At 40.7% G+C, this 72,089-nt stretch overlaps 1 long non-coding RNA gene across 1 annotated transcript; it reads right to left on the minus strand.

Moving 5' to 3' along the window:
- Positions 1-684: 684 nt before the first annotated feature.
- LOC112657988 (uncharacterized) lies at positions 685-31,602 on the minus strand. The gene is made up of 3 exons (XR_003135421.3): positions 31,501-31,602; positions 11,143-11,257; positions 685-1,040 (listed from the first exon to the last, which is right to left on the minus strand). It is a non-coding gene; the product is annotated as an uncharacterized LOC112657988 (long non-coding RNA).
- Between the last annotated feature and the right edge of the window lie 40,487 nt (positions 31,603-72,089).

Below are 72,089 nucleotides of genomic sequence, written 5' to 3' on the forward strand. Positions count from 1 at the left end.
GGAAATGAAAACTGAACAAGTGTAGAGAAAGGCTCTCTCCTCATGTTGCCTGAGGTGGAGACCAAGAGATGTCTCCAGAGGATATTTCCCATAGACAGTTTTTGCATGACTGGGGGGCAGGGGGATGATGAATGGTGAATACTGTGCACCAGCCCCATCACACTGCTGCCTGTTTCACCACATCAGGAGGCTGCCAGCCTCTGAAGCACTGTCGCCTGTAACATTTTCAGAAGCTACCCATCATAAGGACTAAATCCCATATCCATTTTTTCTTACAATAGTCCATAATAACATTTGTTAAGCACTTATGATGCATCTACTGAGGTTTTTTTTTTTTTTTTTGCATAGGTAATTTATTTAATTCTCACAACAATCCCCTAAAGAAGTTTCTATGAGTATCTCAGCCTCACAGAGGAGGAAACTAAAGCATGAGATACTCAAGTCACCTACCTAAGGTGAGACGGGTAAGAGATGGTAGAGACAGGGTTTGTACCCAGGCTGGTTCAGCCTGGACACTATGCTCTTTACCCCTGGCCCTACTGCCTCCCCCCATTCCTGATGTCTGTACTTCAGGGTCTGTCACGAGTCCACAGACACCCCCCTGGCTGCCCTTTCCCACGAGGGTACTCTTCTCTTTGGTTCATTGACTCAATCTCTGATCCTCTATTGAATGGTGTTAAAAGGTAATACATTTCTGAACTTTAATGTCAAACAATAGTTTCTAATGTGGCCATCATTTCAAAGGGAGAATCATGATTTAAATGAAGCTTAGTGAAGCTTAATGAATTCACTTGTCAGGTGATTCTCCTAAGGTATAGGGTGAGTTAAAAGAGAATTGAACACAAGCCACACAGATTGATGTGATGCCTTTTCTTGAGGCCTGCAAGAGTCCAGTGTGAAGGCAAATGAAAAGAGCCAGCTGCAAAAATGGGCAGGCACACATTTCCTTTCTTCCGTCAAATGGGATGTCCTCACTCTCTGTCTTCTCAGATGTTCTTCCTGCCCTGTGACCCTGCCCCTGGCTCTGCCACACCACACACCTGCAAGAGAGCAAGAACCAGTTTTTCAGTAAACATGCTGCACATGCTTCTTGTGAACCCCAGGGTGGAATCAAGCTTTGGAGGAGGAAAGAGAACAAGTGAATTTTATTATTCTTCAGAGCATCTTCAGAGCATCTTCAGAGCACTTGTCTTAGAGAAAACACCAGTGGTACTCTGGGCTGTCTCTTATGCCTGGGAGGGCCAGGGGAGCATTCACTGCCTCAGGGGAAATCTCAAGAGACTATTTCTCCCATTTGATTCCAGCCCTTTCTCTAGTAGAGACTCTAAATTGGGCTAAGTGGATCATTTATACAAAGTTCTTTCTCTTTGGAACCTGATGGTTTAACTAAATCTACTTTGGGGCAAGGGTATTTTTTTCAAACTTTACTTCTTTCTGTTAACAGTTGTTTACCATGCAAATTCCCAATGTATAAACAGGATAGGTGTTAATAATGCTCCAGAAGTTATTGTGGAAAACCATTTGGCCTCAGGCCACTGTATATAACATGCTAGGACACATAGTAGAGTTACTTAGCCAACGTGCCAGCAGGATCTAGGGGAGTCAAGGCACCCTACCCAGCCTCTGCCCTGCCTGTTCAAAAGGTTTCTCTGTTTCCTTACTTTTGACATGTTGGGCAATAAATATGAGAGCTTACTGAGATGTCAGCTTTGAGAAGCGAGATTCTGTGTAATGCTGCATATGTCGTGCTCCAGACTTGAAGCCTTTAAAGTAATCAAACATATAAGTACTTGAAAGGCTGAACAATGAAAACTATGAGCTGAAGAAAGTTTGAAACAAGATGTGACAAGCCTCATACAAATTATTCATAACTCCATTCTGATTCATAGCAGGAGTTAAAACAGCCTATAAGCCCGACTCTCCAACTGGTTAAGTGAGAGCACTGGTCTGCTGATTTGCTTCCTCCAATGAGGACAGGGTGAATGGAGAGGCCTTTGGGAGAGAGATCACTGCAGATAAAAATTATCCATCAAGGCCAAATGGTCTTTGGCTGAGTCTCAGAGATTTGGTGACCACAATTGGACTATAACCAAGGAAAAGGCTGAGGAAATTCTCAGCCATAGGCCACCTGGATAGACTTTTCAGGGGTGGTGGCCCCTTGTTTGCCTTTGCCCACATACCGCAGATTGTCTCTGGAAAACATCCCATAGCCCAGTTTTCTCAGGGTGATGAACTGTCTACTTCCAAATTACCTAGGCCACTTATTAAAATACACATTTCAGGTCTTACCCCAGGCCCCATATTCAGAAACTGTGTCAGTACAGCTGGGATTCTGCTCTTCTAGAAAATATTCCCGATGTCTCCTCATACTTAAAAGTTTGAAAACCACTGCTGAAGCCTAATAGGCAGATACTTTCTTGGGCTCCGGCAGAATTTAATCTCTTCTTTAACTCAGGATGAGGAGGATCTGTTATGGTCCAATTGGACATAAAATGGGCAAGAACTTGATGCATCTCAGAGACTCACCCAGTGGTTAGAACAACAAGCTAGCAAGTGTTTACTAAGCATCCTGTCATAGAAGGGGTGTTCAATGTTTGTAGTGTTTGTTGATTTGTTGTGATGTCATCACTGAGAGGTACTCAAGTCATGTGGCAGCTTCTTGTCCTCAAAAAACTTTTATTTTGGTTCAGAAGTTAAGGCCAACACTGATGAAACACTTGTGAATCTTCTGAAGTAATATGTAATTTAGTCCTGGATGGCCTGCTGTAAAAAGTTAAATATTTGATAGAAACAGGCTAGCATCGGCAGGGGAAGCCTCACAGAGGAGATGGGATGTAAGCTGGATTGTGAAGAATTTGGTAGATTTGGGGCCTGAAAAAGAAGACAGGAAGTTCCTGGCAAGGGGAATGTGATACCTGGAGGCCCAGAGGTAGAAAAGGGGTTGCGGAGCTGATGGCCCCTTAGGAAGATCAGGGCAGCCTCAGAGAAAAATATGTTGGGAAGGATGTGGGATGGGCTGGTCACAAAGGTCCTGAGAAGCCAAGTAAAGGAATGTAGATAAGGAAAGGGAGCCACTGAAGCTATTGAAGGCTGTTGAAGAACAAAGATAGCATGATTTCATGTGCCCAGCAAGGCCAGGAGAGTTGTTACCAGTTCTGTGGTTCCCGAAGCTAGGTGTCACATGCATGCCAGTGGGGAAAATGGTGAGAAGTCAGCTCCATTTGGGGAGACAAGTTTAGAGTCTGCATTTCAGGTGTATGGCCTAGGTCAGATGAGGCAACACAGGACAGTTCTGGATCTGGCAGGGAGAGGGGTATCACATCAGTCCAATATGCTGGAGCCAGAAATGGAGTTGAGTCAAGGTCATGGACTGTGGAATCTACAGTAGACAGGGCCAGGGCTACACAGGCAGGGCGGAAGGCCAAAGCAGACACTGAAGCTAACAAATAAGGAAAGACTTGGCAAAGCAGAATCTGTGGAATTAGTCTGGTTATCCTTGGCGAAATGAGGCTCATGGGATATGTTCTTTAGAAGTCCTAACAAAAAGTCAGTGTTGGGCCTTAAAGGGCCACCCCACATTGCACGGGCACGGGCTGGGGCCAACTCCACCCAGCTGTGGAGTTGGATTGGTTTTATAGTTGGGATTGGTTTTCTTCTGTGTGGGATGCTGGCAGGACCATTCCGGAGTCTGCCCAGAGCTGCAGTGTAAAGTGACATTAGACCAAGATGTGTATGGTTGATTTCTAGGAAGTCCCCATACCCTGTTTTGTGATGTTCATCAATCATCAAACCATACTTTGAGGAAATTCACATCATAGAATCAGAGAATGTTCAAATACTAAGGGAGATTTGAGATTGTAGCTAAGGGATACCAAAGAGATTTTGTCTCTTGTGCCAATTCCAATCATGTGATGGTGGCTGCCTGGAGTTCTGGATCTAGTGTTGGTTCTGCAGGAAAGAAGGGACTGATTGATCAAGGATGTTTGCCAGGAGTGTGGGAGGAGCCAGTAAATGATGGGGCCGGTACCGCCTATTTGCCATGTCTGCTTTGGTCCTGACCTCCCCACCTCCTCCTCTAGGAAGCTTATAGATGTTAAGTGTGTGACCCACAGCAGTTTGAGGACTGAGCCCGAGGTCCTCTCTCCTAATCTCATATATTTCCCTCTGGATCACACAGCCTTCCTACCCTCCTACTCACCACAAGCCTGTCACACTGACTTCATTTTCTCAGTCCCACCCTTGGCTTTTACTAGACTGTGTTAAGAACTTGGCCACGGAACTAATTTGCACAATGGCTAAACTTGTTTCACATGGGATCCAAGCTCTTGGGGAAGGATTCTAGGAAGAGGAATGGCAGCTTGATTGAGAATTCCCCAGTGCTGGGAAATCCAAGTAGGAGGGGGGCTGGCAGGAGCTGATCGAGAGCAGTGGGGTGAATGAGGAAGCAGCAGTGGATTGCCATAGTTGTCATAGGGTTGAAGGTCAAACATGGAAGCAGGAGGGGGAGAGGTGGGCACGTGGTTGGAGAGGGGAGAGCCCAGTGCTTAGCAAACAACCACTGACAGAGGTTCTGGACAGTTCATGGGCAATGGCCCTTCTGATAGAATGTGGGCACGCAGTGTACATTAGCCAGAAAGCCCACTGTGTGTAGAGTGTTTTGTCCTCATGGCCACACTGGCTGTGAACATGTATAGCTCACGGTTTGCAGAAATAGGAAGTGAGCTGGGTCTCTGAACAGTTAACGAACACATGGACATCAGCAAGTGGCTAATCATATTACAGATTCCAAATCTCATCTCTTTCCTGGGTCGAGAGAATGCATCCTTAAGGGAAATAGTATTTAGGAGACAGAAAAGGGTTATTTCTTTCTGCTTATTACCCTGTTCTGAGATGAAAAACTGTCTGCTTTTAGCATCTAAGCCCATAAATCCAACCTTATTCCTAAATCCTAGAGTAGAGGCCAGCTCTGTGTGTTGTTTGCTCTTGAGTTGTGTGCATGTTTTATTGAGGAGTCAACATCAGAGGAAGGGATATGTTTGGAACTTATTTTTTTTTAATTTTATTTATTTATTCATGAGAGACACACACAGAGAGAGGCAGAGACATAGGCAGAGGGAGAAGCAGGCTCCCTGCAGGGAGCCCAATGTGGGGCTTGATTCTAGGACCCCAGGATCATGACCTGAGCCAAAGGCAGACGCTCAGCCACTGACCCACCCAGGTGCCCCGTTTGGAAATTTTATAGCTGCATCTGTCACTTCTCTTCACCAACCTTTTCTCCTTTCCCCAACCCTGCCTTTTGCTAAAAGAATTGGTGACAAACTGCTTAAATAAATGTTCAGTCTGCTAAGTCCAGACTACCTTCAATTGCTTGTGGTGTTTTGAGACATAAAATGTTATTTGAAGCTGTTCAAAGAGGTTTCCAGCACATGCCCAGGCAGGGCCATAGGGTGAGCAGAGCTCGGCTCTAATGCTGGCTCTATGAGGCTAATAACAGGGTAACATAGGTCCTGTCTTACCACCAGCTTCAGAAATTAAACCTGCACTTCTGGGGCCTGGCTGGAAACCACCAGCTCTTTCCTCTGCCAAACAGGAGCTGTGCCCTCAGGGACTAGCTGCAGAGCTAGTGTGGCCACTTTGGGGCATTAAAAACAAACTAGCAGTTTAAGTCATCTATTGCTGTGAGCATTGGCTGCTGGCAATGAAGCCAGAACCTAGAAGAGGCTGGTGAAGAGTCACCTGCTTCTCTCTTTAGTCTCACAGCTACCCTCCAGGAGCCCTCTGGTAGTCCCCCCGCCTCCCAATCTGTGGTTTTGCTTTCCTCGGTTTCAGATACCCATGGTCAACTGCAGTATGGAGGTAGTACGTATTGTCTGATTACCCGTAGCAGCCCAACATGACATCCCAAAGCAGGCATCACTGCCCTCACTGCATCTCACCACGTAGACATTTCATCGTCTCACATCATCACAAATAGAAAGCTGAGTGCAGTGCCATAAGATAATTTGAGAGAGACCACATTCACATAACTTTTGTTATAGTATATGGTTGTAATTGTTCTACTTTATTATCACTGTTGTTAATCTCTTTGCCTAATTTATAAATTCAATATTTTGTTACATGTAGATAGGGGAGACACCATAGGGCTCAATACTATCCGCAGTTTCAGGCATCCACCAGGAGGGTCTTAGAATATATTCCTGCTGATAAGAGGTGAGCCCACTGTAGGTGCTGATTAAATTTACTTAATAGTCTCACAACCACTCTAGGGAGTAGGGAGGGTACATCAGGCTCATTTAACATGAGAAAACCAGGACACAGATTTATTAAGGTTTAAGGTTACATTGAAGTCTAACATTTGGGGATCCCTGGGTGGCTTAGCGGCTTAGCGGTTTAGCGCCTGCCTTAGGTACAGGGTGTGATTCTGGAGTCCCGGGATCGAGTCCCAGGTCGGGCTCCCTGCATGGAGCTTGCTTCTCCCTCTGCCTGTGTCTCTACCTCTCTCTCTGTGTCTCTCGTGAATAAATAAATACAAAAAAAAAAAAAAAAAAAAGGAAGGACAACTTAAAAAAAAGTCTAACATTTGTTTTTTGCTTTTTTAAAAAATTTTATTTTCCAGTTTTACTGACATACAATCAATGTATAACATTGTATAAGGTTAGGATATGCAACATAATGATTTGATACATGTATTTACTGTAAAAATGATCCCCACACTAGGTTTAGTTAACATCTATCCCCTTGCATAGTTACAGCTTTTTTTATTGTTGAGCGAAGAACTTTTAAGATCTACTCCCTTAGTAACTTTCAAATAATACAATACAGTATTAATAATTATAGTCACCATGCAGTACATGGTATCTTCATGGCTTACTTATTTTATAACCAGAAGTATGTGCCTTTTGATCCCCTCTATCTATTTTGTCCACGTCCCCAAATCACTACCTTTGGCAACCACCAATCTATTCTCCATTTCTAGGAGTTCAGGGTTTTTTTAGATTCCACAAAGAAGTGAGATCATACAGCATCTGTCTTTCTCTGAGTTATTTTACCAAAGTCCTAACATTTGAAAATGGAAACCCAGCCTCTATGTATCTGTAGAAATGATTATTTAAGTGAATTAAAAATAATCAATGCTATTTTAATTATACTGCTCCTTTCTGAGGAGAGATCATTATAATGCAAATGAAAAAAATCTTAATACTTTCTTGCTTTCTTTCTGAGAGAAGAGAGAAACTGAAACTAACCATAAACACTTAGCCACATGACATATCAACAGTTTCTACTGTTTCCCTTAAAAGACTTTTCAAGCGTTACATATTTTTACTTTTAAAACACCGAATCTGAATTCTTTGTTATGATTTTAAGAAATCTCATGTATGCATTTATTAAAAAATAAGTTCATAGTGGAAACCTGGCAATTGCTCTAAAGGCAGAAAACAAATGTCATCCTCTAGTAAAAAGTAGAAATAACTGTTTGCATTGCCATACTTCCTCCAATTCTATTTTTCTATGCCTACATATGTTTCTTTGAACAAAATTAACACTTTGCTCTGGACCCTTCGGAGCCCTAGTTTTTTCCACTTCACTTTACATCATCGTATTTCTGTAACATTTAGATTAAAATACATTATTTTTAATGACTGCATAATATTTCACCATTCCCTTCTTGAAACTGTTTTTTGGTTTTGTTTTGTTTTGTTATTTAAATTTAAAAAATTGCTGGGTCATCTCTCTCTCTTTCTTTGTTCTCTTCCTTAGAATCTTCTAAATCTCTTTTGTGGAACCTCTCCAATTTCTAACAGTGGGAGATGCCCAAGAATTCAGTCCTAAGGCCTCAGGCTGCTTCTCTTCTCCAAATGTATTCACCTGCCAAGTGATCCCTCAATTACTATAGCTTCAAATACCATCCATTTACTGCCAACTCCCCAATTGTATCTTCAATGCTACATACAAGTGCAGCTGCCTATCTGCCACCTCTGTGGCATCTCTGTGACATGGGTATATTAAAGTTAATAAGTCTAAAGCTAAACTCCTAACTAACCTGCACCCCAGGTTTCCATCTCAGCAAATGGCCACTCCATCTTTGACCTACACAGGCCTCCAAACTTGTCTGAGGTTTTCTTTGACTTTGAAAATTATTTTTATTTTTATTTCTTTTTTTTTTTTTTAGATTTTATTTATTTATTCATGAGAGACACAGAGAGAGGCATAGATATAGGCTCCCTGCAGGGAGCCTGCTGCGGGACTTGATCCTGGGACCCCAGGATCACGACCTGAGCCAAAGGCAGACACTCAACCACTGAGCCACCCAAGTACCCCTAAAAATTCTTTTAAAGAAGATTTTATTTATTTATTTGAGAGAGAGAGCATGAGCAAGGAGAGGGGCACAGGGGGAGAGAAGTAAACTCCATGCTGAGCATGGGCCTGACATGGGGCTCAATCCCAGGAACTTGAGATCATGACCTGAGCTGAAGTCAGCCTCTTAACTGACTGAGCCACCTAGGTACCCCTCTTTTTCTTTTCTTTTTTTTTTTAATTTTTATTTATTTATGATAGTAACACACAGAGAGAGAGAGAGAGAGAGAGAGGCAGAGACACAGGCAGACGGAGAAGCAGGCTCCATGCACCAGGAGCCCGATGTGGGATTTGATCCTGGGTCTCTAGGATCACGCCCTGGGCCAAAGGCAGGCGCCAAACCGCTGCGCCACCCAGGGATCCCCCTCTTTTTCTTTTTAAAGATTTATTTATTTGTTATTTTCAGAAAGAGAGAGAGCACAAGAGAGCACATGGGTAAGCCAGGAGAAGGGGCAGAGGCTGAGGGAGAGAATCCTCAAGCAGACTCCTTGCTGAGCACGGAGCCCAACTTGGGACTCTATCTCACAACCCTGAGATCATGACCCTGAGATCACAACCTAAGCTGAAACCAGGAGTCAGACCCTCAATGGACTTCACCACCTACTTGGCTCTCTTTGACTCTTTCATATCATACATCTATTCCTTCAGAAAAACCTACCAAATCACCTTCATCTAGTTGATTTCAATAGCTACTGAATAGGTTTTCATCCTGATTCTTTTCTGGCACCGTGACAGTTTATGCTCAACAGAGTAACCAGATAATGTCATTGCTCTGTCCAAAACCCTCACAAGGATTACAGTTCCACAGCTAGTAGAAGTGATGTGCCGTCACTGCCTCTATCCCCACCTCTCTGACTCATATCTACTCTGTTCCAGCCACACAGGCATCCGGTTTGCTCTTCCTTGGAGCTTTTCCCAGCTGTTTCCTAACCTGATAGGCTCTCCTCTCAGATAGCTGCCTATCTGGTTCCTCTTTACTTCAAGTTTCTGTTCAAATATCATCTTACCTGTAAAAGTTCTCCCTGAGTAATCTTCATAAAGAGCTATCTTCCCACCCAGGACTCCTTCTCTACACTCTTACTTATTTTTATTTTTGTCCATATATGGAGTATATGTATGAGTTTCCTAGGGCTGCCTTAACAGAGTACCACAAACTGAGTGGCTTGAAACCACATAAATGTATTCTCTTCCAGTTCTGGAGGTTAGAAATCTAAAATCAAGGTGTTGGCAGGGTTGTTTCCTTCTGAGGGTTCTGAGGGAGAATCTCTTCCATGCCTCTGTTTTGGCTTGCCGGTGACAGCCGTCAATCCTTGCTAGTCCATTAATGTGGATGCATCACTCAGTCTCTGCCTCCATCTTTACATGACTGTCTTCCCTCTGTGACTTTTTCGTATTTCATAAAAGGATGCCAGTTATACTAGATTAAGACTCACCCTATTGCATATGACCTCAATTTAATTTAATCCATGTACAGTTACCTTGTTTCTAAATAAGTTCACATTCTGAGTTAGGACTTTTAACACAAATAAGCCTGTAACAGCACTCAATATATCTACTTGTTTATTTGATTACTTTTTATTAAATTATTTGGGGGTCTTTATCCTCTCTTATTGGGCATTTGGGTTGTTTCTGATTTGGAGCTATAATAAACAATACTGTAACGTATCTCCAAACGTGGTTTTTTTTCCCTCTCATGTTGGTATTTTTTTCCTTAAGGCAAATTCTTAAAAGTCAAAGACCCTCCAAGAGTCAAAGAGATTACATATTTTTATGTTTTATATATACATCCTCACTTGAACCACATGGACTGAAGGAGTATTCATACATTTTTGAACACCATTTACAGACCTACCCGTCTTTCATGAGAATGCCCTCCGATATTTTTGCCATTGGTATAGTTACTAATTAGTTTGCATTCTCTCAGGGAATAGAGTTTCCTATTACCTGGCTCATACCTACTGGACCTGGGCCAGATTCAGAAGGTGAAGGCAATACTTTATGGGCTCGGTGTAAGGGAACCAATCGTCTTTGTGAGGTTGGGAGAGATTGTGCCCATTAAATTCCTCCAATTTATGGAGGGCCACATGACCCAGTCAAATCCCCTAGTTAAAAAAATATATAAATATAAGATGATCAGACAAAAGGCCACTCAGCTTAAAGCTATTATTTTGTCTGGAGCAAAAGTGAGCAAATGATACTGATTGTTTATGAAGTGGGCTGGACATTGTAGTTGGTCAGCTGAGGTCTCTGAGTACCAGTGCTGCTGATGGATAATGCCTTCCTTTGCTGAAACCTCCCATGGTTCTGTGTAATAAACCTTCACATCCGGTAACAAATCTTTAGATCCAGTAACAATTTGTGCACATATGCTGATGGTAAGCCTGAAGAAAACTTGACTAGCAAAGCCGGTACAATATTGCTTTGCAGAAGGGATATACCTCTTGACAATCTCACCAATAGTTATGCTTGGAAGCTACTGGGACTGGGTCACCATGACCTTACCAATTCTGGAGGTTGTCATGAAAACTTTTTTCTGGGGGTTCAGTTCAACAGTAATAAAATGGTAGCTCAGTGTCCATTTATTGAATTACTGTTTCAAAAAACTCAGTGCTTCAATGGTCCTTACTTATTGTAAACAAAGTTCACACTAGTAAACTGAAAATTAGTTGAAAGTATTGTTTGCTAAGTAATAATCTTCATTCACTGGGAATTTACCTACCATTGATCTCAAATTATTTAACAGTGAAATTGCAGCTTTACTATAGGTGCAAAAGTCCTCAGACTTACAGAATTTGAGGATCCATATTGTCTCCTTGAATCTATCATTTGATTTCTGTTGTTGTCAATTGTGTGAGCTGTGGCCGACTTGAAACACTTTGATGTTTCCATGTAGTATTGACCCCTATGTAGAAGACAATAATTCTCAGTTAAATAAACAGGAACAGAATACTGGTACCTATAGTAGGAACAATTTTAAGATGAGCCCAGTGAGTCACACTCACATAATCCTCTCTTCTTGAATGTCACTGGGGCCTGTGAGATGCTTTTAGCAAATAGGATATGGTAAAGGTAATGGGATAGTCACCCCTGTGGTTATGTTATTGCTATGTAAGACTCCATTGTAGTAGATTCTAGAGAGAGATTGTCCTTCTGGCCTTGAAGAAGTAAGCTACCACGTGGCAGTGGCCTGGGGGGAGGGGACTGGAGGCAGAGAGTGGCCCCTAGGTGAGAGCTGGCAAGAAAAATAGGACCCTAGTTTTGCATCTGCAAGGAACTGAATTCTGCTCAAAACCATGTAAACAGGGAGAAGGCCTCCACACTCCAGAGAGAATGCAGCTGGATTGACACCTAGATTGCAGCTTTGAGACCCCAAGCCTATCTCCTGACATGTAGAATCTGAGATCAAAAATGGATGTTGCTTTAGGCTACCAAGCTGGTAGTAATTTGTTACTCAGCAACAGAGAATTAATACGGTCTCCTTATCAGGGTAGTATAAGAGAGCAGGTTTAAATCTCAGCTCTGCTATTTATTAGCTATACAGCCTTGGCAAATTTTAACCCCTCTGAGCCTCTTACCTTAACTATTGAGATAGTTCCTGTTTTTCAGGGTGTGTAAGATTGAATGAAATAATGTAGTAAGTTACTTAGCATAGTATATGACACTAATAAGTTCCAGTAAATGTTTTTCATTGCTGGCAGAGATGGAACATTTTTAGTTCCATAATGCTAAACATTTTCATCATTTCTTTTCTCGATGTACCCCATGTTTTGATGATTTTTGTCTATCATTTTAACTGAATTTATTAAGTAATAACTTATTTTCTTGTTTATTTCTAGTTATTAGCTACACAGAACTTCTGATCGGCTTGAAATAGTAACAGAATAATTATAATTAAGACAATTTGGCGAAGAGTAAAGACATTTGATGTTACAGTTAATGGAATTTCCATTAGCGTTTGAAATACTGGAAAAAAGTGATTGAACCTTATTGGACTACCAGATTTGGAACCACAAAGTTAGTTGATTGATGGGAAGTAGACATTGAGTGACTTTCTGTAGTTAAGCAAGGCAATCATGACTTGCCTTTATATGCCACCATATTTGCTCAGGTAGTATTGGACAGGTGAGATTGGCTGGGAAAAAAAACAAGTTCAAGTGAAAGAAAAAAGTGCCAAGAAAGGAAAAGAAAGATATTGAATAAATATTAAAACTACTTTAGATATTTAATTCTTGGAAATTAGCTTTAGAATGCCTGAAGTTTCAGGAACTGTGTCATGTTAACATTTGAGTTGTGGTAAAGTAAATAAATATATTGTATGGATGTTTTGCATTTATATTTAAATGTTCTTATAATTTGTTTTGTGTATAGCAATATTTGAAGTATGGTTACTGCTCTTTCAATAGTGCTTTATTTCCTCTTTGAATATTATTTAACTGCATTTCATTTTTTTATTAATATCAAGGCCTGATGTATTCAATTTTCAGCTGAACACTTTTCAAGTGGATTACATACTTGATAGAAAATTGTATTGTATTTAATAGAAGTTTCTTTTATACAAGTTTACCAAAAATTCTGATAAACAAGAGATAGCTGTGGCCTAATAAACTATTTCATCTCGTCTAAAAGTATGTTGATTTTTTAAATGCAGAAAACAAAAATAAAGCTTAAGAAGTACATTTGAAAAGTTAAGATTAAATAAATAGTATTTTCCAGTGTATACTATGGATGTACCCTGAAAAACATAAGTTCTGTGGTACAGCACACACACACACACACACACACACACACAGTACACATAACAGGCACACAATACATACAACACCCCAGAGAGCACACACAAAACACATAACTGGCAACCCATATTAGCATATTAAGGGCTCTGAGAAGTCCCACAATAGAGAACTTTTGAACTTTGTTTAATCATGTTTTTCTGAAATTAATCTCAGAATCCTTTCTCCCCCTCCTCTCAAGTGACTTTGATTCCTGATGACACAGCGCTTTCTGGAACACAGTTTGTGAATGACTGCTCTAGGAGATATTCCCCAAGGAGTTAGCTGTTATGTAGGATAAGTATAAGGTGCCCTGAACATTTATAGGTAAACATTTTAACCATTAAAACGACTCACAACACCTCCAAACTATGTAAAGAACGTTGAGGAGTGTGGTGGGTACTGAAAACCCTGTTACTTCCTGTGGAGTCCATGTTCTTTCTTTTATGTACAGATGAAGCCTGGTTTAGCTGCATTACCATTCTCTGCTCATGTAGGGAGAAAGGTCCCCTTGGACATAAAGGTGGTCCCCTTCCTACAAACTGAGTCGGTCATCCCAGGTTGAAAGTCCCCTTCCCGTGCTCCATCAGCAGCCTTTGACTTGACAGCATGATGTGGAGCAGTGGGCTTTTGCATTCCTGATCCAGAGGATCAGGATCCAAAGGCAACTCCTATCAGCTTTGCCCCACACTGTTTATTTCATGGAGAAGGACAGAGGAATATATTTCAACATTTCAAGAATGTACAGTAGGGCTTGGAGAGTGCTTACTCTGAAGATTAAAAAGGTTTTATCTTCATAAGGAAGCTTTGACATGTGCTGTCAGGATGCCAGACCACAATTCTATATAAACTTTCCTTAAGGTTCAACTGACAATTTCTCAGGCACTGGGAACATTTATTGCCAAAATGAGAATGAGTCTTGCATAGTTGGAGGCATTAATGTTTTATATTTTGAATAAAAGCATGATTTTCCAGAGTGACTTAAATGCAATTAAATTGAGTATTCTGGGAACTCCTAGATAGGCCCTTTATTAGTAGATTACCTGCTTATTAAGGTACAGAGTAATGAAAGAATTCACTAAAAATTATTTTGCATCATTCAGTTCATTCAGCATTTGAATACATGTAAGGTATTTTGCTGTGTACTTTGCTTATCTAGATGTTCCATCAGTAGAAAGTAAATAAATGATACCATCATTCTTCCAAGATAATTTCCACTCATTGAAGGTCTTATTTGGTGGGCATGGCAGACTGAACACATACCAGAGTCAACCTGTCTGCCTTCTTAAACACACAAATCTAATGAAGCTGGAAAGTGGCAAGTAGCATTAAATGAGGTCAGTTTCATGGGAATTTTTTTTTCATGGGAATTTTTAAATGTTAAAAGACAACATCTATTTAGAAATTCATTTCTGATAAATAAAAAGCATTTCCTCATCACCAATGCTGAGCTTTGCACCAGTCTCTTTCTAGCCTTTTTAGTGTACTGTCTTGCATTGAAACACCAGAGCTGATACTTTGAGATGCACATGTATGGTTCAGGAAAATGTGTTGCTGGAGGATATTTCTGCCCTACTAGAAGTTCAGAGACAGGAACTTCCTTAGCTTTTTATTCCTGAGATCGTTTCTAGAGATTCTGATCATTTCCAGAACCTCAGTCTAGGTGCTGGGATTCAGAGGGTTACCGTCTAGTTGTTAGTGGATTGTAATGGTGAATTTTATATGTCAACTTGTCTTTGTGAAGTTATTGTTAGATGATATTAACATTTAAGTCAATAGACTTTGATTCAAGCAGATTACTTTCCAGAATGGGGGTGGGCCTCATTCAATCACCTAAAGACCTTAATAGAACAGAACCGATCTGCCCAGAAGCAGGGGGAATTCTGCAACATTTGCATTTTCCTGGATGTCTAGCCTGCCAGTCTACCCTGCAGATGTTGGACTTGCCAGCCTTCATAATCATCGGAGCACATCTCTTAAATCTTTTTCTCTATATATGTACCAATCTTATTGGTTCTGTTTCTTTGGAGAACCCTGACTAATACATGGGTGGATCTTTACTATGCCTCATGGTCAAACTCACGAGCTACTTCATAAAAGCAACCTGGATTGGCAAGCAAGACTTTTGGCAATCTGTCTTGGTCTCAAAATTTGGCTTTGATCTTTTCCTGGAACTTAGCCTCTGGGTTCCTTTCTGAAAATCCTGGTACTGACCCTTGGACTAGCTCCTTATATCCCCAGTTGACTCCGCCTTTTGAGTAACAAAATAGGCTCCCTTATGAACATGAATCCCTTTGGCATTTTTCTCTCCAGCTAAAATTATTTGGGGTGTACTCCTAACTTTATATAATTTAAGAATCTCTTCAGAATTTAAGCTGTAAACATATTCTAACAAGATACAAAGTTAATCAGTTTATATTAATTCTCAAACAGTATTTCCTTGTACTTATCCTATTCAAGTCACATAGAGACGAGCCTGTTCTAGTATAGTGCCATTTTATATAATTTTGTGTGTTTCTACTCATCTCTTTATACTAGATCCTATGCTGGAGGAGAGATCCTATAAAATACCAACTGCACAATGTCATTTGTGTAAATGCAATATATGTGTCGATGATCTAGCTCTGAATGGTGGTGACATATGTATTATAGTTATGCTGCTCTCATGTTTACTGAATGCTTACTATGAGTACAGGTATGCCAACGGCCTTGACTGAGGGACGTACTAGTATTAGCCCCATTTTGTAGATCAGGAAACTGAACAGCGCACAAGGGCACTGTACATTGCAAATACTCCTTGAGATTGTTGGACTGTACTAGTTGGAAGGTATTCCTGGTGCCCTACTGATGGTCTTGAGAATCTCTCCTTCTGCTTCCATCCACAAACGCAATAGCATAGTGATCCCCTAAGCCTGCCTTCAAGGACAATTACCCTGAGGAGCAGAGCAGATGGCTCTTTGCTTCCCATGAGAAAGTAGAGCTGTTCAGTCTTAAACGTTTCTGGCTGATTCTCTCTTCTGGGGTCTATTTCAGTGTCTGATTTGTTATGAATCTCTTTCTCTCTACCCTGCCCTTCCACAAATGACCCCTGTTTTGCTGACTTTCTGTGTCCTAGTCCTTTTCCAGCAAACATTAGATAATGTCCCAGAGGGCTCGGTGTATTGAGGCTGTCGCTGCGCCATCAGAGAGCTTGTTCACTTTCGTCCCAGCTTCTTGATCTACCTTGTTCTGCAAGACCAAGGGCTCCGGATAGTTGAAGTTTTCTGTCCATACAAAGAAGTACACTGACTCCTCTTTTCTGATTTGCACATAAGATGATTTAGACTCTTTTCACATCCCTGGTTCTTTAACCAAAGTCCAACATTGTGGATTTCATTTAAATATCACTTCAATGAACTTATTACAAGTTCTCAATGGTTCTGGTTAAATTCTTTCTTAAATTTGAGAGGACAGCCTTCTCTTGCTGTGATACACTGAAAAATCTTCCTACAGTCAAAAGAGCCTTTTCCACACTGTCCTTCTGAAGCAGATTTAGATTGCCCATTTAACATATTCCTTCCTTTTGTGCCAAAGCATGCTTGTTCTCTGTGTGTCCCTTTGTCCTACTAGATAGTAGAAGTCTATTATACCTGGAGTCTATGGCATCATAACTGTGAAATAGCTTTAAAAATAGTACCCTCCAAAAAGAGGTGGCTACTACAATCCAGTGCATTAATTCCTGTTAGAATTGCAAGGGTTGAATCTTTCTAGAGCTGAGCAGACAGGGTTTTCATGGTCAAGAGGCAGGAGTAGGCAGGAAAGAGTGGATGGACTGGGAGCTCTGAGACCCAAGAGCAGGGCTCTGGAGTCAGAAATAGACAATCATTCCTGATGGCCACTGACATGGACGCTGAGGAAGGATTGGCCAATTTGGAACCAGGTCAGAGGTGCAGGGAGCCAGAAGTTGAGGTGCCAGGGACGTAAGTGGAGAGCTGAGGAAAAAGGCTGGATATGGATTCTGATCCTAGACTGAGAAGACAAAGAATTCTGAGGCCCTGAAGCCTCTACACTGGTGCTTCCTCAGAGAGATACGGTTCTTCTGAAGTGATAAAATCCCCATTCTCTGGGGATTTAAGGGCCTGATCCTACTGGAGCTAGGACATGGGAGCTCTGCATACCAATGATGATACCCCAGATAGTATATTCATGGTCTTTTCTAGAGAAGGAATTTGAATATTCCTAGAACACTGAACTGAATTGAATTGAAGAGTAGGTGGGTGAGAGGGAGAAAAGGAGAGAGAGAGATTGAAAGAGATTGAGAAGGCTGTAGTTGGGTTGAGGCAACTTATCTCTGAAATTTGTATTTTAAAATTTAGGCATTTGTTGATGTGCTTATCTCCAATCATAACATTCTATTTGGGAAAAGAAAGGGATCTGTTTTATCAGTCAGAGATTTCAGTTTGACCATCTCATTTGCTATTCTGTTCACAGCAGAGGAAAACTGAATAAATTGTATAACTGGAATAATTAAACTTCCTATTTCGGGGCAGTACATTTGCCAATTCTTTCTTAATAGCCCTAGAACAAATTCACTCATTGTATGGTGCAGAGGGTGGGAGTGGTTAACGTAACTTGAAGAGTAGATCTATGCGAATTGGAAAACAGAGGCCATACAGGTCCAGAGATTAGAGAGATACAGATCTAGAGAAAATAATTTTTGAAGCATCTTTAAAGATATTATTCCAACTTAATCCATAAAGATAATTATAGCAACCCCTGCTTATTTTGCAGATACCTCATCGTTCTGTCCCCTCTTAAGAAGAATCATCTCTTTGATAGGATAACTTTCATTTACCTCTATTGTGACTAAGATTCCCACATATAAACCTGCATAATTAGAGGCCCACAGGAGATCTACATTCTTTCACTTGGTTTGCCTCTCAAAAACTCTCATTCATTTTCAGTTTCCCTGAAATGACACACATGCCTTCCCCTTCATTGTGCTCAGGCCCCCAACACCCTGCCTCAGGGCAGTGGACTTTCTGGAACTTTTCCTGAGACATGGCACCTCTATCTGAATGCCCTGTGGCCTGAGTTCTGGTAAATAATGAAAGGCGTGTGTGGACTTGTGAGCATAGGAAGATTTTTGACTTTGTGCTTTTTGTCAGTGGGAAGCCTGGGAGGTTGGCCCTGTTTCAACCTCTAGATCTTTCTTTTTATGAAGATAATGATGATCACAGAGTCATATTGTTGGCCTCCCTGCAGGCACTCAGAGCCAGGCAGCCTGATGTTCTAATGTTCCTTTGCCTTTCATTTGAAAACGACATGTAGAGACACATAGACTTGGTCAAGATAATTTTGAAAGAATCTTTCAATTTAATTAAATGATATTTAATAATAATATAGTTAGCTCATTTGCATAGTGTATTGCAGCATAGAAAGGACTTTCACATGTATTATGCCATGCACTACTTGAAACATTGGACCTGTGTTCATGATCACAGAAGTATTAAAGCAAATGTTTTCCATTTTCTCTTTTGGGAATATGACAGTAACTGAATATTTGCCCTTGACTCTTTTGCATATGCCATCCTATTTTTATACTTTTCATTATATATTAAATCCTTTCTTAATCTAGTGCCTCTCAAAAGTCCCTTGTACTTGTCCTTCTATAGTTCAGAGCTTAAGCCAAATTTGGATTCAGAGCCATCTTTTTGTTAATTTCCTTTGTAAGAAGAGGTGTTGTTAGCAATCTGTGCAGCTCATTCTTCGGTTTGACTTGCAACTAGCAAACTCACAGAGCTAGAGCAAAGTGCAGGTGGTCTGGCCTCCAGGATAACATTTCCTCTTCTTTTCTGCAACAAATTACATCTGAAACAGTCCTCCAAAAGGATTATCTGATGCAATTTTGACATTTGGAAAATATAAATAGACTTCAAAGGATAGTATGGATGAGCAGAGATTTTTCTGAATGAATATATGAGAGAGAAAAAAGTATTGAAATGGGAGCTGGATCCCTAAACTCGAGTTGAAGAACAACTATTTTCTTTGTCCCCACAGCCCCAAAAATACTGAAATGGGCTTCATACCAATAGCTTCTCAGTGGGCTATACTGAGTGGGGAGTCTAGGCAAATAAGACGAGGGACAAAATGTGCAATATTACCAGAGTACCCTTTTATTGAGTCTAACAAACTCAAAGTATGTGTATGTGTATGTATATATGTGTGTATGCACGCATGTTTCCAAGCTCTGCTCATTGAAAAGACCTGGAAACAATGATCATCTGGTAAGTGAGCATCCCTAGTGCCCAGATTGTAGTCTTGAACTATCACTTTCCCCTAAAGGAATCTAGAGAAATAGCTACTTCCAGGTTTGGGGTGGGAAATGAAGGACATGTGTCTGGAACATCTTGTCATACTAGAGCATGAAGAAGCTATCAAAGATCACCAGGATTATGTAAAAAACACTCTGGAGCCAACTTGAAGAGACTTCTGGTGGCCAAGGAGGGGAAATTTTGAGCTTTAAAACAGATAATAATTATCATTATTTGGAACCCATCAAATTATTTATTCATTCATTTTTAAAAATTTATTTATTTATTTTAGAGAGAGCAAGATAGCAGGAGCATGGGAAGGGGCAGAGGGAGAGAATATTCAAGCAGACTCCTGCTGAGTGTGGAACCTGATACAGGGCTTGATCTCATTAGCCTGAGATCATGATCTGAGCCAAAACCAAGAGTCAGATGCTTAACCAACTGAGCAACCCAGACTCCCCAAACCATCAAATAACTTTAAATCCATGACTTCATAATGATAGTTTAAAAAAATTGATCCCCTTTGGAGTATGATAGGAAACCAGTTATTTTTGTGAAAATTGATAGATGAAGGGATAGAATCATTTATTCTGCTTTTCCTAGGTGAATGGTATCACCAAGTAACCAAATAGTAGATGAGGGAAAGCATATATCTATAAAAGTGTTCTGACAGATGGATTCATCAGTAGAAAAGAAATGCTAGAAGTAGAATATTGCCATTCTGCACCCCCTCTGAATTAGTATAACATCAACAGCTGTTACTATCACAAAAAGAGAGACACGCAGACATCACAGGGGCTCTTGAGGAGAGAACAAATCAAAACCAAAATCTTGCAAAAGATTAAACCGAGGACTGAACAGTCCTCTGGATCCAACTGCTCATTTGTAGGACAGAGGAACATGGTGAACTACCCCATGCATGTATAATCAGCAAAGTCCTGAAGGTAGGAGGACTATGAGCCAAACTTCCAGAGTAGTTGCAGGCAAAAGAAAGAGATGGAGGAAGGAACCTATGGAATATAAAAGACTTAAGAGACATGTCAAATTTACAAATGGGTAATGCTTTACTATAGCATATATCTAGATACTATAGCATCTAGGGACAAATGCTTATGTGATAAAACTGCAAAGTAACACAAGGATAGGATTCCTATAAAAGTTAGGATAGGAGGTACATTTGTGAAGAAGCCACATGGACCAGCATGGGACAGACACTTCAAGGGCTTTCAGGGTGGCTGGCAAAGTTCTATTTCTTGATTTGGGGATGGTGGTTGCTAAGGTGTTCACCTTTATACAAATCCATTATATGTACACTTTGTGCAGTTTTTTTTGAGTCTATGCTCTATCGTCTCATGGAAAGTTTGAAAGAGAAGAAAATCAGAAAAACAGTTTTTAGTTTTACATTATGTGAATACATAAAGGGCTTTGCTGGTCAAGAGAAGTTTGTGTCAAGATGAGGTACAGTGGAATGGAAAAGAACATGAGCCCTGGGGCCACCCCAACAAGGTCCAAATCCCAGTCTGGCCACCAACCAGCTGTGTAATCCTGGGCAAGTTACTCAGCTTCTTTGCATTTCAGTTTTCTCATCTGTAAAATGGATTATAGTTTCTGCCTCAGAGCATCATCATGAGGTTTTAAATGAGATGATACATGTGAATGTTTGAAATATTGCCAGGTATATAATAAGAATGCAATGCACGTTAGCTCTGTTATTTCTTCCTATTTCTTAAAACTTGCTTTTCTCTGCTGTTTGTTTTCCTCACACACTGCAACATTATCTCTTTCTTAAAAATCCTTGGTGGGCAGAAGGAGGGGAGTATCTTCTTCTAGCTTCATCTCTGCCTCTCTTGCCCTCCTCTGCTTCCCATTTTGTATTTAAAGACTCCCAAAGAGGCATCTGGCAAGATAAGGAAGAAAAAATCCCAACCAGACAGTCAGAATGTGTTCAGTGATGAGAGAGGAGGGAAAGAGAGTTTTCTTATTTGCCACTGGGCCCCCAGAGTCTAGAAGAGCATGTCACCACATAGGCACGTACTAGACATTTGTTGAAAAGATGAATGATATGCCTTGCAGAACACAATTTAGAGAGTGCCGTTCAAGTGTCTGCTTTTTGCATGAAGAGTCTGAAATGGTCCAGGACTTTGTTTCTGCCTTCCTCCTGCCTTGCTGTTTTTCTTTCCTGTTGCTCTATATCAGTATCTGTGGCTTTGTGTGAGCCAGTTGGCTTAAATTTAGTATCTGTTCATAAAATATGTATATTGCACTTGTTTTTCCTTCAGAAAGCTACATGCTGACACTAGCCATGTGCCTGCCAGTCATCTTGCTGCTGTCCCTTGGAGCTCCTTTCTGCCCTACAGATCCATCTATCCTATCCCCTTCTTCCTCTGTTGCCCTTCTTGTCATTGTTCTCTCTCTGTTTTTTTAAAGATTTTATTTATTTATTCATGAGAGACAGAGAGAGAGGCAGAGAGAGAGGAGGGCAAAGACATAGGCAGAGGGAGAAGCAGGCTCCACGCAGGGAGCCCAATGTGTGACTCCATCCTGGGACTCCAGGATCATACCCTGGGCCAAAGGCAGGCGCCAAACCACTAAGCCACCCAGGCATCCCTTGTCATTGTTCTCATAGCTGGCTCCTTCCCATCTGATAGACCCAGTGTAGGGAGTCCACTGCAGCAAAACCTTTTGAAGCAGCCCCTCACAGGTAAATCTCTCAGGTTGAGTCCATCTATTTTTCTTCAAAGTACTCACCATGTATATACTTGTGAATAAATATTTGTTGAATACTTGGAGGAGTAAATGGTCATTATAACAAATGTTTAGATACAAGAATGGAAGCATGAGTGTGAGTTGACTTGTTTCTTGCTCTACCATAACTTTCATGAAGGTGCTATGACTGCTCAGCTTGCTAGTTTTTAGTTCTTGGTGGCTACTCAAGAAATACTTTGTGAATGGGGGCGGGGCAAGATGGCAGAGGAGTAGGGTCCCCAAGTCACCTGTCCTCATCAACTTACCTAGATAACTTTCAAATCATCCTGAAAACCTACGAATTCAACCTCAGATTGAAAGTGGAACACTAAAGAGAGAAGAGTTTGCATTTCTAACAAGTACAACTCGTTTTTAGCCACTCTACACTGAGCAAAATGACTAGAAAGAAGAACTCACCACAAAAGAAAGAATTAAAAACAGTCCTCTCTGCCACAGAGTTACAGAATTTGGATTACAATTCAATGTCAGAAAACCAATTCAGAAGCACAACTATAAAACTACTGGTGGCTCAGGAAGAAAGCATAAAGGATTCAAGAGACTTCATGACTGCAGGATTTAGATCTAATCAGGTTGAAATTAAAAACCAGTTAAATGAGATGCAATCCAAACTGGAGGTCCTAATGAGGAGGGTTAATGAGGTAGAAGAACAAGTGAGTGACAAAGAAGACAAATTGATGGCAAGGAAGGAAGCTGAGGAAAAAAGAGGAAAACAATTAAAAGACCATGAGGAAAGGTTAAGGGAAATAAATTACAGCCTCAGAAGGAAAAAAATCTACATTTACTTGGGTTCCGGAGGGCACTGAAAGTGACAGAGGACCAGAAAGCATATTTGAACAAATCATAGCTGAGAACTTCCCTAATTTGGGGAGGGAAACAGGCATTCAGATCCAGGAGATAGAGAGGTTCCCCCCTGAAATCAATAAAAACCGTTCAACACCTCGACATTTCATAGTGAAACTTGCAAATTCCAAAGATAAAGAGAAAATCCTTAAAGCAGCAAGAGACAAGAGATCCCTAACTTATATGGGGAGAAATATTAGATTAACTGCAGACCTCTCCACAGAGACCTGGCAGGCCAGAAAAGGCTGGCAGGATATATTCAGGGTCCTAAATGAGAAGAACATGCAGCCAGGAATACTCTATCCAGCAAGGCTCTCTCTCATTCAGGATAGAAGGAGAGATAAAGAGCTTCCAAGATAGGCAGATACTGAAAGAATATGTGATCACCAAACCAGCTCTGCAAGAAATATTAAGGGGTACTCTGTAAAAGAAAGAGGAAGCCCAAAGAAATAAGCCACAAAAACAGGGAATGAATAGGTATTATGATGACACTAAATTCATATCTTTCAATAGTAACTCTAAACATGAATGGGCTTAATGATCCCATCAAAAGACGCAGCATTTCAGACTGGATAAAAAAGTGAGACCCATCTATTTGCTGTCAACAAAAGACTCATTTTAGACATAAGGACACCTACAGCCTGAAAATGAAAGGTTGGATAACGATTTACCATTCAAATGGTCCTCAAAAGAAAGCAGGGGTAGCCATCCTCATATCAGATAAATAAAGTTATCCCAAAGACCGTAGTAAGGGATGAAGAGGGACACTATATCATACTTAAAGGATCTATCCAACAAGAGGACCTAACAATCATGAATATTTATGCTCCTAATGTGGGAGCTGCCAAGTATATCAATCAATTAATAACCAAAGTTAAGACAAACTTAGATAATAATACACTTATTCTTGGTGACTTGAATGTAGCGCTTTCTACAATTGACAGGTCTTCTAAACACAACATCTCCAAAGAAACAAGAGCTTTAAATGATACACTGGACCAAATGGATTTCACAGATATTTACAGAACTTTACATCCAAACACAACTGAATACACATTCTTCTGAAGTGCACATGGAACTTTCTCCAGAATAGACCACATACTGGGTCACAAATCAAGTCTCAACTGATACCGAAGGATTGGGATTGTTCCCTGCATATTTTCAGACCATAATGATACCCAGACCATAATACTTTGAAACTGGAACTAAATCACAAGAAGAAATTTGGAAGAAATTCAAACACGTGGAGGTTAAAGACCATCCTGCTAAAAGATGAAAGGGTCAACCAGGAAACTAGAGAAGAATTAAAAAGATTCATGGAAACTACTGAGAATGAAGATACAACCATTCAAAATCTTTGGGATATAGCAAAAGCAGTCCTGAGAGGGAAATACATCACAATACAAGCATCCCTAAAAAAATTGGAAAAAACTCAAATGCACAAGCTAACCTTGCACCTAAAGGAACTGAAGAAAGAACAGCAAATAAAACCTACACCCAACAGAAGAAGAGAGTTAATAAAGATTCGAGCAGAATTCAATGAAATAGAGACCAGAAGACTGTAGAACAGATCAACAAAACCAGGATTTGGTTCTTTGAAAGACTTAATAAGATAGATAAGCCATTAGTCAGCCTTATTAAAAACAAAAGAGAAAAGACCCTAATTAATAAAACCACAAATGAAAAAGCAGAGATCACTACCAATACCAAGGAAATACAAACGATTATAAAAACATATTATGAGCAGCTATATGACAATAAATTAGACAATCTAGAAGAAATGGACACATTTCTGGAAAATCACAAACTACCAAAACTGGAACAGGAAGAAATAGAAAACCTGAACAGGCCAATAACCAGCGAGGAAATTGAAGCAGTCATCAAAAACCTCCCAAAACACAAAAGTCCAGGGCCAGATTGCTTCCCAGGGGAATTCTATCAAACATTTAAAGAAGAAACAATACCTATTCTACTAAAGCTGTTCCGCAAGATAGAAAGAGATGGAATACTTCCAAATTCGTTCTATGAGGCCAACATTACCTTAATTCCAAAACCAAAGATCCCATCAAAAAGGAAAATTATAGACCAATACCCCCGATGAACACAGATGCAAAAATTCTCAACAAGATACTAGCCAGTTGGATCCAACAGTACATTAAGAAGATTATTCACCATGACCAACACGGATTTATCCCTGGGATGCAAGCTGGTTCAACGCTCAAAGCAATCAACATGATAGATCATATCAACAAGAGAAAAAACAAGAACCATATGATCCTCTCAATAGATGCAGAGAAAGCATTTGACAAAATACAGCATCCATTCCAGATCAAAACTCTTCAGAGTGTAAGGATAGAGGGAACATTCCTCAACATCTTAAAAGCCATATACGAAAAGCTCACAGCAAATATCATTGTCAATGGGAAAACACTGGGAGCCTTTCCCCTAAGATCAGGAACACGACAGGGATGTCCACTCTCACCACTGCTATTCAACACAGCACTAGAAGTCCTAGCCTCAGCAATCAGGCAACAAAAAGAAATAAAAGGCATTCAAATTGGCAAAGAAGAAGTCAAACTCTCCCTCTTTGCAGATGACGTGATACTGTACCTAGAAAACCCAAAAGACTCCACCCCAAGATTGCTAGAACTCATACAGCAATCTGGCAATGTGGCAGGATACAAAATCAATGCCAAGAAATCAGTGGCATTTCTATACACTAGCAATGAGACTGAAGAAAGAGAAATTAAGGAGTCAATCCCATTTACAGTTGCACCCAAAGGCATAAGATACCTAGGAATAAACCTAACCAAAGAGGTAAAGGATCTATACCCTAAAAACTCAGAACACTTCTGCAAGAAATTGAGGAAGACACAAAGAGATGAAAGAAATATTCCATGTTCATGGATTGGAAGAATTAATATTGTGAAAATGTCAATGCTACCCAGGACAATTTACACATTTAATGCAATCCCTATCAAAATACCATGGACTTTCTTCAGAGAGTTGGAACAAACCATCTTAAGATTTGTGTGGAATCAGAAAAGATCCTGAATAACCAGGGGAATATTGAAAAAGAAAACCATAGCTGGGGGCATCACAATGCCAGATTTCAGGTTGTATTACAAAGCTGTGGTCATCAAGACAGTGTGGTACTGGCACAAAAACAGACACATAGATCAATGGAACAGAATAGAGAACCCAGAAATTGGGCCCTCAACTCTATGGTCAACTAATATTCGACAAAGCAGGAAAGACCATCCACTGGAAAAAGGACAGTCTCTTCAATGAATGGTGCTGGGAAAATTAGACAGCCACATGCAGAAGAATGAAACTGGACCATTCTCTTACACCATACACAAAGATAAACTCAAAATGGATGAAAGATCTAAATGTGAGACAAGAATCCATCAAAGTCCTATAGGAGAACACAGGCAACACCCTTTTTGAACTTGGCCACAGAAACTTCTTGCAAGATATATCTATGAAGGCAAGGGAAACAAAAGTGAAAATGAATTATTGGGATTTCATCAAGATAAAAAGCTTCTGCACAGTCAACAAAACTAAAAGACAACCTACAGAATGGGAGAAGATATTTGCAAATGACGTATCAGATAAAGGACTAGTTTCCAAGATCTATAAAGAACTTATTAAACTCAACACCAAAGAAACAAACAATCCAGTCATGAAATGGGCAAAAGACATGAACAGTAATTTCACCAAAGAAGACATAGACATGGCCAACAAGTACATGAGAAAATGCTCTGCATCCCTTGCCATCAGGGAAATACAAATCAAAACTACAATGAGATACCACCTCACACCAGTGAGAATGGGGAAAACTAACAAGACAGGAAACAACAAATATTGGAGAGGATGTGGAGAAAGGGGAACCCTCTTGCACTGTTGGTGGGAATGTGAACTGGTACAGCCACTCTGGAAAACTGTGTGAAAAAAAAAAAAAAGAAAACTGTGTGGAGGTTCCTCAAAGTGTTAAAAATAGATCTGCCCTACAACCCAGCAATTGCATGGCTGGGGATTTACCCCAAAGATACAGATGCAGTGGAATGCTGGGACACCTGCACCTCAATGTTTATAGCAGCAATGTCCACAATAGCCAAACTGTGGAAGGAGCCTCGGTGTCCATCCAAAGATGAGTGGATAAAGCAGCTGTGGTCTATGTATACAATGGAATATTACTCAGCCATTAGAAATGACAAATACCCACCATTTGCTTCAACGAGGATGGAACTGGAGGGTATTATGCTGAATGAATTAAGTCAATTGGAGAAGGACAAACATTATATGGTCTCATTCATTTGGGGAATATAAAAAACAGTGAAAGGGAATAAAGGGGAAAGGAGAGAAAATGAGTGGGAAATATCAGTGAGGATGACAGAACATGAGAGACTCCTAACTCAGGGAAATGAACAAGGGGCAGTGGAAGGGGAGGTGGGGGGGGTGGGGTGACTGGGTGATGGGGACTGAGGGGGGCACTTGACGGGATGAGCACTGGATGTTATGCTATATGTTGGCAAACGAACTCCAATAAAAAATATACAAAATTAAAAATAAATAAATAAATAAATAAATAAATAAATAAATAAATAAATACATACTTTGTGAATGAATGAAAAAGCAAGCGCATAATATGTGTAGCCTCAGGCTTGGTGTATTGCTAGGAAGGCTTGAATTTGAACCTTTTTTCTGTCACTTCATAACTGTATGACCTTGGACAAATTTTTAGCCTCTGAGACTTGGCTTCCTCATCTAAAAAATGAAGATCAAAATACCTACTTTCTGTGGCTGTTTGAAGATGAAATGATATAATGCGAAGTACCTCATTTGGTAGTGCTCAAACCTGGCTGCACATCAGAATAGTCTACGGTTAGATTTAGCAATACACACACACCTGGACCTGACTGTTGGGGACTCTGACTGAGCAAGTCTACAGTGGGTTCCAAGCATCTGTGGTTTTAGAAAGCTTATAGGTGGGGGCACCTGGGTGGCTCAGTCAGTTAAGCGTCCAACTCTTGGTTTTGACTCAGGTCATGATCGCTGGGTTGTGAAATGGAGTCCCATATAGGGCTCTGCTCTCAGTGTGGAGTCTGCTTGCGATTCTCTCCCTTCCTCTCCCTCTGTCTCTGTCCCCCCACCCTGCTCCCTGCTTGTGCAACTCTCTATCTCTCAAAAAAAAAAAAATCAAGCAAGAAAGCTTACAGATGATCATAAAACTCAAGCAGAGTTGAGCATGATTGGTTTGATTTATATAAGCAACAAGATGGGGTAGGTGGCTTTTTTATTCACCTCTTTCTCTGCTGACACTATCCTGTCTTCTTTCCCATCCTTTCTCCTTTTTTTCTTTGTTATTAGGTGTGGGTGTAAGTGAACTCAACCAGGAGATGGTTAGGGAAACAGAGACATGAAAAACAGGTAAAGGATGATAGTGTTTATGTTGGACATCGATCCTAGCAAATGGCTAGATGAAAGGCACAAGATTGAGGTCTTGGTGCTAATTAGTCAGCTTTAAATGCCTGGAACAACAAATGTGAAGGTGTGAAAGATGGGACTGCCAGTACTTCATTTGCATGAGATAACTCTTCCATGTACTTTTCCAGTTTATCTATATTTTAAAATGACTTCCTGCTGGACAGCTTTAGACATTCTCAAATAAAGTGCAACCTTTCTAAAATAAAGGTTGTAGAATGATTTAAGTTGCTTGTGCAATAAAAATTTATTAAGTGCCTACTGGGCTAAACACCATGGAGATATGATTGATTTCATTCAGGAAATATTTATTGAGCACTGCTCTAGGTGTTAGGATATACAACTAGATAAAAATCCCTTCTTTCTTTGAGCTCACATTCTAATGAGGAGAGAGAAGCGGTAAAAAGTAAACATAGTAAGTAAATCATAAAATGTTAGAATGTGATAAAATGCTATTTTAAGGTATTTTATATAAAACAGTTAAGGAGATGCATTGAGCAAGTCCTTGAAGAAGATGAGGGAGTTTTACTATGTGGGTATCTGGGACAAGAACATTCCAGGAAGAGGAACCAGCCAGTGCAAAAGCCCTGAGGCACACAGGGTATATCTGAAGAACACCAAAGAGGCCAGGGCAGTCTCAGTGAAGTGACAGGGGTTGATCAATGGGAGATGGGGTTGAAGGGAAAAAATGGCCAGATTATGTCAGGTCTTGTAGGACTTTGCAGGACTTTGTTACACTGAGTGAGACAGAGAGACCCTGGGGGGTCAGGATGGGGGAGGAGAGGGCTTATGTTATAACAGGATCACTTTGGTTGCAGCATTGAGAATAGACTGTAGGAGAGTCAAGGCACAAAGGAGGAAACAAATGAGGAAGCTTCTGTAAGAATCCAGGGGAGACTCTTGGCACTTTGAACTAAAATGGCAGCAGTAGAAATGGTGAGAAATGGATATATTTTAGAGGAAAGATTTGGCAGGGTTTCCTGACAGGTTGAATTGGGTGTAAGAGAAAGAATGGAATTACTGACTCAAAGTCTTTATAAAATTTTGTTCTTTGAGTTTTTTGTTTTGTTTTGTCTTTTGTTTGTTTTTGCCTGAGCAACTAAAAAACTAGAGTTGCTTCCAAGATGGGAAGACTGTGAGTGAAGCCAGTTTGGGGAGGAATACTGGAGTTTGCTTTGAGTCCGCCAAGTGGAGATGTCTAGGAGGCCTTGGACGTGGAGTTAGGAAGAGTATCTGGGATGGAGGGGTACATGTGGGGAGCCATCAGTGTATAGGTAGTGTTTATTTTTTTTTAAAGATTTTATTTATTTATTCATGAGAGACACACAGAGAGAGACAGGAACATAGACATAGGAAGAGGGAGAAGCAGGCTCTTTGTAGCGAGCCCAATGTGGGACTTGATCCCAGGACCGGGATCACACCCTGAGCTGAAGGCAGACACTCAACCACTGAGCCACCCAGGCATCCCTATAGATGGTGTTAATGCCAGGAATGGCTTGGGGACACTGGTGAGTGTAGACAGAGAATGGACAAAATGCATGGACTGAGCTCTGGGGCTCCTTAAGAGTTCTGGGAGACACTGAGGAGCCAGTAAAGGATAATGATGAAGAAGGCCTGGTGAGGTGAGAGGACACTGGGCCAGGTGCTGCTTGTGGTTCAGGGTAGAGGACTGAGAAGTGCCCCTTGGGTTTCATGAGGGGGGGGACATGAATTACCGGGACAGAGTTGGTCTGCCATGCAGAGCAGGTTAAATCCAGCTTGGAGACAGAATAGAAGAATGGCAGTGAGCTGAGTAGAATTAATGCCCTGAGAAGATTTTTGTTGTTTTTTTCTTTTTTAATGGGAATGATCATAGCACTTTCGTGCGATGATGAAAAGAATAAGGAAAGGAAGGATTCCTGATGCCAAGGAAAGAGCAGGGAGTTGCTGGGGGAATGTCCTTGAGTGGGTGGGAAGGGATGGATCTAGAGCACAGGTGGGAGGTGTGTGCCTGGATGGGCCATCTCTGTATTAGGTGGGAAGGCAGCACACATGCAGACCGATGCCAGTGGGGGATAGTGGCTGAATCTGTGGATCTGTGGATTCTTTTTTTTTTTTTTCTGATGGCTTCAATTTTCTTAGTGAAATAGAGAGAACGGTCATCATCTGAAATTGAGGATGGCAGAGAAGGTATTGGAGGCCAGGGAGAATGGCTATTATACAGTAGTCTGAGAGAATGGGAACAAACATGGTTGCCTGGCAGCAGCAACAGCTCACAGATGTTCATCACCGTGAACTTGAAGGGGGATCAGGGAGTGTGGCTGAGCTTTTTCCCTAGCCACATTTAGCCATTCAGGTACAGACACAGTTTGCTGGATTTAACTAGGGCTGAGATTTTGCCAAGTGATGAAGCTAGAAGGAGCAAAGGAACATTACGATAATTGACCAGATAATTTAAGCAGGTGAAACAGGGAAGAGGACAAGGGATGGCAAGAGGTAGTGGGATCCATGGTCCCAGTGACTGAAGGCTTGTTGTAGTTGGGGCATCCAGTGGAGTGAATAGGAGGGTTAGAAAGTGAGTAGTCAGAGACTGGGATGGATGAAAATGAGCATGTGGATGGTGGGGTGGTTGTTCACCACCACCCATGGCTGGACTACCTTTTTAATTCCTCCTTGCAGTTAGATATGACTAGTAATTACTTTTGGCAAATGGAATGGAGGTGGAAGTGATGTGCCCATTTCTAGATCTGGCCCACAACCTCCCCTAGCCCCCACCGTGCAATCCCAAACCCTCCCTCAATTCTGACAGCCAGTTGGATGCTAAGAATGCAGCCAAGATGAGGCTGCACCTCAAGTTGGGAGTTGGAACCGTTGGAACCACCCTGGGTCTCCAAACTGTCATGTGGAAGGCTCTCCATCCAACTGCTACGGGGTGGCATACCATGAGCCATAAATAAACTTAAAGTGTGCTTATTCATTTGATTTTATGGTTTACAAAGTATTGATCCTACCTTGACTAAGTCAGAGATGTTGAAATTATTGGTTTGGGAGATAGATCCTTGGGAAGGGTGGGCCCAGGCAAGAGGTCAAGTGAGATGACTGGGGAAGGGGAGTTCAAGTGACTAAGAGGAGAGACAGTTGGATGCTCTATCTCTGTGTGTTGAAATCACCAAGAATAGGGAGAGAAGTAGTACAAAAGGGAGGGACAGTGAGCCGGGAGCTGAAGTAATCACACAGAGGGCCTGAGGAGTCCAGGAGAGGGCCACGCAATGAAGTGAGGTAGTGAGGGCTGTAAGGTGATGGCATAAGAGAAAACGCTGGGGAGCTCCAGCAAGGAAGGAGGGAAGTGGTGTAGAGGCAGGATTTGGGGGGTCAGGGAGGACACCCATCTCACCGCCAGGGCTGGGAAGGATGAGGGGTGAACATGGCTGCTGCATGAGGGTGCTACAGGGGAGGAGTGCCCTCAGGAGGTCCTAAGTGAAAGCAGCATTCAGGATTGACTTTGCTAGAGAAGGACTGTGGGGCCAGAGGGCACACTGGAGGGCTCTGCTATTGGAAGGTGGAGCCAGAATGAGATGTGCAGAGCCTTCTGGGGAATAGAAAATTGGAGACATGGGACCACCCAGGAGCCTGGCTTCTGTGGCCACAGATTCAGTCAGGGATAAGAAACCTGATGTGAGTAGTCCTAGGGGACCCAAGGCAGATAGTGGTGGCAAAGGGGCTAGAGAGCAGGGAGCAGTTTGGGCTTCCTGGGACTCCCATCTCAACCCATGTCATTGGATGCCCAGAGATCTGGAGACACATGAAGTTAGTCCTACTGGAACACCCTCTCCAAGCCCACAGGCTCCTCCTCCAACCCTGAGGACGGAAGGAAGAAGGCCGAGGGGGAGTTAAGTCTCATGGATGGGATGAAGACGTGATCTCTCTCTCAGGATGCTCCTATTTATAGAGACAGAACATAGGTGCTCACATCACCATGCTTCAGTGGTCAAATCAGGGCAAATGTCATTTAACATTGTGCACGCTGTAGAAAACAGAGTCAATACGCTGTCCACTTCTTGTGTGTGACTGGGCAACTGCACAAGCCCTGCCCACCAGGTGAAATGTAGTTAATTCCCTAAGCCTTGATGCCTTGCTTCTCACGAGGTGGCCTATTAGCCAGCAGCCTGGGCCTTACCTGGACATCTGTTAGAAATGCAAGATTCCAGCCCGCCCAGACCTACTGAATCAGTATCTGCATTTGAACCAGATCCCCTATGATTCTCAGGCACATTCGAGTCTGGAAGTGCTGTGAATGCATTCCTTGTTATTAGGAACAAAGCAGGTGCTTCCATGAAGAAAAAGGCAAGTGTAAGAAGAAGCCTCAGGAAAGATTATATGTTACTCATCAACCTTAAAATCCCAAGTTCAATGCATCTTTTCCCCAGCCCTGGCTGTGTATTGGATGCATGTGAACTTCATTAAAAAATAAAACAAACAAAGTTCTAACTTGCATGGCCGGAAAAACATCTCATTGTTTCTTTAGGGAGAAATAGATCAGCACAGACAAAGTTGATTATACAGAATAAGGAAAAAAACAACTCTGAACTTTTAACCTGCATGAGTAGTCATGAGAGTCTTAGAATCATAGAATTTCAGAACATAGAGCTGTAGCTCTCCATGTTGGCTGTATATTAACATCACCTTGGAAGCTTTCAAAAAAAAAAAATATCCATCTTGAGCCCTAACTTCAGGTATACTGATTTGGGTGTTCTGGAGTTTTCAAGAGTTCTGAGCGATCCTAATGCAACAAGAGTTGAGCCTCATGGTAGAAATAAAATTACATATGTAATTTTCAGTGATCTAGTAGCCAAATTAAAAACATAGAAACATGTGTACTTAATTTTAGTAATATATCCTACTTATCTCAATATATTCAAAATATTTCAACATGTAAACAAGGTGAGAAAACAAATGAGATATTTTTATATTATTTTTTTTCTTAGTAAAGCTTCAAAATCTGTTGTGTATGGAACACCTGGGTGGTTCAGTGGTTGAGTGTCTGCCTTCAGCTCAGGGCATGATCCTGGGATCTGGGATCCAGTCCCACATCCGCCTCCCTGCATGGAGCCTGCTTCTCCCTCTGCCTGTGTCTCTGCCTCTCTTTCTCTATGTCTCTCATGAATAAATAAATACATCTTTAAAAAATTCTGTTGTGTATTTTACACATATAGCATATCTCAATTCATGTTAGGCACATTTCAAAAGCTCAATGGATACCTGTGACTACTGGCTATTGTGTTGGACAAGACAGCTTCAAGGAGTAACAGTCTTGTCAGACTGAGAAAGATAGATTTCCACTTCTGGAAAACAAAATGACTGTCCATGTCAAGTAGAAGAGATGGTTTAGGAGACAATGAGGTGTAATTCCATGTTATTTCCTGTTTGCAAACAATCTCTTAAAGATTATTTTGGAAGTCCAATGAAGAGTTACGATTCAGAAAGTTTGTAGAATTTCTTTGAAAAAGGGAACTATTGTCTGAGATTGCACATCCTCCTATGATGCTGTAGAGGGGCACATGAATACTGTGCTGAGTCTCTCAGCACCCTATGATATGGGGAAGTATTGGATTTCTTCCAGTTTTGATCTAGGAAAAGATAAGGCAATCATTGGCTACATTCACCTTTTTTCTCTCCTGGAATTAATCAGTATGATGTATAAGCATCTTTTGGGATTTGGGCGTCTGCATAGCTGAGTCAGTGCTAGAATCTGGGATGTGAAAGGATAAAATCCTACGGCTTGGCCTTCCTGGCCCAATCCTCCTTCTCCTTAGAAAACAAGCATCACTCGCAGATCTCCCAAACCAGTTGTTGAGTATAACAGAGATCTTCCCAGTATTAACATTAGATTGGGATTCTTAGGATCTGATTTTTATTATAAGGTTTTTCTCCCCCTAAGGAAATTAGAGAAATCACTTAGTCAATGGCTTGTGTTAAACTGTAACCAGGTCATGTAGCTCTTCTGAGCCTGAGGCAAATAAGCAAAAAAATCTTAGTGCCATGTGCTGAGAACTAGGTTAAACACATTTCCCAGGACACGTTGCAGAATAGTTTACTACTGCTGACAGTAGTGGAGGTGAAGTACAGAGGCACCCAGGAGGGATGGTTTCTCTCCCAACTCCCATCTGTCCAAGTGCCTATGCTCAGGTTAAGGCTCTTTGTCATTTTTCACCAAAATATCTTTGCTTGCTCTAAAGCTATTCCTTCCCAAAGCTGACTATGATTTAACCAAAGGAAACACAGAGATGGACAAAATTTATCTTTGGTGTCTCTAGTTGCTCCATTTTGTGCCTCTCCCTCGCCTTTGCCAGCAATACCTTCTTCCATTCGAAGGCCTTAGAATGTATCTCTGCTGTCCAAATACTTCTCAGCGAAGAGTCACGAACTCCTTCACGCATGGAGTAACCTGTTTACATCAAGGTACAAATGACACATAGCGTTCTCTCTCTCCCCATGCTCTTGTGACAAAGCAATAAAGCACTACCAGAAGAATATTAGGCATTGGCTAGGCGGCAAGGGATTTTTAAAAGGTAGGTAGAAAATTAGAACTAATAGACCCCTGAAACAGCACGATATAGGCAGTAGAGTCTCTCCAGACTAAGCAAAGGATAATAATATTGGAGAACCCTCAAAGGGGTTATTATGAACCTGCAATAATGATAGTCGGCCACCAGGGGGCACTTTGGTGCCTTGGTTGTGTGGTAAAACAGGCGTTTAACATTGAGAATAAGGTAATTTTTACTTCTTTAAAAGTGTAGAATTTAAATAGTATTACCAAAATTAGGCTTAAAGATGATTCATCTGAGTACGTTATTAAACAAATCAAAGCCTAAGAAAAAACATGCTACCTGTTCTCACCACTCTTACACTGCTTTCACCATTCAGGGTAACTCTGTTCATACCTCACCGGATGTCATGATTACATTCCTTCTGACTCACACGTTTCCTATTTGGGAACCCTACCCTTTTATTAGGACAGGGGAGAACAGCTAAGGAGGGTTTTCACAGCTTCAGTAGCCAACTGTATTCTGTAACTTTCTCTTTCCCTTTTCTACTGCTATTTGGAATGGAAGGAACAGTTCTCTGTATTAAAATGTGGGGATTATTTTGTATATTTGAGCATGGAGACTAGTTTCATGATATACTTCTTTTGATAAAATAATCTTGGCTGATATTTTCAAAATGTTATAAAGGATTCTGGGGTCAAATTACTCTGAAGTCACCCATTAAAAAAAAGTCTGACACTGACAAAATATGTGTGATTTTATGTCTGAAACCCTGCAGTTGTCCCCTTTGCTTAAAGAGGAATATAAATGCTATCTAATGTGAATGAGTATAGGATACACATAGTAGATTAGCTTGAATTACTGCTGAAAGGTAGAGTGAAGACATAAAGAAGTCTGAGTGTTTGACTCAGGAGTTGGTACTTAATGTGTAGCTGTAGGGAACCGTTGAAGGTTTTTGAGTTACGGGGATGATATTCTTGAAATGGTGCTTTAGCTGCCTTTTGGGAAAATGGAAAGGAGGAGAGGGGCCCCAAAGTTTGGTGGAAGTGAAACCTGTGGGAGCAAGCATCCACAGATCGAATGTGGAGACTAAGGAGGAAAGAGGAGTTCAAGATGATTCAGGTTTGAGCATAAGAGGAAGGTAGTGACCTGAAAGAACAGGAAGGCCAACAATGTTGGGAGAAAATATAATAAACTTGATCTTGAACATGTAGAGTTTGAGGATCAAACAAAAAATTGTATCGAAGCACTTTCTTTTTCTTTTTCTTTTCTTTTCTTTTCTTTTCTTTTCTTTTCTTTTCTTTTCTTTTCTTTTTTTTTTTTTTTAAGATTTTATTTATTCAGTTGAGAAAGAGAGAGAGTATGAGCCAGGCAAGAGGGAGAGGGAGAACCAGGCTCCCCGCTGGTTCTCCCAGTGTGGGGCTCGATCCCAGGACCCTGAGATCACGACCTGAGCTCAAGGCTGACACCTATCCAACTCAGCTACCCAGGTGCCCTTGAAGCACTTTCAAGAGTATACAGCACTACTCTTATATGATAGAATAATAACAATGGTATCATTTATTAAACACGGAGCAAGTATTTTACATGTGCTCTTTCAGATACAGACTGAGCCTTCATTGTCATGAAGATGATCTTTAACTCCACGTCCTGGGCTTATTTATCCGTAGGGAAGAATGGGCAGCAAAACTGAGAAAGCAGCAGAGGACACATAGGACATGATGCAGCAGGAAGTCACTCCAGGTAGCACAGCAGCTTGGAGATGTTGACTTGGATTCTTTGTTGGACAAGAGCATGGCCTTTCGAATAGAATTGGCTGAACACAAACTCAGATGCCATAGCTTACCTAGCTGGGTTAGTTTGGGCCACTTAACCTGTGCGTGCTTCCATTCCCCCATCTTAAAAATGGGACTGTCGAAAAGTACCTGCTTTGTAGGGATGTTGTAAGGCTTAAGGGAGATCATACTTGAAAGTATGCAGAACAATGCCTGGAATACAATAGTAATTCAAAAACTACTAATGCTGCCAAATACTACAGAGGACTCCTTGCCGATGGGGGGAAAATAAAAACCATTAATTGCATTTCGTAAAGGGAGGTTAAAAATGACATTTGGGGGAATGGTTTTCAGGAGGAGTGGGAGAGTGCAAAGTTTGTCCTCGGAACATTAAATTTCAATTACAGCATAGAGTAGTAGCAATTTCTTTCAAAATGGCTTGCTGATGGTATTTGTTATATATTGGAGGAATTGTTTTCAATCTTTCTCATGCACATGAACAAAGTCTGATATAGTAATGATATGCAAAAGAGTAGACATTTAATATTTATAATGCAAAGTGGCATGTTTACTTTTTCTCAGAAGGAAATTGTAAAAAGGAAATAATCTAATTCCCATGTCTATCCTGAGTAGTGTATTATCACACCTAGGAATTTCGTTGGTGAACATTTAAAAATATTTTCTCAATGCACAGCTCCTAAACACAGTGTATCCTGCTTTAATATTCTCTACTATAGCACTTTCCCTAGAACTCATACGCGAGCTAGATCAGTGATTCAATTACATTTTCTTGCAGATGCTTTTTTAAGGATTCTCTTGAGTCTTTAAAACAAGTTGGCTGAATATTAGTATCAAAATTTGGTTTCTTGGGGATGATAGTTTTCTACATTTATTTCATTTAGAAAATGTAAAATTAGAAAAGTAATACAATCACATTTTTAAAATACTAAAAAGTGATTACATGACCATTTAATAAGTCACTCTAAGCAAATTGGAATATTTCTTTCAGACTTTTAAAAATGCATTTCTTTTACAAAGTTGTAAATATCCCATACATACAAGGTTGGACCACTCTTAAGTATAAAGTTAATAATTTTTAGTTGCCTACATAGTCTCACCAACCATCACTTTAATTATTGGATAACAATTTATCAATCACATAATTTGCCTTTTTATTCCCTTCTAGCTGGACATGAGTTTCTTGTTTCCATTTTTTACTATTAAAAATAATAGTATTCGACATACTTAAGGATGTAACTTCTTAATATTTATTTTTTTTCCTTTTTCGTAGAAGTTACACTGAGAATCAAAGGGAATGTGCCTTTACATAACATTTTATATACTGCCAGATTATTCCCCAAAGGAAACACTAATACATGTGTGTGCATGTGTACATGCGTGTGCGTGTGTAGTTTTTTTGATAGAAATTGATGCCTTAGTTTAGTGTATAATTCTCTGATTCCTTGTGAGTTTGAATCCTTTCCTAATTGTGACCCTCTAAAGTTATTTGCTTGTTGAAGAGCTCTTTTCTGTGGGCCTCATTTACAGGGAAGCAATTCTTTTGCTTAAAATGGATTTAAGGTGAATGGCTACAATCAAGTTAGATAATTTATTGCTTTCTGATACTCTCCACACTCAACAACCAAAATATAGATTTCCATCTGGAACTGTGCTTTTGAAATGGAACCACTATATTAATGAGCTTTAACAGGGCTAAATAATGTGTGTACTAAAACAGGATAAATCACCTGAAATACTTTCCTCAGAAAAAAAGGTTCAGAGGTCCTTACAGAGAGAGAGATCTTTAAGAAGCAAAGCTTGATACAATATATGAGTAGTGTGAAGAGCTTATGGAAGACAGTGTGACAAGTTGGAAGCACTTATTAAAAGTATTAGGCTTGGGGGGCACCTGGGTGGCTCAGTCATTTAAGTGTCTGCCTTCTGCTTGGGTCATGATCCCAGGGTCCTGGGATCGAGCCCTGCATCAGGCTCTCTACTCAGTGGGGAGTCTGCTTCTCCCTCTCCCTCTGCTAGTACTCTCTCTTGGTCTCTCTCACTATCTCTCTCTCTCTCTCTCTCTCTCACACACACACACACACACACAGTAATTAGGTTTGATAGACTGATAAGTGTATTACCAATTCTAGCAAAAAAGTGGTAGAAAGGAGAAGGAAGAAAATGTATTGTTGAATTGAGGGGATAGCTCATTGAGTTCCAAGTCAGGGATACAGGTGGGCCTCAGGTAGAGAATCAGGGGCTGGAACTCTCCAGGAGTTCCTCCTTTTTTGTTCACCTCTTGTCTTAGCTTCTGTCTTAATGTCACATTTGTTCTTCTTTTTCTTGGGGTCTTTCAGTCTTGGATCCAAAATTAATTGGCCAGAGCTAATGGGGAGCCCAACCCACATACCGGTCCACTACTACAGTGTGGGCAGGGACTTCACAGAGCATAGAGACATGATGTGTCCTACTGCAGCCATTGGGGTGGTGAGCAAGTGGGTAGAAGCAGTTCCCAGAAAATAGGAGCCAGGCAAAAGATTAAATAACATGCATGCTATACCTGCTGCCCTATTTTTCTTTTCTGCCAGCTAACTACAACTTTAATTTTGTAAGAGCTCTTAGTACCAATCAGCTCCAATCAGCTAGATAATGGTACTTCAGGCAACATAGTGTGTACTTATGATATGTAATCTTTTTGTGTATTTCTGCTCATATGCAAACAATGTATGGCAAATGCCTAAGTGTTTATCTTGTGTGTGTATAGATACAAGGATAGAGATATTTTGTCAATTGTGTCTGTGAGAAATTCTAGGGAGAAAAACCTAATTTTCTTTGATCAAAGAACTTCTAGAAGTACTGAGCTATACAAAGATACACAATTTCTGTATTGCATGACTTCTCAGGGTCTTTAGCACATTATAGACCTTTAAATTGAGGAAGCTAACCATCTATCTTTCTCTCTTAAAGGTCTAAAATACACTTATACCTATTCTGTATTAATTTGAAGAACATCCATAAACATTTTGCATATTAGAATATTGTAGAATGCCATTTGGGAAATGCTGGATTAGATTCAGAGATAAATACAAATTTCCCTCTGGAAGAGAGATGATAATTTGTGAATGTTAAAGCCCAGAGGAGAAAGCAACTAGAGGCACCTTTGGGAGAAAATCAGCCAGAGGAGGAACGTGGGTTCTAGCCATTATATTTTTCCATTGACTTATAAAGGTCTCCAGTGGGCTGTGAGCTCTGCTTCCTCTAGTATAAAATGCTAGATTAAAATGTCTCTTTTCTGGACCCCCGACTATCTTTTTCATAGTGTTTGTAATGATTTATGAAACACTGAGCCTTGTAATGTAGCACTTTTTGGAATGTTTCTGTATAAGCTTAAGATCCAGAAGTTGTTCAAAAACAGCAAGAGGTCCAGCTACTGGTTTCACTTAAAATTACTGTATCATTAACTAGGTACAATAGTTACTAGATCTTTCAGGCTCCTTATTTCTCTCTTTCTTATTTTTGTATCAAATTATTTTCTTCTAAATCAAAAGAAGGAACATTTTTTTCAGAGGTTACTCTTTTACCAATAAATTACTGATTTAAAAATTGAAGTTATAGGTTTCAACATCCTGCGAGGCTGGCTGACAATAGATACATAGAACTTTTAAAATCTTTATTATACCTTAAAAGTTAGTTTAGCCTCACAAAACAATTATTCATTCAATTGCTATTTGTTGTGCAGTTATTATGGGCCTGGCTTTGTCCTAGGTGCCAGGGCTGTAGCAGTGAACAGATAAAACCCTACCATGTAGAACTTCCATTTGAGTGTCTGCATGTATGTAGTCAAATTATAATAAAGTGCCAAATAGCTAAGTGCTAAGAAGAAAAGGAAAGATAAAGGAATAAAGAGTAACTGAAGGTACTACTTCAGACAGGATGGCCAGGGAACTTCACTTTGCTCAGTTAACATCTGAGTAGAGAACTAAATGAAGGAGTCAGTCATGAAGCTACATAAGGGAAAGGAGTTCCTGGCATCTGAAAAGCAAGTGTAAAGATCCTGAGGCAGACATATGCTAAGTGTCTTCCTTCCTTCCTTCCTTCCTTCCTTCCTTCCTTCCTTCCTTCCTTCCTTCCTTCCTTCCTTCCTTTCTTCCTTCCTTCCTGCCTAAAAACATTTTATTTATTTATTTGAGAGAGAGAGTGCACAGAGGAGAGTGAGAAGGAGAAGCAGACTCCCTACTGAGCAGGGAGTCCCATATGGGGCTAGATCCCAGGACTCCAAGATCATACCTGAGCCAAAGGGAGATGCTTAACCAACTGAGCCACCCAGGCGCCCCTTGCTAAGTATGTTTCAAGAGCTACAAGGAGGCCATGGTGGTGGGAGCCAGGTGACTGAGGGGCAGAGAGATGGGAATTGATGCATAAATGTATGGGGGAGAGGCAGATCATGAAGAGCTCTATAGGTCATAGGAACAACTTTTTATTTTATTCAAAGTATGACAGGACATAAAAACCAGGATGCAAGATATCAGGAACAGTATCACCTATGTTCTTTTATTACCCTTCATTCAGTCCCTAGAGCCAATGTACCCTTCTTACATGCAAGGGAAAGAAACAAATGTATCATCTGGCAAGTGCTTTGGAATTAGGGCCACAGGGAAATAGCAGTACTGCCAGCATGAAAGCCACAGTGAATAGGTCCTTTCTAAATGGGATGGGCATAGCTGCTGCTTTTGGGTTCAATTTGTTGTCTATAAATATCACCGTTAATACAACCCATTAACTTGGTGATGGGGTGAAGAAAGGCAAATAGCACCAGGCTGGAACTGCCTAATGATGAGTCAGAATTGCTCTGTTCCTACCTGTAGGCCTTAACTGAATAGAAAGCTATTTGTAGGTACAGAGAGGCATGCTGGCACAAGTTGGGGAGAAGCATAAATCAGGTGACACTCAAGACTTACTGCTGTCAGGAGCAGAGAGCGGTTTTTTTCTGTACCCTTGGAAATCCACTTAAAATATAAAGAGATTAGGTCTGAGGAAGTAAATGGCCCTCTATCCTCCTTGTAACACACCCATTTCCATGGGTTTCATGCAAGGTGCTCAGGCCTAACTCCTGGCACTCCTCTTTAACAGCACCTAGAAATGGTGACAGATTCCACATGCCAGGGCCTCATGGTGTGGCTCACCCATCACTCTGGCACATGGTAGCTTCTAGTGTGAACCCTGACTTTGCCCCTGAGTGAGTCCTAATGTTTCTCCTTGCCCCTTTACCATTGCAGGAGTTGGAGCCAGAAAGAGCCTGGGTTCCAGTTCTATCTTCCCACCTCAGTTGCCTTGTTTTTTAATTAGCAAGCACAGAACCTTCCAGGGTCATGGTTTCCTCATTTATAAAATGGGACAATAACATGTATCTGTTATATGAGGATGTAAAGTGCCCCGCAAAGAACCTGGCATTCTGAAATCACTTGCAATAGATTATGGAATGTAATAAGCAGTAAATTAAAGTATTATCATCCTCATCCAACAGTTGAGAAGACAGAGTTCTGAAAAATGAAGCATGAACAATTCATGAATTGATAAAATGGCAGAGATGGAGTTTCAACTTACGCCTGCGTGAATCTCAAAACTGAATGCCTTCTAGGAACCTGGGGGGCCTATTGAGAGGACATTATCATTAGTAAATCCTTAGTGTTGCACTGAGAAAATCCACTGAAAACAAAACAACAGGAGACATGGAGCTAGAGGTTTTATCCATATGGTCTACCCTCTGAATCTCACTGGTTTTTGTGAATAATTAATGTCCCAGAAACAAAGCCAATCCTGTTGTTGATGGTTAAGTAGAAGTCTAATCTTGGGCAATACCAGACGAAGATGCTTCTAGCATGTTGTTTTGGTCAGTCTTCTTCTTGGCAGTCTGTTCTAGAATCTTCCAGCCCTCACAGACACCCTCATTTTAAGCCTGAATCCCCTTCCTGGGACCACTACCACTTCTCTAATAGTTTGACCCAGACACGAAGAAGGATCTTAAATCTCACTCTAGCCGTCTCTTTTTTGGAATAAATAGCCCTAATTCTTTTAGATTTCTCATAAGACCTGTTTCCTTGGCCTTTTAATAATTTTCACAACTCTTTTCTGGACATTTTCCAAACTTCCCACTACCCATCTACATTACTGAGTCCAAAATTGGACATTTAATTCTATAAGAGCTATGAGAAGAATGAACCAGAGGACCTGCTCCCATGGCCCTGTATGCTTTCTTCCTGCTTAATATGCCCCAGGGGTGTGGTCCACGTTTGTGTTCTAGAACTATTGAGTCATTTTTCTTGCTGTGAATAAATGCCAGCTTTGAAAAAAAAAACCCAATAAATTAGGAAGCCAAGGCTTTTAACAGTGTCTAATAGAACTGCTGTTGCTGCTAAAGCAATGTCAATCTCTATACATATCATTTTTAGTCAAAGGAAAAACATAAAAATGAGTGATTTTTTTTTTAGCATCAGGGATTTACAAAGCATGTCAAGCAAATGGATCAACTAAATGCAGCATATTAGTATTGTTGGCCCAAGGAGAGCAAAATCCTCAGTTAATAAAAAACTGGGGAGGGCTCATTGGAAGTAAGCAAATAAGCTAAGAAAAAGATTTTACAGGGCAAATTGTTTACAAAGTTTAAAGTACCAAGATTTGGTGTCTTATTTATAACTTTTGGGGGACTTAAAAGAGAATATTTGGAATAAAGAAAGTATCAGCTTATTGCTTTTAAAAATACTCTTATACATCTAGCCACAGGGAAACTTGTTCATAATTTGATATTTAAACATTCAGTATTTGATTTCGTTAATTACTTTGAGAGTTATTATCATTTCATTAAAAATTTCTTTCAATTCAGTTTGAGGATTAGAAGAGCTTTCAAAATTCTTTTAAGTGATGGTTTTATTGCATATTTTGGTCAGTGCTTTTTTCCCTGTGGGAATACATTTTCCATTTTCATAGAGTCAATGAAAAAAATTCCATTTACAGAAATTTGTTATATAACAAATTGATTAAACAGACAGATTAGGCTAAGATACTATCTCCTGCACTAACCAGCTGTGTGACCTTGAAAAAGTGACTAAAACTCTCTGGCTTAAGTTTTTGTGAAGATAAATGTACATAGAATTCTTAATACAGATTTGGAACATGGTAACAGTTCAAAAAAATGGTAATGTTAACAAAGATGTAAGCGTACTCTAACATCTTTATTAACTTCTGTTTGTTCAATTAATTTGAGTTGTGATATAGTCCTTTAAAGTATTAGTCATCTCACTATTTTAACAATGTAATTATTAATAAAAACATAAAATATTGGTCAAATTAACAGCCCTTTAAAAAGTCCAGTTGAAATGCTGCTTACCAAATTGAACTATTTTCTTGCTTTTGTTTCTCTGACTTTACCTGAAAAGTCTTCGTTATTTCCTTATGAGGCTTTATTAACTTGTGACAGTTCTACCTCCTTGAAATTTGTGTGTGCTTCATGGCATGTATGTTTTTCTCATGTATGTTTTTTGCTAACCAGCATACCATAGTTTTCATAATCATCCGCCTGTAATCACATGTGTATCCCTTCCTTTCCTGTGGTTCCAGGATAGTTTAGTTTTTAAAACTAATAACTTTTATTTTCCTGATTTTACATACCCATGACATTTTTTCTCTAATAGAGTTGTTTCGTGACAATTTTCCTAAGCCTATTGAAAACTTAGGGAACTTCAGTGTAAAGTTTCTGGCTAATAAAAAAATGTGCAAATGGATGAATAATACTAATGTTCAATTTTTCTCTCCTAATGGAAACAAAAATGATCATACTCTGTGGCAAACTGTTACTTTGGTGGCCAACAATGAACCATGACTTCTGGTAATCATACCCTTGTGTAGTTCCCTCTTACACTGACTCTGGACTTGGTCGTGGAACTCTCTTTGGCCAATGAGACATTAGCAAGTGTGATACAAGTGAAAGTCTGAGAAGTGCTTTGACATTGGGGCTTGTTTTCTTGGAATATTTTCTTTTGGAACAAAGCTGCCATATTATGAAAAAGCCCAAGCAGCCATGTGGACAGGCCTAGATAGAGGAGGGCTGGGGCCCTGGCCAACAGCCCTTGTTGAAATCGCAGCTCACAGCCAGCACTAACTTGCCAGCCTTGTGAGTGAGCCATCTTGGAAGTGGGCCATCTAGCCTCAGTTGAGCTGCCCCAGCTGACACCATATGAAGTAGAGACAAACTGTCCCTGTTGGATCCTGACCAAATGACAGAATTGTGAGCAACTAAATGATTGCCATTGTTTTAAGCTTCTATGTTTTGGGATGGTTTCTATGTAGCAACAGATAACTGAAACATACAATCATTCTCATCCCTGACCTTAGGTATATAATCAAGACAACCTGGAAGCAAACTGGCTCAATGCTACATCCATGCTAGACAAATGTAAATGTCATCCAGTCAAGGCATAATTAGATCTTGGGAATGAGGGGGTGCCTGAGGTTTGGGTGAGTATCAAATGGTACTTTTCCAGAGGGAGCAATAGTTTCATTCTTCCTCCTAATCTCCCCTCCTGACACACTTACTGATATATATTCTTGGAGGACTAGGCAGTCAACAAGACAAAGTTCCTGCTCTGATGGAGTCTGTTTATCCTCCTTCCACCTCAGTTGTTTACCAGGATGTCATACCTTTTGATATCTTGAAGTCTGACTTACTTTCTCACCCCTTACACAGGACTAAATGTTGACAAATGACCAAAAGGTGACTGGCCAAGAGAATGAGCCAGTGGGTCATTCACCCATTTTCAAAGACAGTGACTGAGACAAATAACAGAAGAATTGAGATCTTATATGTGCTACATTCATACTTAAAGGATAATTCTTCCACACATATATCACTGACAGTGGAAAAGCTCTGCATTTTCCTTTCTTCAGTGGCCAGTGTGTCTCTCAACAGGTCCCCTGACACCAGATTTCCTTGTACAATGTTTCCTGGCAACTCCTTGCCAGAGGGCATTATCCTCTTCAGTACTCCTCAGATTTGTGATGCCTCTCCAGACTGCACACTTCTTGGTGTGTGAGAGAGTAGGTGGGTTTTAGTAACTAGGGTGGACCTGCAGGGTGAGGCAGCTCTTGGCTCCAGCTAGAGAGAAAATGAAATGGATGGTGGGTTCCAGGTTCCTCCTATGCTGAACAGCTGACAAGAGGACAAGCTTTGGAAATCCTGGAGATGTATAAAAAAAGTAGAAGAGAGTTTTTTGCACTATAAATACTTTATTTAGTCCAAAGCAGAGGAATCACTGGTCATTTCAGGACACTGTGGAAGGTTAAGACATTTTCCTTATAGGGAGACAGTACAATGTAATAGTTGCAAGAAAGGGCACTGGGGTCAGGCTGCTCCAGTTCTTAATGATCTTTCATGACCTACTAATCCCATGGACCTTGGTCAGGGTATTTAATATCACTAAATCTCAATTGCCTCCACCTGTAAAACAGGCAAATAATACCTACCTCATGAATTGTTGGGAAGAGCAAATGGGCATAGTAAATGCTCAGTAAACATCACGTATTAGTTTGCTCTTTTTCCTTTCCTTAAAAACAGCATTTTTCTTCTACCGATTGAGCATATTCTTAAATCTGCAAATCTTTGAAAGAACTATTTTAACTGTTGTACAGACACACGTTTTTGGATGCATTCTGTTTTCATTTTCTCATAAGAAACCTACGCGCCACTTTGAAACTTTCTAGCTTCAGAAAACCTTTAATCTAAAAATATATTTTAAAGCCATATCTCATGAGTCTTTTCATGCATTTTAACATTTAAATGATCTGTATAGTCAAGAATTTAAAGTAAAGCATATTTTTCACAACTCATTATAGTATATAAGTAGGATTTGTGAGGCAGCTTTGAGTGGTTTCTGGCTGTGGAAAGTTTTTGATCATGCATACTTCTTGGAGCAGTCCATTCACCAGGGAGTTCTAGGATCCCTATTGCATGGGGAGTCTTAAAAGAAGTTGTATGTTAGGGTCTTTGTTGTCAAGCCAGCCAGGTTCATCTATATGCATGCAGGTCAGTTTATTGACAGAGCTTGACAAATACTTCCTTTTATATGCATTTCCTCTCTCTCTCTGTCTCTGCCCCCCCTTCCTTCCCTTCCTTCTTTTCTTGTTCTGGTGTTCTCTTGCCATCTTTCATGTTAAGCCTTGCATTATTTCCCTTCTGAGATACCTAAAGCTGCTGATTTTTTTTATACCCATAGAATAAGTGGCAACTAAGGTCATCCATGTAATCTTTAAAATTTATCTTGTAAAATGAGAACTTGTCACTTCTACTCTTCATTCAAAGAGAATGTCTGTGCTTAAAGACTGGGACAGAACTTTCTGAGTGTGTTCAATCCTTCTTCCTTTGGTAATCAAGGCATGGGAAGCATGCCTTAGAGTCCATGCACATGTGTGTGAGACTCATGGACTCTGCAACTAGAAAACCATGTTCCCATTTTATAGCCACTCTTTTTCAGTTAGTTCCTTATCCAGTACCCACTCAGTAGGGATTTACCTGTTAGTTCCCTCATTTTGATGTTTTCCAATCTTATTACTTCTAGGAATGGGCCCAGCATGGGTGCCAGATTATAGCAGAGTCAGATTTCAAGTACTTGTTTTGACCAGATGTCTGAAGGGCACAAATCTTTCTGTTGATTATAGGTCTGCTCATAGGGTTATGCCCAAGCAGTCTTCAGGGGACCTGGATATTTCTGACTTCCCAAACTTGAGAAGTATCCTATTATTAGCAATGACTCTGAGTCCTAGAATCTGGAAAAGTGCTCTATGCCTTCAGTGAATATGTGAGAAATGGCCAGTTGATGTCCCTGGAGGGTGAGGAAGTTTATTTTCATGATGGCTTATATCAATATTTGACAGCAGTATGCCATGATTCATTTGATATCAGAGCTTGGTAGAATGATGGACCCTTTATAACTATCTAATACTCTGTGAATTTCCCTCCAAGAAAGAGCTGTGTCTTATTTCTCCCTGTGTTCCCTCAGCACAATATCTTGACAGCAAGTAGACACAGAGAAAGTGCTGATTTCCTGAATGAATGCATACTCTGCTTAAAACTTCGTCAATTCTCTTCTAATAGATGCAGTCATTTTTATGATTAAAGCTCTTAAGTTCTGATGTTGGCAGAGAATTCATTACCAGGACAAATTCTGGGTATCCCTTCATAGTAACATAAGGTCTAACCCATGCATGCTCTTCTGCCTTCCTAGGACCAAATGAAATGTTGCCCTTGGATGTGGAAATCTCAGGTTTCCTGGATATGGGAAAGTTTAGAGGGGATACTCAAATGAAGATCAATAGATAGGGGTCAGGGGGCTGCTCTAGAGATCATTGCTAAAGGTGGCCTAGGAAAATGCTCCTGTTGCCAATCAAGGTAGGCACTACAGGGATGGGAATTTGGGGAAATAGAATTAAGATTAGAAACTTAGTCTTACATCCCCTGCTAGACTCTGAAGTTGATCTGTAATTGACATGTGTGGAAGGGAAGAGTAAAGAACCTCTTCCTTCCAGGATCACTTTGAGAAGACATTGAGGTGGCTGTCAGCTCCCTCTTCCCTTATTTTTGTACGTAGTCCAGCCCTCTCATTGTATAGACGAGGAGGCTGAGGTTCAGAGTGGCAAAGTGGTTTCCCAGAGTCATCTAAACAGCTACAGGGCTGGAGCTAAAATCCAGTGCTCTCGCGTCTCCAGCGCACCATTGTTCTGTCAGTTTCCCACTCCATCTTCCACAGAGATCATTCTCAGAAACCTCCTCTCCTGGCCTCTCTCACCATTATCATAACTACAGTATGTGAGGAATCCACTACGTCACAGGCACTGTGTACTGACCATGTGTTTTATTTAATCTTAACATCTTCATAAGGTTGGTCCAATTATAATCTCCACATCATGGAGGAGCCACCCCAAGTTTCGAGAGGGTAAGCAGCTTACCTAGGTTTCCAAAGCTAGCGCAGATTCCAAAGTTCATGCTCTTAAACACTGTGCCCCATGTCCCTGCAAGGGCCTTGATGGGTTCACAGGCTCTTCGTGTGGAACCCACAGAGCATTTTTTAAATTTATTTTTATTTATTTTATTTATTTATGATAGTCACACAGAGAGAGAGAGAGAGAGAGAGAGAGAGGCAGAGACATAGGCAGAGGGAGAAGCAGGCTCCATGCACTGGGAGCCCGACATGGGATTCGATCCCGGGTCTCCAGGATTGCGCCCTGGGCCAAAGGCAGGTGCTAAACCGCTGCGCCACCCAGGGATCCCCAGCATTTTTTTTTTCTATCAGTCACTCACGTTTGAGTGGAAATAGCCTATGTACTCGTTTTCTAGGTCTGCCATAACAAAGTACCACAAAGTCTGTGGCTTAAATAACAGAATTTTTTTTCTCATGGTTCTGGAGGATAGAAGTCCAAGATCAAGGTGTAGGCAAAGTTGGTTTCTCCTAAGGCCTCTCTTTCTGGCTGACAGATGGCCACCCTCTTCCAGTGTCTTTACCTAGTCTTCCCTCTATACATGTCTGTGTCTTAGTTTACTCTCATAATGACACCAGTCACATTGGATTCGGACTCACCCAAATGGCCTTATTTTAACTGAATTACCTCTTTCAAGACCTAGTCTCTAAGTGCCAGTCACATTTTGAAATGTTGGGGGTTAGGACTTCAGCATCTGAATTTGGGGGAGATCATAGTTCAGCCTGTAACAGCCTGATGTGCTGTCCCTTCCCAGACTATTTTCATTTTGAAGCAAGACTCTTAGGTATAGAAATGCTTAACCCCAAAGCAATAACCTATAGTACGTGTTTCATGTACCAGATTGATGCAGTATGTACTCTGTTTAAGGGGAGGTGAGAAGAATACAGGTTTTAAGTTCACTTTCCATAATATTGGCCAATCCTGACTTACAGTTAGTTTGAATGTATGAATTCTCAGATCATTTTAAGGGACTTAGGTTATAAGAAAAACAATTCAAACTGGTAGTTCCTGTTCATCAGAACCTCAGTTGACACCATACATTTCTAATGATCATCCCATTCTGGGAGAATCTGTAACCCTCACAATTTAACGTCATTAACAGCAATTTTCAAATTCCAGAGGTGTCTCGGGTGAATTCCCAGGGTCAGTGAATGACACGTCCCCAGAGTCATTTACTGTTAGCTTGAGAGCTATTTGCTTGGCGTGCAAATAATTCCCTGGCTCCTGACTGAAGAGAGGCCAATTCTTCTTTCTCAGGAAGGCCCTTAAATTCTGTTTATAAATCTTCTTTTGTCATAAAATCCAGACACAGAGAGCCTCCAGTTGCACTCTGGCTGCTTCCTAAATGAAGGAAAATCAAGGACAGGGCGTGTGGATAGTTCAGATAACCGGACTCCAAGCACTGCCCACCTGGAACCACTAGAACCAGCAGTCAATGAGAGAACGAGGAAGAAGCACTGCAGGTCAGAGTCTGGGGCCTCCGGGGTTTCTCCTTCCCTGGGTGATGTGGAGCGTACACAGTGGCTCTATTGTTCAAAAAAAGACCAAGGTGCCAGGCTCCTGCACTGAGAGAGAGTAGAAACTTCTCCCCCTCTCTGCTCTTCCTGTACCCTACCCACCCCCACCCCCCACCCCCTGCCCCACCACCTTGGCATTTGAACCTGCCTCTCAGGTCAGGCCAGTTGGTGCAGATGGCATGCTATTCTATTGGACGTGTCACACCTGTGTCAAAAAGGTGTCTGTTTAGGGACATAAAATGCTGACTGACGTTTCCTTTTCCCCTCAGAACACCCACAACTCCCTGGCTGGCTTTAGTTTTCCTTGAAGAGTTGCTGGGTTAAGCTTATTCTGATTTAAACCCAGCCCTGTGCTGGCAGCTCATTGAACAGGAGACCCCCATCCTTAGTATCTGATCCCAGCTCTTCTGTAACTCGGAGTGTGAGCACGAGTGGCCTGACCTTGCGGAGCCTCTTCCTTCTGTAAAATCATTTCTTCATTCCCTTAGAGCTCCGTCTCCAATGAGAAACAACCGAGCATGCATGGCTATTGGCCAAGCTGAAGGATCTGAGGGGCCCAGCAGTGTCCCGGGCGCTGTTTGTCAGGGCCGGAGGCTGATTCATTCTGCCCCTGGGGCGGGCTGAGGGGGCAGAGGTGCCACTCGCTGGGCCTGGGCCGTGCGCTTGCTGTCTCCCTTCCGGAGCACCCTCCTTGTGGCAAGTCTGGGCTTCACCCCGAGTACTCACAAAGGCAGGTCAGAGCCTGAGAGAGAGGGTGGCCGCAGGAGGAGGGGAGGCTCCCACATTTGTTTTTGATCCTCCAAACACACCAGATGGACTTAGGATAACTGAGGATCTGCGAGCGAACATTCTTGTCAGGAGGCCAAAGAGGACAACGCCAGAAGCGCTCTGTGCCAGATTGTGCCGAAGGGTGACACTTCCCCTCAGAGCCTGGGAGCCCCAGGGCCTGCTCTCTGCTCCGGGGAGAGGCAGATGTGGTGCAGAAAGCTCCGGCATTTCCTAGCTCTGTTCATAGCTCTCAGGCACCTTGGCTAGCAAAGAATCATCCAGTCCTTTGCTTCTCTCCCTCCCACATCCCTCCCTTTCTTCCTTTCTCATTCTCACTTTCAAAAAAGCATTCATCTTCTCTTTTCAAAGCCACAGCAAAAATGTTTATCGTTTTTAAATAAGAGGGTGAAACCACAGTGAAGAAATTTAGCTCCTGCTTTCATGGACCATCCTTCCTCCAGAGCAACGATGTGTCTCACCCTTAAATACCCACAGTCATCAACAACTATTTAATAAACATTATTCAGAACACCTGGGAAGATAAAGGTTTTAATGTTATATATTTTTCCATATACTTGAGAACTGTATTCCACGGCCAAGACATTTCTTACGCATTCACACAGTCATCAGTGTACTATTAATTTGTAAATAACATGCAATATTTGTTCATGGAGGTGGAAGGGATTTTTACATGATTCATAACCATCTGGTTATATAGCAGGAAATGAGGTGTTTGTCAAATTTCTCTTTTTTTTTTTCTTTCCTGAAGAAGTTAAACATGTGTTCCGTGGCCTACAACCTGTGAGAGGTCTTGTACTATTTATCGTTATAATCCGTGGGCTTGCGGTGCGTGTGTTGCCAGGGATCCCGGTGGCTGCTGATCACAGCTGCCTGAAGTTAATGATTCAGGAACTGCCATCTGCGCTGAGTCCTGTCTCTGCGTTCAGTATGCAGACACATCCAGGGGCAAAGGCAGCGCTAAGGCTCACATATCCACATCCTGCTCATCAGAAAACTTTCCAGGTAGATGGTCCAGCTTTCTGAATTTTAAAAGTTCAGGTGAGTCATGAGAATCTTGCATTTGGGGAATCTGTAGGCCAAGTTAGTCAGCCAGCCTGTGTGACAAGTTGGACACTAATATGTAACTTGGCAAGCTACAAGGGTCTTACTAATCAGTGCCAACAACCTCCTTTTTTATATGCAAATTCAGTTTTCCAGTTATAGTTGTGCTGAAGTGGCTATTATATGTTCCTGTAGTTAAGACAAAGTGTTAAGCCACATCATTGTGTAGAACCAGGAGGATTTATCCTTTGCTGCGACTGTTCGAAATCACCCTTCTAGAAGGTGCTGGACTGGGGAAGAGCTGACCCTTGGATTAGTCAGTGAGGAGCTGAGTGGGATCTGAGAGATTATATCTTATCTGCAACAGAAGGCTAGAACACAGATGGCTGCCCAATGAGCTGTAAACCCAAAAGATTTGGGTGGTTCTAGGAGTATGACATCAGGAAGGAAACTAAGCAAAAATAAAGAGTTTCAAGCAAAAGATGGGGTACACCATCCTGGAGAGAGTTCCCACATCACAGAGCACAGCTACAGGCCCCCTTTTTAAGGGTATCTGTGGCTTTTGCCATAGGTGGGGAGACAAGTATTAAGATTAACAAGTTAGGTCAGATGCTTCCCCACAACCCCACAATACTGTAGGTAGGTTCAGACCTAGAGCTTGAGACAAGAGAGGTAAAGTTTTCAGAAATTTTGAGATACTTGCAAAGTCTGTGTTGTATGCAGTGATGATTTGTAGGCAGAAAAGAACCACTTTTGCATAGTAATCTCTTGCTTTTTGTCAAAAGTAAGGGCATAAGCGTGTTGTATTTTGTAACTTGCTTTGTTAGTAAATTGGCTATGTTTGATATATTTAAAAGTGTTACATCCTGGGAGAAAGTTTGTAAGCAATTGAGCAATGGAGTTTTTTTCTAGGATAAAAAAGGGGAAAATGACCCTAGGAAAAAGTTGTATATATATATATGGAGACATATAACAAGAATTCTAAAGATGAGGATTTTCTCTCAGCTTTAGAACTGATTAGGTGCATATCTTGAACCTAATAATTTTAAATATTTGGTCTGTTTCCTTGCTTATGAAATGGAGATGTTGGTACTTACGTTTAAATTATCGGGGCCATCCTGAGATAAGAACAATTGATCTAACTGTGCTTCTCCACCCATCATCCCCTCCCATGAACACCAGTGTAAGTGGCTGTTCATTTCAGTGAGAAGATAGGAGTCATGGTCTGTATAAGGCAGAACTAATGTCTTTAGTTCTATTCCTGGTGGTGGAATGCTCTTGGCGACTTACTGAAGAATGTTGGATATGCATTAATAGACAGTTTCTCTAAAGGGGAGAGGAGGAGAAAAAAAAATAAGTGGGAAATATCAGAAAGGGAGACAGAACATGGAAGACTCCTAACTCTGGGAAACGAACTAGGGGTGGTGGAAGGGGAGGAGGGCGGGGGGTGGAGGTGACTGGGTGGCGGGCACTGAGGGGGGCACTTGACGGGATGAGCACTGGGTGTTATTCTGTATGTTGGCAAATTGAATACCAATAAAAAATAAATTTATTATTAAAAAAATAGTTTCTCAAAGAATATTCTCTCATCATTTCCATATCAAAGACACATTAGTATCCGAAACAATGTCAATTAAAATGGCCAATACTTATAAACTGAGCAAATTTTATATCTTTTTTGAATATTTAACTACTCACTAGAGATTCTTAGATTATGAAAAAGGACACTAAAAAAATCTCTGAAAATCAGTCTTTCAGAACAAAAAAATAATGATAAACAAACCTAGCTTATATTTTTCTAGATTCAAAAAGTCACATCTGATATACTAATAATTTTCTGTGAAGACATCAAGTAAACTGGAAGGTTGGAAAGAAAGTTCCCAACTGGGGACAACGGGCCCCAGAACGTTCTCACTGGTCTCTAGATTTTCCTGACCCTAAACTGTCCTACCCACTGCTGCATAAAAGAATGGCCCAAACCTAGATCTGCTCACTTCTTGGCTTAAAATATCAGTGGACCCCCAGTACTTACTGAATAAAACCCCAGCTCCTGGATCTGGTCACTAACTTTCTCACATCCTGGCCATAGCCCATTCTCAGGTTCTGTTTCCCACACATTTCCCTGTCCCCACCCCAAAGAGGCACACCCTGGACTCACTGCAAACTGCTCATTGCTCCCTGGGCAAGCCCTTTTCCTATGTGTCTGCCCTTGCTCATGTGCTTTTGTCTACTGATGCCTGGGCCCCAGCTCTGCTCTTGGAAACCTTACCCCTTCCTTCATTCCCTGAGTCAGAATGAACCACTCCCTCTTCCACACACATTACTGTGAAGCTTCCTTCTGTTTTGTATTAGCATCAGTCTATCTTTGTGCATTTCCCAAACTGTGTAGGGCTGCTGCTCTGACAAATTATTTAGTCTTTCGTCATTCACATTTACTTGAAAATAGTAACTGCTCAATAAATGTTAAATCTACTACTCTCCTCTGTAGTAGACATTATCCACCATCTGAGTGTACTAAATCAGTATAGGTATATCTATGTCTAGTGACATCTCACTAATCTAGATTAAAAATTGAGATACTAGTCTGAGTTAGAAATATATCTGATCATTAGAATATTGTTTCCAAAATATGACTTTATTATTTTTGAGTTCCTGCAGTTACCAGAGTTGGACTGTAAAGTGCTATTTCTCCTTGAATTGATCCTGATGAACAATTTGAAATAATGCTATCATGATAGCCTTAACAGTACCCCCGACTCCCCTACCCCTCATGTGCTTCTAATCCAGTCAAGTTATCAATACCTAACTAGGTGGTCTGGAATTGTTTATCTACCTAAGAGAACTGTTTTCTTAGAATTGTTATTTTAATTCTACTTATATTGATTGATTCTCTCAGAATAAACTTTAGCCCAGCTCTTGTCAAAATTGGTGAAATCACTGAATCAATTTAGGTAGAATTGAGAGGTTTTATTGCATAAGGCAAAATACAGGGGAGTAAGATAAAATTGAATTTGTTTTTTCTTTCTATGCTTCAAAGTTCAGAGAATGTTGCTCTGTTGAATTAGCAATTCTTTCTTTTTAAAAAAATTTTATTATTTATTCATGAGAGACACAGAGAGAGAGAGAGAGAGAGGCAGAGACACAGGTAGAGGGAGAAACAGGCTCCATGCAGGGAGCCTGATGTGAGACTGGATCCTTGGACCCCAGGATCATGCCCTGAGACAAAGGCAGGTACTCAACCGCTAAGCCACCCAGGCATCCCAAAAGCAGTTTTTAAAAGAGATACCTCTAGCTGGCACTTTAAAAGTAGACTGAAACACAGAAAGACCGGGAGTTGGGACAGATGTGAAAAAGTGTCGCAGTGGTCTGGGACAAGGTAGGGATGGATTGTGGGGACAGATGTAGGAAGAGCAGGAGGCATGGCAGCAGGGTGGGAAACTGGGGCTTTTGAGACCCCCCTGGGTTTGGTACTGGCATCCTCAGTCTCTAGTTATGGGTCCTTGGGCAACTTCTTTACCTTCTCTGAAGTAAAAATGGAGTTCATAATCCTGCCTCAAGGAGTGGTTGGGAGGTAATGTACATAAGGCCCCTGGCACTGTGTGTGCATACAGCAGACCTTCCTGAGAGCCACTAAGGAGGGTTGTTATCACCACTGTCATTACTCTTGCTGCTCCTGATGCTGGCTTGGAGGGAGAGGAGACCCTTAAAGCTGTCTCTATAGTCTCAAATCTCTCTGAAAGGAAGAGTAAGGCACCTTTAATAGAATTAAGATACACAGACACTGGGCAAGCTTGAGGAAGGAAAGATGAGCTCAGTTTTGTACAAGTGACTGGAAAGTTGTCCTTTTCACGACACACAGAGCTCCAGAGGGAGATTGCAGGAGCCTAGAATCAGAGAATCAATCAATCAGGGACAATGTTTAACTCCTATCAGGAGGGCAGGTAGGGGGCATCACCCCTGCGGCACAGCTCTGTGGGCCCATGTGCAAGGTCTATGCACCCAGGTGGGCTACAGCTCTGATTAGCCATAATTGGTATTTTGCAGCAGATTCGAAGTCCCAGGTCATTCTGTATAAACAATTGTAGGTGGATAGAGATAACTGGATGGGGTTAAAGTAACAAGCCTTTTCCCCATATAGTTGCCTCAGGGGCTTGGAAGATGACCTAGAGTGGGGAATGCTACAAATTCTTCTCTACATCCACAGGAAGGAAACATATGAACATGCCCCCTCCATTTTGGATATTGTTTACCCTGGGGAACAACAGTTTTTAAAGTGGTACCTCTCTGATGCTGAAAGGCCATGAGTCCCTAGAGAAAGTGTGGTAACCCCAGAACTAGGCCGCTGGTGGTATGATAGGAAGGTCTTTGGACAAGGAGTCAGGAAGACAGAGTTCTGGCACTAGCGCTCTACTTCCAGCTGGAGGGCTGACCTTCGATCAGTCATTTGCTTCTCTGGGTATCAATTTTTTCCCTTTACAATGTTGAAGTTGGAATGGAATCATAATACTTGAAGAATAGATCATAGAATCCTTCCACCCCACACACACTCCCTTGGTCCTAATTGGTGGCTCACCTTGGAAGTAGTTTTCTAGAACCCGAGTGAAAAGCCTTAATGTCATTCTTACATCTCTCCTCATATCTTCTGGTAGAAAATTGCCAAGTCTCTTCTTCTCCTAATGATTTAAGGGCTTATGCTGAATCAGAAGGAACATGCCATTTTATTTTTATTTTATCTTATTATTTTATTTTTAAAGCATTTTATTTATTTATTCATGAGAGACCCACAGAGAGAGGCAGAGACATAGGCAGAGGGAGAAGGAGAAGCAGGTTCCATGCAGGGAGCCTGATGCAGGAATCAATCCTGGGACCCTGGGATCACTCCCTGAGCCAACCACTGAGCCACCCAGGCAGCCCATAACCTGCCATTTTAGTACAAAGAACAGAAGCTCTGAAATTCTGTATATATGTGGTTAACTCTTTGTTTTTCAGTTTGCTATGCACTACATATATTCCTACATGCTATTTAGCAATCAGTCAAAAATTTAGACCCCTTGTAAGCCTGAAATGGCTTTAGGCACATTGCAAATAAAAAAAGATTGGGCAGCCCCGGTGGCTCAGTGGTTTAGCGCCACCTTTGGCCCAGGGTGTGATCCTGGAGACCTGGGATTGAATCCCACATCAGGCTCCCTGCATGGAGCTTCTCCCTCTGCCTGTGTCTACCTCTCTCTCTCTCTCTCTCTCTCTCTCTCTCTCTCATGAATGAATAAATATAATCTTAAAAAAAAAAGATGACTCACAACATAGAAATTGAAGTATCTCACACCAGAGGGATCTTAAATGATCTGTTTTCCAACCCCATCTAGGTTATAGATGAGGAAACTGAAGTCCAGGGAGGTTGATTGTTCTGCATAAGATCACAGACCAAATCAAAGTCAGAACCAAGAGCAGAACTAAGTTCAATGACTTAGAGAATACCTGAGAGATGAGGCAATGTTCATGGGTTGCCCAGTGGTTCTCAGACACTAGTGTACACTAGACTCCCGTGAGGAGTTTATAAAAATACAGCTTCTCAAGTCCCCTCCCCAAAGAGTTGATTTAGTGGGCCTGGAGTGAGGTCTAGGAATCAGCATTTAACAAGCTTTCCTGTTCATTCTGATGGAGGAACCCAGCCCCAAGGGCAACTTTCAAGGAAAATATTGACTTCTATGGGCCTATGATGTCCATAGAGAAGTTCAGATGGGTCAGTTAAGTCCAGCCATGACTGACTACAGAGAGCTCCAACCATAGGCATAGGATGGAATGCCTGTGCCATGTAATGAGAATGAACTATTGGTGCCCAACAAGGACCCATGGCTTTGGTCAGTGTCTTTGTCCAGTCTTGACAAGCCTTAGGCCCCGATCTCAGCTTGCTGGGGGCATCCTTGGTGGTTCTTCCAGACCCTGAGATGGGCTCTCACACTTTCTTAGGTTCTTCTGGTCACATTCCAGATGAATACTTAAGAGGGAAACAGACATTTCCAATTATTCCTAATGGTGCTCCAGTGCTCCAGTGTCATTAAAGAACTCTCAGAGACGTTTGCTAGCACACAGACACCAAGATAACCCAAATTTTAGGTGAGGTTGTACAATTGTTTTTTAAAAAGGAATCTATTTATTAGCTGTTTGTATTAATTAAATTCCTAGGTTCTGTGACAGAAACCAAGCCTAGGAGCCTAGCTTAAACAAAAATGAAGAATTAGTAGTATGGGTATCTTAGAGACCCTCAGCCAGGAATGGTCCCAGGCCTCAGAAAAATCCTGGAACCAATTGCAGCAATGAAATGGAAGCAGAAAGCTGCTAGGAATCCCTTTCCATCTTTTGTCTTGTCAGGCTTCTCTGTTTTGTTCACCTTCCTCCATCTCCCTGTGGACTGCTGAATACTGGCTACATGATATTCCAGAGCCAGCCACAGCTTCCCAGAGTGATCACCCAGAGAGGATCACTGGTAACATTTTATTTTTTGAATTTATTTTATTTCCTAAAGACTTTATTTATTTATTTATTTATTTGAGAGTGAGTGAGAGAGAGCATGAGCAGGGGGAGTAGCAGAGCGAGAGGGAGAAACTTGATCCCAGGACCCCGAGATCATGACATGAGCTGAAGGCAGCCACTTAACCAACTGAGCCACCCAAGTGCCCTCCACTGGTAATATTTTAGAATATGTCCTGTTAGGGCTTTTCTTTTGTATAAATGTATACTTCCAAACAAAATCAGGATCATATATTGTATATTCTTCTATTACTTCTTTGCTGTACCTATTAATAAATGTACCACAAACATATTTCTATTTTATCACCGACTCTTCTATGTACTCATTTGTAATAGCTGATTAGTACTCTGCCATATGGATGTCCAGTGGAATCTCTCTAGTCCAACCTGACCAGAGCAACTTAAACCTTTTAACTTAAAACATATCCCAAGCCTTGAATTTTAGGTTAAAATATATTTACTAACCCAGGAAGAAAGCCATTGGCATCTTTATAATCCCTCCCTTAATATTTTACAGTTGTCCACTAGCACCCAATGCAACAGTATTTTTTTTTTTTTTTGGCAGCTCATTTTATCCAGCCTTTTAAAAACATTCAATCCAGTGTTTGGAGAAATAGAAATCTCTCTGCCATTTCATTGGAGCACATTTTATTTAATGAAATTACATACTTACCATAAAAACAATTAGCATAAACAGGTTTGGGAACAAACAGAATGGATTCCTGCTGAGCATAGGACTCACCTAGTGGGAGTGTGTGTGGGTTAACTACAGAGAGCCTGTTAGCTGCGAGTACTCAGCATACTGGGGCATTAGACAATAAGATTATGTAAAGAACAGAGAGTTACGGTTAATCTAAGGGCTATTTAGATTTTCAAGAACACTTGTACTATACAGTAATTTATTTAACCAACTTCCTGTGTTGGGCATCTGAAGGTTGTTTTTTGTTTTTGTTTTTATTGCCCCTCACTGTTAAAAGTGATGCAGCATTAACTTTCCATAAAGATAATTCTTTGGGGCACTTTCCTAATTATTTCCAGAATTGGAACTACTGAGTAAAATTACATTCATCTTAAAGACTTTAAATACACATTTTCAAATTGTTCTTTAGAAAGGTTTTCCTAGACTTGATATTTTAAAAGACAATTGAAAATAATGAGAGACTGGGATGCCTGGGTGGCTCAATAGTTAAGTGTCTGCTTTCAGTTCAGGGTGTGATCCTAGAATCCTGGGATCGAGTCCCACATCGGGCTCCCTGCATGAAGCCTGCTTCTTCCTCTGCCAATGTCTCTGCTTCTTTCTCTCTGTGTTTCTCATGAATAAATAAATAAAATCTTTAAAAAGAAAATAAAATAATAAGAGACCCTTTAACAGGGAGTTTAATTAAGCCACCAACTTCATTCTTCTACTTATGGCAGGAATGCAAGTCTTATCCTTTATCCTAAAATAGTGACTTCACCTCCTCTAAGACATGGCAGGAAAACACCTTCCCCTTGTTTTCTGTGACAATAGCAACAGTTCCCACGGATGAAATTTATTTTTCATCTAGTAACTCAACCCATTTGGTTTGAGGATGTGGCCAAGCAAAATGAGCCAAAAATGCAAGATTAAGGCAACTTGATTTTTAGGCTTTGTATATAGTTGAGCTTTGGGTTTGGCCGCTACAAACAGTTTCCATGGTTTGGGAGTTTTTGTTGTAGCAACAAGTTCCTTAGGCAGTAGTCTGTAAAATGCAAGGTCCCTCTGTGAGGAACATCTTGAACTCTGAGAGTAAGAGGATCAGATCAGGTGGTGTCTTGCACGGGTTCTCTGGAATGCCCATCTTACCCCAAGCTCACGCCAAAAGTAAAACAGTCATCAATTTCTCTGGAGAGTTTTTCCGTAGTTTGGAACTTCCAGTGGTAGCATTCAACTTGCTAATGTCAACAGGGCTGGAACGGGGGACACTGGCAGAGGTACATGAGTCAGACTAATATGAAGTCACTATATTTGAGTGAATTTGAAGCAGCTGCTCTCCTCTCACTTCTTTCCCACAGTATTTGGGGTGGTGGTGTGGGTGCCTGATTGGGCTGGCCTTACTCCTTACAAGGGTGTCTGTCCGTGGAGATCACTGGGCTCATGAGGCTTGAGAATGGATATTGGAAAGCAGGCTCTGGGGGGGGGGGGGGACTGCCCAAGGTGGGGCTGAAACATGTGGCCCAGCCAGGTCACCCCATACTCTGCTGAGCAGAAGGTGAGAGCCAAGGAATGGGGCCAAAAGGAAGGCCCTTGAGTAACCAGAAAACTCAGCGGTTGAGGTCTGGGCAAATTCTGCTGAGACTAGATGGCTGTTTCATCTGTGTTTGGCAAACTTACATGGGTAAATTGTCTTCATTTGAAAAGGCTGAGGTAAAATGGACTGTATAGCCTTGGAGAGAATGCCTGCAAATGGTGGTAGGAGAAGGGGAGAGTATATTTGAGCTCTAGGTTTTAAAAAACGGTGAGAGAACAGGAGTCAGAAGGACCTCTCTCTCTCTCCTTTAGATTTTATTTATTTGTTCATGAGAGAGAGACAGAGAGACAGAAACCTAGGCAGAGAAAGAAACAGGCTCCATGCAGGGAGCCCGATGTGGGACTAGATCCCGGGACTCCAGGATCACTCCCTGGGCCAAAGGCAGGCGCTAAACCGCTGAGCCAGCCAGGTGCCTTAGAAAGACATGTCTCTGGCGAAGCAGTCATTCCTCACGCCATAGGTTGAGGGGACAAGAAGGTTCTCTGAATCCCCATTTATTTATTTGAGATTTTATTTATTTGTTTGAGAGAGAGAGTGTGAGAGAGCGGTAGTGCAGGTTGGGGTAAGGGTGGAGGTGGCAATAAAGGGCAGAGGAGAGAGGGAGAGGGAGAAAAAGACTTTTCTGCTTATCAGGGAGCCAGACCAGGGTAGGGGGGTGCTAGGTCCCAGAATCCTGGGATCATGACCTGAGCCCAATGCCGATGCTTAACTGACCGAGGCCTGCAGGCCCCCATCTGAATCCCTTTTAAATCTTTCTCCTAATTGCTTATGAAATTTGAAGTACCCTAATAGAAATTCACTTTTTTGAAGAGTATATCACAGCATAAAGTAATTTCAAAATGAAAGATATAAAATAGTATATGAAACATGTATAAGATAAAACAAATAATGACACTATGCATCTGATCTATGAAAAATAGTTTATTGTTACCTTTCAAGTCCTTTACAGGCTCTTAACTCTTCAGAGAAAATTATATTCCTGATTTTCTTTTTTTTTCTTTTTTTTTATATTCCTGATTTTCATGTTTATCCTCACCTTTAAGGTTTTGACTTTATATTTATTTCCCTGTAATGCATATTGTTTGGTTTTACCTATATTTGAACTTCATATAAATGGAATCATACTATATTCTGCAACTTTAAAAAAAATCAATGTTGTATCTTGGAATTCATCCATATTCTTGTGGGTGTCTATAGTTTGTCTCCCTTATAATTATATTGAATGAATATGCCACAATTTGAATTTTATTCTACAATCGATGTCCATTTGTATAGTTTCTAGATTTTTGCTATTATAAAACAGTGCTGCTATGAATGTTCTTGTATGGATTTTCTGGTGCATATGTACAAGACTTCCTCCAGATTTATTCTTAGGTGAAAAGAGGTGGGATCATAGGTCTTGTAAATCTTCAAATTTATTAGAAAATGCCAAATTATTTTCCAAAGCGGTTGCACCAATTAAATGTCCACTGGTGGTGAATAAGTATTAAAATCATCACTGTTACTTGCTATTTTCAGAATTTTTAACTTTTGGTTTTCTGGTAGATATGAAATAGTACTGCTGTAGTTTTAATTTTCATTTTGCTTACTACCAGTGAGCTGATATTTCTAAGTTTATTGGTATATTTTCTCTGTAGTAATGTTTGTCCAAGCTTTGACTTTTTTAATTTGTAAGATTTCTTAATATATCTGAATATTAAATTTTTATCTATTGTATTTGTTGCAAATAATTTCTTCTGGTTGATGATTTATATTTTTATTTTCTTTTTGGTGTCCTTCAATATACAGAAATACTTAATTTTAATATAGTTGATATTTGCCAAGGCTTTTCTTTATGGCTTGTGCTTTTCAGCCTATGTTCTAAAAACTTTCTATCTCACGATCATAAAGATATTCTATTTTTTTTCTAAAAATTTTAAAATATTATCTTTCTCACTTAAGTCTCTCTAATTCACCTGGAACTGATTTTCACATAAGTTGTGAGGAAGAGATCCAATTGATTGGTTTTCCTTATGGCTAGCCAAATGCTCCAGTACCATTTTAAAAAAAGTCCACCCTTTCTTTTCTGTTATATAATCCCTCTGTGCCATAAACAACATGTGCACTCTGTTCTGTTTTATCCCTGAATCTTATTCCAGTGTTTTAATTGATACAGCTATATAATAAATCTTGACATCTGATTGGGCATATTCTTCTACTTCCAATCCAATTTTTACCAAGATGATCCTCAATCATATTGGTTCATTGAACTTTTGGTTCATTTGCTTCCATGTGCATTTTAAACACAGCTTGTCTAGTTAAATACCTACCCACATACATACATACAAAAGGGGAAGTTAAAAGTAAATCTTTTGAGATTTTGATTTGCACTGCATAATATTCATAGATTTTGGGATAATAGCATCTTTACAGTATTGAGTTAACCAATTCATAATGTGTTTTTAGCTTTACATTTATTTATTTTGTATCTTTGAAATAACATTTTCTAATTTTCTCTATGAAGGCCTTGTACATTTTTTAGATGTGTAGCTCTATATTTTTGATGCTACTGTAAATCAGTGTTCTTAAAATCATGCTTTAGAATTCTTTGTTCATATATATCTAAAATTGTGAGCCTTAACATATAGTATAAATGACAGATGATGATAATTTGAACTGGAGGTGGACGATGAAGGTGGGAATGGTGAAATTATGCATATATGTTAAAGATCAAGCCATCAGGATTTGTTGATACAGTAGGGTAGTGTGATATTGACATCTTCTATATTTGTATATATATGAGGAATTTTTATGTGAGCTCATATTTTGAAAACTGTCTTTGCCAGTTTTTCGTACCTGAGTCAAAAATGGTTTCCTATGTGGCTTTTTTTTTTTTTTTTAAGTAGGCTCCATGTTCAATGTGGGGCTTGAACTCATGACCCCGAGATCAAGGTTGCATGCTCTACCAACTGAGCTAGCCAGGTGCCCCAAAAATGGTTTCCAACAGAGAGAATTTTCTCTTTGCTTCTGCCAGGCTCCTGGGCAACTACTAACCCCAAACCACTTTAATCTCAATATTCCCCTTGAGAAGTTTTGGATGCCCTAGATAGCATAAAGCCACATAAACTCTGGCTTCTGGTTGAGAATATCCAAAGGGGAATTTTTCTGTTTCCCAACATCCCCACAGTTTGAGAGAGGTGCTTTCTTTACAGTATCCAAGGATGAGGGCAGTTTTTTTCCTAGTCTACTTAAATGAGGGACCCAGCTTCAGTGGAGATCTCTTGTTAGCATCCCTACTGTTTTCTGTAGAGAACTTTGTCTCTTCCACCCTAAGCCTTTTGTGAATAAACACTAATGCTTACTTTCACCTGGGTTTGGCAAATCCTTCAGGGGAAAGGCCAACCTAAGTGCTCTGCTTCTCCTTCTGGCTTCTTACTTTAAATTGAGTTTTTTGGTCTCAGAGAATGTCTTGCTTTCTGGACAGCTTATCAACAAATTTAAAAAGATGCTAAAAACATTTTATCCAGAATTTTACTTTTCTCCACTATGCTGCCAGAAATGGATATCAACTTCATTCCTCTAAGTTGAGGTTTTGGTCCTTGTTAAAATGTAAATGTCTGTGCTTAAGACAGCATGTTAAGGCAGTATTTCTCACAGTGTCATCTTAAAACCACTGCCATAAAATTCATCTGGCATGCTTGTTAAAATGCTGATCATGGGTCACATCTCAGACTTCCTGATACAAATCTTGGGATGGAGGGAGGAAGAATTTGTATTAAGTGTTCCAGTGGAGAATCACATTGTTAAGTTGTTATCTGTCTTTTATGCTTTTGTAAGAATTAGTTTCAAATTCTTTGCTGAAACAAATTTTCATAACAAAAAAGCTTAGAAATAGTTGATATCTGGAGAAAAATGTCTTCCTGATATTGGCATGAGAAAAATTGATATTCTTACCTATATATTTAGGTTATTTGGTCTCAAAACCAGTGGTTAACTTGTTTTGCTGAATTTTGTTGAGACCAGTCAATGAAATGTTAAGGCTCATTTTTTTCAGCCAAATTTATAAAGAAACCTTAGAGCTTTGAAAGGTTAAATAGCTTCTCCTTTTAGAAAGAAGGGGGGAAAACCCTTTAAATATTCTTATAAAAATATGTTTAAGCATAACCCCAATTATTCTTTTAGGAGAAGGTATTTAAAATGGATTTACTAGGTCAAAAGTTAGGCATATTTTAAGGCTTCCCATCCCGTAATAAAAATAGCTTTATTATCCTGATTGTAAGAAAAAAAAAGTACCAGTATAAGCTCAATGTTAGATATGTGCAGACACTTCAGAAAGTTTTAAGAATTAAAATTATCCCAAACCTGCTACCCAGAGAATATGGTGGTTAAACATGTTTGTATTTTATGTATCTTGTTAGATGTTTTTCCTTATGCATGCATACTTTTTCTTTTTCTTTTTTTTTATAATAAATTTATTTTTTATTGGTGTTCAATTTTCCAACTTACAGAATAACACCCAGTGCTCATCCCTTCAAGTGCCCCCTCAGTGCCCATCACCCATTCACCCCCACCCCCCGCCCTCCTCCCCTTCCACCACCCCTAGTTCGTTTCCCAGAGTTAGGAGTCTTCATGTTCTGTCTCCCTTTCTGATATTTCCCACACACTTCTTCTCCCTTCCCTTCTATTCCCTTTCACTATTATTTATATTCCCCAAATGAATGAGAACATATAATGTTTGTCCTTCTCCGATTGACTTACTTCACTCAGCATAATACCCTCCAGTTCCATCCACGTTGAAGCAAATGGTGGGTATTTGTCATTTCTAATGGCTGAGTAATATTCCATTGTATACATAAAGCACATCTTCTTAAATACTTTATTTTTCAAAGAACAGAATAAGCTTGTTCTGCAATCAGATTTTTATTTTATTTAGTTTTTAAAGATTTTATTTATTTATTCATGAGAGACACAGCGAGAGAGAGACAGAGAGACAGAGACATAGGCAGAGAGAGAAGCAGGCTCCATGCGGAGAGCCCGATGTGGGACTGGATCCTGGGACTCCAGGATCACGCCTTGGGCCTAAGACAGGCGCTCAACTGCTGAGCCACCCAGTCATCCCATGCAATCAGATTTTTAAAAATCAACATTATATTGTGGATCTCTCTCCACATCTGTAAATGTGAATTTTGGAAAAAGGCATAGTACTTTATAGGTGTCGTATACAATGTGCTTAGCTTCTGGCAAAACACCTGATATAGGTTCTTCATTTGTTCATTCAACACATATTTATTATCCAGCTTGCTATTCCTGTAACTCCTCCTGGGCAGTCTACCTGTCTTTTCAGAAAGGGCAGCAGTCAGCCATCCATGTTTTGAACCATTTATTTCCTCCTTTCCTCTGTCTTTGCTTATTGGATGAGGGGTACTTAGAGGCCCCAAAGAATCCACAGCCTAGCCAGAGACCTCAGATGAGGTCTCATAAGCAAAGGATGAGCTAGCTAATGAGATTCCATTTCTTAAGAAATTGAACTAAAAACTACTCGTAGGAAGAGACACCAGAAGGAACAATATTGAAGTCATCTTGTAGTGCAGGAATGGAGAGGTTATAAAGGACCGAGTTTAGGGCACATTCATTAAAAAAAACAAAAACAAAAACAGAAACTCTGAGGTAAAGGCAAAATATGGAGGGGGAGGAAGCCAGTTGCTGGAGTACAGGAAGAAGCAGCCAGGGGAGGGTAGTTGAGTTAGTTTATGGTGGAGCATTAGAGCAAGATCCACATTTTCAGTCTGCTGGCCCCTTGCCTATGTCACATCCTGCTTATGCTGGGGGTGCCCTGATTCTACCATGCCTCCTATTGCTAGGTTTCTGTTAGATTCCGTGTCCCTAGTACTCTGTGTATTCTTACAAGTCCATCTACCAATCCATCCACCCACAGACTGATAGTTTAAGTGAGTCTCTGTTCCCTGAAGCCTAAAGAATATAAATCACACAATGGCTTTGATAATTTAAACTCAAGAGTTACTTAAGGGATTGGATTTTTGGTTTAACTTTATTCAATATGTTATTTAAATGCCCCATATCTTTATTTTTGGCTTTCTAATCTGTCAGTAACTAGAACGCAGACTGTTAAAGTCTTTCCTAGTATAATATATCTGACCATCTTTTTTCTTATACTTCCAATTGTCACTTTATAGAGTTTGATGCAATTCGTTTTCTCAAGGCTTTTTCTATTTAATGTCAATTGCCTTGATACCTTTTGTCTGCTGCTAGTAGGACCACCTTGCTTTCTTTTTTGTGTGTCCTTTTTTATTAAGCCTCTTTTAAAAAAATTTATTTATTTGTTCATGAGAGAGAGAGAGAGAGAGAGAGAGAGAGAGAGAGGCAGAGACATAGACAGAAGCAGGCTCCATGCAGGGAGCCCGACATGGGACTCGATCCCAGGACTCTAGGATCCCAGGCCAAAGGGAAGTGCTCAACCGCTGAGCCACCTGGGTGTCCCTTGTGTGTACTTTTTGATACGTCTTTAGGTTACTTGTGTCTTTTTGAACTTTCCTGTATCACTTTTTTTTTTTCAATTTAACTGTCTCTTATTAAAAATATAGAGATTTTGCCAATATTTTTGCTTAGACCTACCTGAAAGCCTCTGGAATTAACAGATTAAGCTCATACACTGTGTAACCATCTCCAAGCCCATTTGGCTTTCTTGCTGGGTTCACAGTTTCCGTTGGTGTCAGGCGTGGGCACATGACTGAGTTCTGGCTTACAGAATACAGTGACAGTGAAGTGCCTGCACTTCTCAGCCATGACCCCTTTGCTCTTTCTGGTCTGCACATGATTTTCATGGCAGCCTTGTGAACCACAGGTGAAATGGTAGTCTCTACAGTTCTGAGGCCCTGAATAACTGCATGGAGCAGAGCCCCTCTACTGCCAATTGGACTATATATGAGGGAGAAATAAACTTATATTATGTAAAGCCACCCAGATGCTAATGTCATGGCAGCTAGTGTGAATTAATGAAGAGATGGTAAAGAAAGTGGGTGCTACCATAATCCCAAACTAAACCATACAGTACTATTTTTATAGCTGGGGAGTGGAAATTGATCTCAAAGGCAAGGGGATGGAGATCCATGATTTGCAATGGCAAAATGTCTGGAAAAATTTTTGTCAGTGATAAAATGCCTACTGAGCTCTTAGTTCTAAGGGAAGAAATTGACTAAAACAATGTTAGTACTGTGTGATAGTTGACAGAGGCTACATTTTGCAAGGTTTTAGAAGCAAAAGCCCAAGTAATAACTGCATGGCTTGAAAGAAAAGAAGAAAGCAGAGACTAGAAATTTTGAGCTTTTAAGTAGGAAAAGCTGATTGCCTTTGGGCTCAAACAGCAGGAAACTAAGTTGAAAGAAGATTTTGAGAAGTTAAAGCCCTTCAAGACTCAGTCCAAGGCAAAGAACTCCTTAAAGATGTGGTATTCCTTCCCCAGCCTCCCCAAATAGCTACCATTAAACTGAGAAAGAGTGGAAAAAAATAAATTAGGTTTGGGAATTATGACTAGGAAAGAAATTTAGGTATGGTTACTGACACGCAGAGCTTCCTCGAAGCAAATACATTAGACACTAAGGATTTGGAAAAATTATGTAGCCAAAAAACCCTAAGGGCCTAGATGTCATTAGAAACCTCCTCTCTGGGGGCACCTGGGTGGCTCAGTTGTTGAGCGTCTGCCTTTGGCTCAGGTCATGATCCTGGGGTCCTGGGATACAGTCTCACATCAGGCTTCCTGCAGGGAGCCTGCTTTGCCCTCTGCCTATGTGTCTACCTTTCTCTCTGTGTCTCTCATGAATAAATAAATAAAATCTTAAAAAAAAAAAAAAAAAAGAAACCTCCTCTCTGATCATAAACTAGGGGACTGAGGGATGGAGGTGACATGTCTATGTATAATATAGTAGCCAAAGACTGCTAAATAGAGGCAAAAAACTCAGGCCATGTTCAATCCCAAGTGAGACTCTTTCCGTTAGTTTCTGCCCTGTGTTTGGTAAAGCAACTGCACAATAGGCCAACTTTCGAACATGCTCTGTGGCCCCGCCTTCTGTCATGCTTCTTGCCTACACATCAGGAAGAGTCTGGGGCCTGCCGGCTTTCTCTTGGCCTCAGCTTCACTTGGCCCTAGGCCTTCTGTGTAGTTTCTTTAGAATGCTGCTGATCTGCAACAGGAAGGTTTCAAGGGAGCTGGCCTCATCTATCCCACAGCGGTCTTTCACCCTCAGCCAGGTTTAGGGGTATTGCTAAGCTTTCTTGAGGCTCCCCCTTCCCTTCCTCCTAAATTTTTAGCAGCTTTATTAAAATATAACTCATATATCATGCAATTCACCCATTTCAGGTATAGAATTCAATGATTTGTCGTCTATTTATAGATGTGCGCAACCATCACTACTACTGCCAATTTAAAAATATTTTCATCATCTCAAAAAGAAGGACGTACCCTTTAGCTATTGTCCCTTCTTCCCCACCCCGAGCCCCTAAGGCAACTACTGATTTACTTTCTTTGTCTATAGATTTTTCTATTCTGGACTTTTCACATGAATAGAATCATATACTAAGTGGCTTCTTTCACTTAGCATAATGTCTTTAAAGTTCATCCATGTTTAGCATGTATCAATACTTCATTTTCTTTTATGGCCACGTAATATTTCATTGTATGAATATACCACATTTTTTTATCCATTTGTCTGTTAATGGACATTTGAACTGTTTCTACCTTTTGGCTAGTATGAATAATGCTGCTATGGACATTTGGATACAAGTTCCATTCACTTATTTCTTATTTTAAAGAAGAAAGGTTCCAAGTCACCACCTAGGGCTTTCCTTTAATTTGCTTCTATCTGCAATTATTAGGAATTCCTTATGTACTAACGGTACCCTTCCCTGCTTTCCAGGGCTAATATAGGTTTTCTGTATTTCAATATTCTTTTTATTTTATTTATTTATTTATTTTTAAAATTTTAAAAAAGATTTTATTTATTTTTTCATAGAGACACAGAGACAGAGAGACAGAGAGGCAGAGACATGGGCAGAGGGAGACACAGGCTCCACACAGGGAGCCCTACGTGGGACTCAATCCCGGGCCCCCCGGATCACGCCCCGGGCTGCAGGTGGTGCTAAACAACTGAGCCACCGGGGCAGCCCTTAATATTCTTTTTTTAAAAAGATGATGTATTTATTTATTTGAGAGGGAAATGTAGGGCAATGGGAGAGGGAGGGAGAAGCTCAAGCAGACTCTCCATTGAGGGTAGAGCCCAAGGTGGGGCTGGATCTCATGACCCTGAGATCCTGACCTGAGCTGAAGTCAAGAGTCTGACACTTAACCAATTGAAACACCCAGGTGCCCCCAAATTATTTTGATACTTTTAGTCTTGAAGGAAAAGGTTTTGCTGGGTTTGAAGTACCTGTATTACCAGAGCCTTTGCAGGTCTCCAAGCTTCCTATCTCATTGTGGAGCCTCAGTGGCTGTTTCCTTATCTGGCCACAACATGGCTATTGCAGTATTAAGGAGCCATGCCCTGCAGCCCTCCTGGCCTGGAAAGTCCATCTTCCATGGAGGGGGCTGAGTTAGTCCTTCTTGCATGTGGATCTTGAGACTAGGCCCCTTTTACCGGTTACCGGACCATAAGCATTTGCTCTGGAACAGGGACTGAGCTCCTGAGATGGCTGACATTCTTCACGGATCCTTAAACTCATCTATCCCAGAATCTTCTAGACAAGAACTTATTCTGCATCCTAGGCCTTTTTTGAAGGTTTTGTAGTTCCTCCTCATCATCTCACTGAACCAGAGAATGATTCTGGACATACTCCCTTTTTTATTCTCATATGGAGGGAAGATGCTTGCTTCACTAATTTCATCTGTTTTAACTTCTTTGTTTTCTTCTGTTCTTATTAGCCACTTCATAAAGATATAGTGAAAAGTTTACTTAAATCTAGAGAATGAGGCTACTTGTTCTGATCTAGTACTCTCTTGGGACTTGATATAGGAAAAATTAAAAAGTAAAATGCATAACCCTTGAGTATAAAATGCTTCCAACCTAGTTAGAGAAGCTTCTTTATGTGAAATAATATGTGAGTTAAAGAGTATTAGATTTTAGCATTATGTCTTGTTAAATTAGTTAAACAAGGAGGCTATTAGTCTGAGGTAGCTCTCTTGCCTTGTGGCCTACATAAGCAAACTAAAACCTAAGCCTGTAAATGCCTCAAGGTTATGGCATTGCAACCTGAGGACAGCCAATCACAAACAGCCAGCTAGACTTGATCAATAATTTCTTTACTTTGCTTCTGCCTTTTCTCTATAAAATTCCTCACTGAGCTTCTGCTGGTAGGATGCTCCTGACCACTTCTGATTTGGTGCTGCCCCATTGGAATTGAGTTTTGCTCATGTAAACTCTTAAAACTTTAGTATGCCTCAGGTTATCTTTTGGCAATTTGCATCAGTAAATTCTATGTCATATTGTTTAGACAGATGAAAAACTGGGTAGTCATTGATTAGGTACGAACCACATAGTACTTAATTTTATTAATAAGGTGAATAAGCCTTGATGAAGTGTTGAAGAAAAAGACTGCTGCATTCTCTCTCATCCTCTGGGATGGGAAAGAACAATAGGTAGAGCTACTGATTAAACTTCAGAAGAAATACAGAAATATAACAGTTTTGCTTTATAGAGTTACTGAAGCTGTACTGAGAGAAGGATGTCACCAAGACGGCGACATAGGTTGTTCCTGACTTCACTCCCCCTGACTAGAACAACGATTAATAACTGTCCATGAACAAGGTAGTATCCTAGAACATGAAGTCGAAGCTGAAGCACTCCTCTGTACCACAGAGACCAAGAGAGATCACATTAGAAGGGTGAGAAGAGCAGCTACACGCTGACCCTATAGCCCCTCTCCCGGGCCACCACAGAGTAAGATAAATACTCACTGGAAATGGTAAAGATGTAGTCAAAGTTAGATTGAGTGATATGGTAATAGTGGTGCATAATTCACTTACATTCGTGAATGTAGTAAAAATAACCATAACTACATTATTCTGTTTTTAGTTACACAGTATTAAAAATATGTAGAATGTAACAGCAGTAACCTAAAATGTGAGG

This window comes from Canis lupus, chromosome 8 (assembly GCF_003254725.2).
Source record: "Canis lupus dingo isolate Sandy chromosome 8, ASM325472v2, whole genome shotgun sequence".
Taxonomy (NCBI): domain Eukaryota; kingdom Metazoa; phylum Chordata; class Mammalia; order Carnivora; family Canidae; genus Canis; species Canis lupus.